The 71,648-nt window shown below is 44.7% G+C and overlaps 1 protein-coding gene and 1 long non-coding RNA gene across 7 annotated transcripts; both read right to left on the bottom strand.

The window, feature by feature from the left end:
• Window positions 1-12,570: 12,570 nt before the first annotated feature.
• Window positions 12,571-24,392, bottom strand: LOC130610192 (uncharacterized). Its single transcript, XR_008974988.1, has 3 exons — window positions 24,201-24,392; window positions 16,165-16,350; window positions 12,571-13,006 (listed from the first exon to the last, which is right to left on the bottom strand). It is a non-coding gene; the product is annotated as an uncharacterized LOC130610192 (long non-coding RNA).
• A 15,070-nt stretch (window positions 24,393-39,462) lies between these two features.
• On the bottom strand, window positions 39,463-69,250 carry USO1 (USO1 vesicle transport factor). 6 transcript variants are annotated; one of them, XM_057429875.1, is made up of 26 exons: window positions 69,167-69,250; window positions 68,836-68,922; window positions 68,652-68,716; window positions 63,124-63,203; window positions 62,236-62,247; window positions 59,669-59,766; window positions 58,909-59,011; window positions 58,751-58,806; window positions 58,083-58,203; window positions 56,414-56,592; window positions 55,521-55,661; window positions 53,400-53,488; window positions 52,532-52,686; window positions 51,771-51,982; window positions 50,848-50,868; window positions 48,384-48,494; window positions 47,807-47,925; window positions 47,253-47,434; window positions 46,237-46,358; window positions 45,100-45,238; window positions 44,134-44,297; window positions 43,474-43,563; window positions 42,650-42,736; window positions 41,018-41,116; window positions 40,338-40,553; window positions 39,463-39,909 (listed from the first exon to the last, which is right to left on the bottom strand). In XM_057429875.1, exons 1-26 carry the CDS (start codon window positions 69,230-69,232, stop codon window positions 39,832-39,834), a joined length of 2,892 nt encoding a protein of 963 aa, XP_057285858.1. In that variant the 5' UTR covers window positions 69,233-69,250; the 3' UTR covers window positions 39,463-39,831. The 6 variants fall into 6 exon arrangements, with proteins under 6 accessions (XP_057285858.1, XP_057285863.1, XP_057285860.1 ...); XM_057429880.1 differs by lacking the exon at window positions 42,650-42,736 and having other exon boundaries at window positions 69,167-69,247; XM_057429877.1 differs by lacking the exon at window positions 50,848-50,868 and having other exon boundaries at window positions 69,167-69,247.
• Window positions 69,251-71,648: the final 2,398 nt, after the last annotated feature.

Below are 71,648 nucleotides of genomic sequence, written 5' to 3'. Positions count from 1 at the left end.
TGCAATGTCATTCCAGAAATTCTGACTGGCTTGGGCGTGTGCTCCTCACAGGAATTACTTCTGGGAATCGCTCTAGAGGGCCAAACAATATGGTTTCCAAAAATGATGTTACTGTACAGCATGCACTGAAATGAATCGCATGATGTAGCCAAACACAGTCGCTCTCTTGTAGAGACTCTTCTGCCTGCTCTTTCAGTAGGTGATCTAGCTCCTAGGAGCTCCGTGCTATTTGCATGGTTATCATGTTATAATGTGCATATGTGCCATCAGGGAATTAGGGTTTATTTAATATCTTTTGTTCAGAATTGTGGTGGCACTCTTCATCCTCCCACAGCCCCATGACTTCAGCCCTATCATTCATTTCACTCAGCTACAAGCAGGACACATTCCCAAATGGAAGTGACACTGCAGTAGGCACAGATGCTAGGAGGGAGCAACCTTCAACATGGTTAAACTCTCCTTTCTGTGGTTCTGAGCTGCTGGCTGGGCACTGATCTCCCTGAGTACACATGTGAGGTGGTTCTCAGGCAGAGACAAGAGGGCTTTGCCTCCACCACATCAGTGAGTATCTCACTCATCATCTGTACTGTTTACAAGCTGGCTGCACTTTGGCCTTCACCTGAAGCAAATCAGCTCACTCTCCAGGTACAAAAACTCACTCCCCAGAGTGAGAGCTGGTCACATAAAAGCTCAACCCTCGCTTGCAGTGTGGCCGTCCTCGGCTGTGGGAAGCAGTGAAGCTCAGAGTGAGAGCAGCTCCCGGAAAGTGCATGAGAGTAGCTCAGAAAAACATAAGGAAGAATTCTGCCCTTTTTCTTCCCTTTTTAAGCATTTTTTAGCTCATACTTTAGGGGAAGCCTGGAGATCTGGCAAAGCAGCCAAGATAAGAGCAAAGCTCAGAACTCTTTGGGTGCCTGTCATCAAAGTACAAATGAGCACTGGCAGTTCAGGGGTCAGGGCACAGATAAGTGTCTCCTGAGGGAAGTGCCCTGCACACTTCTGCTGGCAAGGATCAGGCAGCCAAGGGCTGTTTGTTGTTCATCACAACATAGAAACTAAGGGCTCAGTCTAGCTTGTACATTCAGAGCTCCATCAGAATGTTATCTGATGGCCCTAGGATACAGCTGGCCTTATATTTTAAATATGGTCCACAGCTTGTTTATCTAAGGACAATCAAGAACATTTAAATGAGGCTAAGACAAAAGACAAGAAGAGAAAACAAGGAAAAAAAGGAGAAACAGGGCCTTGAAGAGGGCATAGTTCATGTTCCCTTAGCAAGCCAACAGGATGAGGTGGCTGCTCTGCCTCAGAACTGACCAAATCTGCAGGATGTGAAAGAAATCTATTCTGCACTTGTGTGCAACACACCAGGCTTTAGCAATTCTTGTAAAGGTGGAGATTTCCATTTTGCTGTCATGGCTCTGCTTACACTCGCTGTGATGAGTGACTGTGCTGCTGCCTCACCTCAATGGCTGCCTCACTGCTTGTGTGGCTTCCAGTTTTCCTTGGAAAGGAAAAGCTATTCACATCTTTGGACCTGCCTTCACTGTCTCACGCTTTAAATATGGGTGCTCAGGGCTCTCTGAGGGTTCAAAGACAATACGTCATCTCTGATGCTTTGAGCTACCCGTCAGACACAATGAGTGACCAAGGCCTTCCTGGAGGTCTCCTGAACTTTTGCACAGGAAAAGCATTGCTAAGGTGAGCTTACACCTCTTCAAGACTGCAGCCAAGCATGCAGCATTTAAGCAAAGGACTGTGCTACAGTTAGTGGCATGACTGTGACACCTTGAACTGTGGACCCTTTCAGACCATTTATAATCCAAGCTAAATTCAGCTGTAATGGTAAGGGAAGGTACTGAATTAAAAACGTTGACTGGCAGTCATATGTCATGTAGCCGGTGTATGTTCTTAGCTTACTGTACAACCACATTTCAACTGTGTATTATGCAACTGCTATTAGCATTAATGACTTACAAGGCTAATACACTGATACTGTTCCTAGAAACAGCCTGCCCAGAATGCCCTCTTTTGGACCAGAGAGGAGAGTTAGATGGAGCAGAGGGGACCTGTGAAATATCATGCTTTATGAGATACCTGTGTCCAAACCCAGATGTGGGTATGGTCTGCAGTTGTGAATTTCCAAGGAAATAAATTTAAAAAAAAAAAAAAAAAAAAAAAAAAGCTGCTTCTGTCCAGGGTCAAATTTGGGTTCTGGTCAGGAATATTGTCTCCCAAATGCTGATGAGTTTGATATCCAGCCTGGTATGGAGGATCTAGTGGTCAAATTTCAAAGCATCTATTTAAAACCTACTGACTAAAGAGCTAAATAAAATTCAACCCCAGACCATGAAGATAACTTGCTGTGGAAATCTCATCTAATTCTTAGTTTGAGTGAGATGAAAATCACTGGTAAATGGTAACATTTCTAGTACTGGTGTACACAGATTCCTCTTAGAAAAAGCCTCTTGACCTAAAAGAAGATCTGCAGGGGCCGTGAGTGTAGCTTCATCCACCTCTAATAGATCACCGATGTCAAGAAGTCACCACTGGTTTCTAGTGACTGAACTTCTTACTTGGTTTTGGACTAGCAAAGTAAGGCCCAGCTTTCTGGGGCTGGCAGACATGAAACTGAGGTGTCAGATTTGTATTGTCTCTGTAAAGGCTGCACTTGCTCTCACCAAGGACTATTTGCATGTCCAGACTAGGCAATGGTGCAGCCATGTACTTAGCTGCACAAACCGGTACTGATTTTGCTTGTGCAAAATGCAAACACCCTCAATTACCTGTGGAAAATCCTTGCCAAGGCTTGAGACGTCTGATCTGCTTGGATGTGGCACTTCCTATGTGGTAGCTGTGCAGGTCTTCACTTGGAGCCCAGAGGGAGACAAGGGAGAAGATGGTAATTGTAGTTGAAAGGCAAATGGATCAAAGGCAGGTGATTAGCTTCAGAGCCTCTCATCAGGACAGGGTGTCTGAGTGCAGCATTGCACCAAGAGACAGGTCACTCCTTTGTTTGCATGAAAGCCTCTCAGGTGCAGAGCAGCCTGTGCATGGATCACACATCAAACAAGCACAGGCAGGAGCCCAGACCAACCACGTGACTGGGACCAGCAAGATGCAACTGGAGATTCCCAGGACGCTCTCAGCCAAACACAAGACCTGAAAGACTGGTGGGAGGCAGGCAGGTAACTGGAGAATAAAAGTTGGGGTTCTGGAGCACATAAACAATAGAAGCCACAGAACAGCCACACTTGCTCTGGAAAACAGCACTGTGCTTGTGGAACCAAACAGCTGGCCAGATGTTCAGGCTTAAAAGGCAATGACTCAAAGCCAGCACCAGCCTCCAATGTGCTGCCTCGTGCCTGAAAGCCACGACATCCTCAGAGCTGATTGGAGTGGTGTCGAGGAGAAACTTACCCTGTTGTATCTCTGTTGTCTGCTTTCATGTTGATGATACTGCATGACAGGCTCCCATGCTGAATGTAATGCTGATTTAGGGATATAGATCAGGATGACCTTGGGGAAAGTAAACAATTATTCCAGAGTAAACTGGGAACAAGGAAGAAGTCTGCAGACTTCAGTCACACTTTCTCACGCTGTTTTGCACGCCTGAGCAATCCTGTTTTCTGGTAGCCAGACTGCAGAAGCACTTTTAACTGTCTGCACCTAACTTGGTCTGCAGTGCCCATGTCCCATCTGCTACTTCAGGGTGTTTATAGGGATTTCAGGGCTAAGGGAAAGCATCAGAGCATGTTAGGCACTCCAGGCTTGCTTAGTGAAGGGTTGTCTTCCACATTGGTGCTGTAGTAGGTGGTGCTTAGAGGAGACACCCCCTCCCTGCCCCGAGTATATCCACTGTTTCTAGCCTCTTGCCTTTGGGTTAGGGGAAATATTTTCAAAAAGCCATGCCTGAAACACATCACCCCAGGTCTGCCTTTCTCTAATTACCTTCTTTAGGCCCCACAGGGTTTATAACCTTCTTCAGGTAGATATCTAGCTGTGCATTAATGCGGTCCCCATAGCTTTATAGTGCACACTTGGTACCCTAGCAATAGTCATCAGAAGAGGGGACATGGGTCTTCGCTGGTTGTCTGCTGTTGGTGGAAAGGTGGTTGGTTCACCAGAAGGCAGTTCATTGCCCTGTGTCAGATATAGCTCCTAGAGGATGAATCTCCCCAAACTAGAGATTGCTGTGCTCCCAGAGGAGGCTGTGGACTTCCCACAGGTACTGTTTTCCTGAAATATGCAGCACACATGGTCCTCATTGCTCTCAAGCATTTATAGTTTGGAAATACTCTTGTACTTGAATATTGTAGGGGGAAAAAATGAGAAAAAAAAAGACAGTAAAAATGGGGGAAAGTCTTCTGTAGGGCTGGGCATGTACCTTCAGATCCCATTTGGAATATCTGCAGCCCTCCATTCTGGGTATGGCTGTGGGAAATATTCCCAGATCTGTGTACTTGTGCACAGTCAGCATATACAGAATGACACGCAGATGCCCAGCTCCCATTGTCAGCAAAAAGAACATATGCTGAGTGTTGTCTTGGATTAGACGTGCTCTGAGGCACATGTCTTTGGTCTGAAGTAAGCTACCTTTCCACAAAACCAAGGGTTTGACCTGTAGGTCCCACAAAAAAACCTCCACGTTCAGATGATTTCATGCACCCTTATAGCTACTGTTCAAAGGACTGAGAAAATACGCTGTTTCCTTTTCTAACTTTGGGAGAACATGATCTATTAATTGTGGAAGTACTAGTAAATAATGGCTTATTGGTGGCAACTTCCAAACTTCTTAAAGTTGCGCAGCTCATAATTGCAGGGCTGTGAACAAATGACATTCTAGAAGATGCTACCTCACATGGTTTTCACCAGCCACCAGGTCTCTTCTCGTGTAGTGCAGGCACGCAGTATGGTGTTTCCCAATCCAAGCAAAAGCAGATAAATCCATTACAGTGGTGTGTGTTGTATGTGCAGAGAAATGAAGGAAGCACTGAGAGCAGAATGGGGGGGATGGCCCTCCTGAGGTCCAGATGTTTGATGTTAACATGCTTGCTTCATGCCCAATTAGAGCTTGATGCTATGTATTCTTTTCTATGCTAATTTTACAGTCTTGGATGCAACCTAAAAATAACTTGGGAAGGAATTATTCATTTTTCTTTCTCAGAGGCACAGATGAAGCTTAAAACTGACTGACTGCCCAAACAAAACCACCCCCAAACTTGGAGGGTGTCGTGGTTTAAGCCCAGAGGAGACGGCTTTAGCAGAAAACTTCTCTTGGGTTCTGCAGATCTCTGGTGATAAGCCACTGGCTTACTTTTCTCTTGTTCCTTCTGTAGTTTGACTCTTGCTGCTCTGCTCTCTGATGCGGCCCACTCCAACTCCGTGGCGGAGGCGAGAGCCTGCATATGCAAAAGGTGCACACAAAAAATGTGTGTCTGCTGTGCTGCCGTGTTCCAGTCCAGAAGACGTTTGCCTGCACGCCTCTGTCTTCTTGTGGAGCTTGTGGGATATAAAAGCAACTCCCTCCGCCAAGTAAGATGCTGCAAATGAAACATGATTACCTGCAGGAGCTGGTTACAGGAAAAATCAGCTTACAGGTCTGAGGGAGTCAGAGAAGTGGCCAGGCTACACTGGCTTATGATTCCTCTGCTCTGCTATGCTGTCCCTGCACTGGTGACAGGCAGGGGCCTTTTCTCAGACACAGTTTCTCCAAATACTTACATTTCTTGACCTCAGCACACCAAACAAGCTTCTTTGGTGCCTTGACCAGTATGGGGTATGACCTGCATTTGTAGAATTGTCAGTATCGATAACAACTCCTGCTATGCCTGCACAAGAAGGGTGTAAAGCTACATTCTTTTACTCTAGAAGGCCATGCACAAGCTTTAAATCCAGCAGCAGCTTGGCCATCCGAGAGCCCTGTTTGCATTCCGTATGAAATCCTTGCACAGCTCCAGACACCAACAGCCAATCTGAATGTGGCTGAACCAAGACAAACACATTGGGGCTGGAAGGTTTCCTCAGGTAGTGGGTGATCAAGGAATATCTGGATTGTGAGAAAGTGTGCAGGAGCAGGACTGTGGGTTCTGCAGAACCAGTACTCACTGAAGAAAGAAACAAGGTACAGGGATTAGCTGTGATGTTTGCATTTAAACTGTTACCTGCTCCTCCCAAACAGATAGAGATGAAGACAATGTTGTGAATGGAGCAGGCCATGGAAGACAAAAGATGGCAGTGAAGGCAAGTCCCCACTTTTATCATAGCTCCCCTAGTAATTCTCACACCACAGCTGACTCCCTTTGGAATAACTGCACTAGCAAGACCCTCCCTCTTCAGATGGGAGAATGGTGGCGGGACTGGGAGCATCCCACACCCAGGGGTTGTCATCTTGAAGCAGGCTATCTGTGTGGTTGTTTCAAACGGGAGTCTGATACTGAAGGAGGAGGAGACTGCCAGAAAGTGCAAGGGCCAGCAGGTAAAGCTGGCAGGAGCTGATTGAGAAAGCTTGGGAACTGTTATATCTGACATCACCCCTTTAACTGGGTAGGCCATTTGACCGCTCTGCAGACAAAGTGGGTAGAGTAAAAGTCTCAACTTCTGGTCTTTTCTGGGCAGTGCTTTCGTCGTGACGGTCAATGGACTGCTTACAAAGCATTTAGTGAACTCCATTCCTAGCACTCACCCTGCAGAGTCTCTTTGCAGCTGCAACTTTGAATTTTGCAATCTGTGGTGGCAATAAGGTGGCCCCGGGAAAGTCCTGCCAACCCCCTTACTTCAGACAGCTTTTTACCCAAGCATTATCCATGCCTCAATTTATAGTCAAGCAGTGTCACCATGTTGGGGGCTTCACGAAAGCCCTTGCATAAACAGCAAATCCCCTGTAACTAAGCAGTCAGCAGTAGTTCTAAAGTGAAGGTGTTTGAAAGATTAGGACATGTTTGACTATGCAGAACAAAGTCCATGAGTCTCCTCACTCATGGGCTTAGTAGCATTTATCTGCATGCAGCAAATTCTTCTGCTTTGTGTCTCTTGTTTTCTCTTTCATCGTAATAGCTGGGCATGAGTTTGTGGGTATCCTTGTTTGTTTTTGAAGGCAGTGGATGGAGATGGAAAAGGTTTTCTGTGCAGGAGGTGTGAGCCTATTGGTTTAGCTCTGAATAAGGGGATTACAGAGTCAAACATGGGGAAACCCTGTTCTGGTAGGTCCTGCACACGTCCCTTCAAACTCTGTTGGCGTCTCTCCAAAAAACAATGGTGAATTGTGTAAGGTATTTTGAGAGAATGACATGAGCATGAGTATAAATCTGCCTCTCAGTAGGAGGAGAAAATATGCTTGCTATTTGGTTTAAGCTTGCTCAGGGGTAGAGAAAAAGGTAGGCAGGCATAGCACTGAGTAGCAAGGCAGGCATTGCCAGTCTCCACTGAGGAAACCACGATGGTTTCTCATGTTAGTAATGGTTTCTCCTCTCATTTGCAGGTGAACAGTTCAAAGATGCCCATCTTGGCAGTGCCTGAAATTTTAAGAGCTTTGGGAAAGGGGTCCAATATCACAGCTCAAATCAAAACTGTAATTCTTAGGAACACCTCGGCTTTGAAAGGAACTGGATGGTTTTTGTGATGAAAGCATTCCCTTCTTCATGAGCATGTGAGTTACATCCCATATAAACCTTTGCTAGGTTCTGTTTGCTCCCCAAACTGTCCCTCTCCCAAAACATGGCTCTCACAGTCTCAATTTTCACCCCTGCAGCAAATTTTCCCTCAAAAAAAAAAAAACTAGGAAGAACTATACTGCTCCCTATTCCTGCTTACCATACAAAGGAGCAGTGATTCTGTTGATCCAAACCTCTTCCAAAGTGCCAAACTCAGTTTGTCTTTTCAATTGCATGGGCTCTGCGTAAAGATCTTTTGGAGTGTACTGGAGCCAGAGATGCTAGCAGTACCTCCTGGCACCAAAAGAAAGTCCACTTGTTGTCCAGGAGGTCAGTTCTTCCAGCACATTGTCATGGGTCTCTTCACACCTGAAGTAAAGTCTGACAGCTAGCAACGTCCAGACTCTGCACGCTGTGCCAGGAGAGGGGTGCCTTCCTCTTCAGCCATCCCCTCACCTTCTTCAAGGTGACAACTCTTTGCAAAGTCCAGGTGAAGGCTGCCACCTGCTGAGTCACCAGAGCTGCGTCTATGGACACCCACCCCATCATGCCTCTGAGGTTCCTAAGCAGGCAAGCAGGCAGCACAGTGCTCCAGGGGAAAATTCCAGTCAGTGCAGGATTCTGCAGGACACCTGGACTGGACTTTTTCACAAGCAGCATCCGTCTCTTGCACTGTGTTTATATTTGGACACATTTCATTTGGATGGAAGGACTTTGGCATGAGTTTGCTTGATGCAGTCTTGCCTCTTATCATGGTTCAAACCAAGCTGCGTTCTTCAGAAGGAGGAATCATCTTGAGAACCACCCCAAGGATGTTACTGTGTAGTACCTGTTCATAACACAGGGCTCCCACTGCTGCTGAGAGTTACGCCCCAGATGAAACAATGAGGAAGCCAACTGCAGAGTAGGGCGGGTGAACACTCCTGAGCCTCAAATGCTGATGATCTGGCTAAAGCGTTGCTTGACAATTTGAAAGGATCAGAAAAGAGGAGGATTTTTTCCCCCCTCTCAATTGAGATAAAAACATTTGGTCCCCGGGAACTCTCATTGATCCCTATCAGTACAGACAGAGACACAGAATAATTCCTGTGTCTCCAGCTCTTCCAAATGAGTTTCTAACTCTGAGGAATTCATTCTGCTTGGAAGTGCCTTCTCAGAGCTGTGTGCTGCCTGATGTGGTCATGCAGATCATTAAGTGCTGAAATGTGCAGATTTCCCTTTCTGTCCCACATATACACCACTTTATACCAGTCAGGCAGATGGTACTTATCTCCCCACTTGGAGGCTCTTTCCCCACTATTAGGATGAGGCATTAGTCCCCTCACACTTCTCACATCAAATGTTACCCTGAAGCAGCCTTCTGGTTATTATCATGCTCAAGTTTCTATGATTCTGTGCACATAAGGTGGGCTTTATTGTAGTCAAGTTAAGCATCTCATGCCTATCCTTTCTTTTAGCCAGCAGGAGCATCTTCAGTTGGTGATTCATCTGGATTATTTTTGTTACCTCATTTCAAATTAATTTCCCTGTAGAAATGCCTTCTCTTTCACTATCTCAAACAGCTAACTGAAGTTCGATGTCTGTCCACTCAGTGGGTAAATACAGGGTGGGTGAACACAGTGTTAGTTCTACAGAGGATTCAATACCTTAAAGCCCATTGAAGTAAAAAACCCCACAAGGGCTAGTCTGACTGTGTATAGCAGTGGAGACTTAGCAAGTGAAGTCTTTAACGTGAGTGGTACTAGAGGCCAGATTTACTAGAATCATATTCTTACAGCAATTAAGATCTGATTGTATAATGAATGAATTGGAGACACCACAAAGCTATGAGTTTCCCACCCTTGTTTCAAGTTGCAAAGACCTGGGATCATCTCATTTAAGCATCATCTGTTGCAAGTACAATTTATTGTGCTGTTGCTGGGAGGATGTTGATAAGGGAACAAAGCTGCAGAGTTAATTAATTAATGGAAGGCAGCAGTGGGTGGGGAGCACTGCAAGGCTACAGGGTGCTCTGTGCCTTTCGCAGGCCTCTCAGGAGACTCCAGGTTAGCCTGGAATGTGCTCATGGTTGCTGCCGTGAGGTATGATCGGCTTTGATCTGCAGACAGTCACAGGCCTGCTCACAGCCATTGGGTGTGTTAGCACTCTTCTGTCAGGCTTGATGGAAGGCGCAATTAAACCCCATTTATGTAGGAGATAGCCTCGAAACAAGAGAAGGCAACACCCTTAAAATCACATGGTGTGGTCTGTGCAAAGCCTGGCTGGAAGGGTCTTGCTCCTCAGCTGACATTCACCAGAGGAAAACCCACTGTTGCTGTCTGTATTAAGCGAACTTGTTTGTGAAAAGACCATTTTCCTTGTTTTTTTCCGGTCTGTGTTTTTAATCAATAATCGACTAAGGTGAGACTGGTTTTGGGTTTAGTTGAGTGGGACCCTACTCTGATACCTGCTGACAGAGTCAAGGCTGGGGAGCCCTGAGTGACAGCATTGAGAAGGGGCTGATAGACTTCAAACAGATCACTTTATCAAAGCGTGATTCAAGACATCACTCAGCAAGTTCCTACAGACAGAAGTTATCATCTGAATACCAAGCACATTCCAATAACTGCCTCTGAAATGAGGAGAGTATATTCTTTAATATTGGTCAATATTTTTGAACAGCTGTGAGAAGAGCTTGTTTTCTTAGCAGAGATGATAGGCTTGGGATCATCTGCAAGTTCTGGGAACTAGCAAAAGCTTCGAGCCTGAAAAGCTCAACATATAAAAATGTGCCTAGTTAGAATCATAAAACAGAATCACAGAACAGGTTGGAAAGGACCTTAAGATCATCTAGTTCTAACCCGCTGCCATGGGCAGGGACACCTTCCGCTAGACCAGGCTGTTCAAAGACCTGTCTAGCCTGGCCTTGAACACTGCCAGGGATGGAATAGAACTATACAATGGTTAGGGTTGGAAAGGACCTTAAGGCCATATAGTTATTTAGAAAAATAAACAAAGAATATTTGCAAAAACTATGGCAGTCCAGTGAAAAGTCTGGACTTGGGGAGGTAGAGAGGAGCCATGAGGATGTGATCATGAAGACCACCCTTCCACGTCTCCCTCCCCTGTTTGGAGAGGAAACTGCCTAAAGTTGGTGTGCCCAGGTGCTTTGTGGTACAGAAACCTGTTGTTGCTCAGGGAAGCCGCAGGCCTGCCAGCATGCTGCAGCACCGTGCAGTGCCTTTAGCTTATTTTTCTGAGGAAATGAGTCCTAGCTACTGTGCAGCACGTCTCTCTTAGTCCACCTCTAACAACATGTCAAATTCAAGAACACATCAGGGAGCTGAAGTATATGATGTTTGTGTACAGCTCCGCTAAAAAAATGGCAGTGCAAGTGCTCCTCAAAAGAGCATGCAGGGTCCAGACTCCAGTCTGGAAGAAGTCTGCGATCATCACTCCTTGAGGAGCAAGTCTTTCAAACAGCAGCACAAGGACAGACAGAAGAGTTGCAATAAGAAAACTATATGAAAAATCCTTTCTAAAGCTCTAGCTCATCCTTCTTTCATTATGGCTCTGATCAGGAGGTTTCAGCCTAAGGAGCTGAACTGGTTGTCTCTTCACTTACGCAGTTGTCAGCTCACTGGCTAAGGGCACCCACTGGTCCAGCAGGATGAAAGGTTACTGTAGAACTATGGTCTGGTTTAGCACTCCTGACCTGTGTCAGCAACACAAACCAGAGAGAAAGTCAGACAAACTTTTCTCATCACCTTTCTTTCGGACATCAAGACGCTGTTTTATTTGTAAGGCTCAGGCAGATCACCTCAGCAGCAAAGCACAGCTGAAAGTGGTCAGAAGAGTGTTCAAATACAGCCATACTTTATAGAGCACATCAAGCATGTAAAAAATAAATGACTGGGCCTCATAACCTTGGTACTGCAGAGAAAATGTGTTACTCTCACAAAAATATGTATTACAGACACTTTCTTATTTGCCCACTGATTCCTCTGCTTGTTGGATGCACCGAAGTTGTGTTTTCAGTTTTTTTGTCCACAGCCCTGAGGGAATAAAACCTGTTTGAAGGAAAAAGAGACTTATGCCTCATTCAGAAATCCCCATATTCTGGGGTCTTAGGGAATAGTCAAATTACTGCCGAATTAGAAAGAAATGGCAATTCTAAGTCTGCTGTGTCAGAGAAGCTTGCATGGATTGTGCGTATATATAGCTAGCTTTTCATCTCCTGGCCTGCTTGAAATTCACTGATGCCTGGAACCGAGTTGTCCAGTCAACTTGGAGAAGCAGCCTTACTTATCTCACCAGCAGTTTCCTCTCTCCTCCAGCCAGGGTCCACTTGCCTTTAAACAACAGAAGAATATGTGTAGGAAAAGCATACCCCTGCTTTCACTAAATGTGCTGAATGGGACTCTGTGGAGATCCACAAAGCTCATCAAAGCACACACAGATCAAACTGTGTGTCCTTTGAAGAGCTTCTCTAGAGAAGATAAATTTTCTGGTACAAGGCTCTGCTCTACTTCTCCTAGTTTATGAATAGCAGAAATAAGCAGCATCCTAGCTATGTGTTTGGTGGGTGTAAAAGAATGACTCATTAGCTTAATAGAGAGTTATCTGGGTAATAAATGCATGAATAACTGAACTGAGTCACCATTTGATTGTATGCCTGGGTGGAACGGATGCAGGTACCATTTTGCTAGGGATTGGTGTAGGGCAGAGTTCAAGATGGGTTCAGGGAAGGTAGGATGCTTTTTTATAGCTTAACTGAGGACCTTTAGCTGTAAGATACAGTTGCCAGACTTCCCTGAATTCACTCCTCTAGCAGCATCACCCAGCTAGATAGACTCTTGCTGGATGGAAAGCTCTTGGAGCTGCTTACCCAGGTTTCCTCTGCAGGAACTCTCTGCAGGGTCTCACAAAGAAAGCCCAGTCTTGTTCAAAGCATGTCCGAAACAGGAGCCAGCTCTATTAGCTACTTCGGAGCAAGCTGTGCAGAAGTACTGAACTGCCAAACAGTCCTGCACAAGCCCTCCAGGTTACTGTGCTCAGATCACCTTGGGCTGAGCAGCAAACCCCTATGTGCGGCTGCTACAGCTGAGGCTGGAGATGCAGCCCCCTGTGTACCACTCCGCAAGGTGGGGAGGAGATTCTTGAGACCCCACACTATGGCAGACTCTCCAGTTTGCTCATGTCCCCTATTGCACTTGCACAACTGGTTGCCAGCTGGCAAACGTGCTGTGGAAGGAGCTTTTGTGACTCACCTTGGGCAAGTGTTGGCTCCACATCACAGCCTAGGGCTTCTGGAATGACCCACAGTTCTGGTGGCTGTTATGAGGAGGAGGTTTGGGGAGGCGCATCAAGCATGCCTGCCAAGATACCTCAATCTTAAATGTCCAGCAGTCATGAGATCCTAAATCACTGGCTGCTTTTTAAAGCTCTGGCCTGGAATTTCTGATGAATGGTAGATGCCAGAAAGTGAAATTAACTGTTGCGATCAAGTGAATCCTCCCAGTACGTGAGCAAGTTACCAAACTTCACTGGCACCATTACACAACAATTGGAGCTAGTCTGAGGAGAGCAGTCTCCACCCTGAAGTGTGATCTCTACCACTGTTCCACTCACATTTTTCCAGGGACTGAACTGGATTTTCAGGTGCTGGTGAAGTTGCTTTATGTGAGGCTGTGCAGTAGGCAGGGGCTGCAAACTGACCTGGTTAAGACTGTAGGTCTGATAACCATGAAAAGAGGGCAGCCAGACCTGGTGGCGCAAATGTGAATGTAGAACTTCACTTCTATATGGTTACATGAGTGTTTCTAGCCTCAGACTTAAAGCTGATTTCTACAAATTCATGTGTGGCCAGTACCAGTGGGGCTGTGGTGTCCTCTACACTGGTGGTGTCAGTCCAAAATCACTATGCTCTCCACGTTAACCCCATATGGTTTATGGAGAACCTTCCCATTGTTAGTCAGTGCAGCAACATCTTCTTAGGGGATCATCTTCCACCAGTGAGCTGAGTCCCAGCAGGGAGTAAACAGGCAGCACAATCCCCATGGCACTTGGAGTGCCGGTATTTGATGTGGCTCACGGCACTCAAGGTAACAGGACAAACAAGCAGGACCCACATGGCAGTGCTGCCAGGAGGCTTGACACCAAGGAGCTGGGGGAATCCACAGTGGAATAACAGAGACAGCACCTATGGAAAAAATACTTTCCCCCTCTGTCTAACAACTCTGCAAAAGCCAACAAACAGTGCAAAGGGACACACTTGGTAATTGAATGGAATCATATGGCCTTGTGATGACAGGGCATAGAAGTCTATAGGGCAAATTGCTCAACCCTCACAGCCTCTTTCTCTGTCTAAGGTGGCTCTTCTTCTAGGGGAGACCTGCCAAGGGTCTCTAGCAAGGAAATGACAAATCGATATGGGTTGTTGAAGCAAATACCTTCAATCAAACCTCAACATTTAGGTCAACATTTACATCCATCAGTGCTGTGTGTGTAAATTGTGGTGTTAGTGTAAATATCTAATGAATAAACTTGAAATATACACAGAATGACCTTTCCTCCCTCTGTGCCACATCTGTGCAACATCCAGTGAGGTCAGGGAGCACTTTTATTTAGATTTACCTTTATTTAGACTTAATATGTATTTTAGGCTTTGGGTAGGAATACAGGAATGGAAAGTAATTCCTAATGCAACAAGACACAGCTTTTCATTGTTCCCTGGAGTTGTATGCCTCAAAGCTCAGTAAGTGTGATGCTGCCTTAGAAATTAATGTGCAAGTTAATGATTCTTTTTTAATAGTGCACTTCTCCTCTCTAGGCTTGGTTTTTAGCTATTTTATGTCTGTCTTCCATGCTGGACCCTAGTACCTTTTTTTTGGCAGGTCATGAGCAAATTGTCTGTAAGGTGCTTGGTCCATGAAAAACAAAAAGGATGTGAAATGCACATATATATATATATATATATATATATATATTTGGGAAGGTTTCATTTTTACTTATCTTTTCTTTATGTACCACAACAAATGTTGTGGTTTGTCATTGTAGGATCTTGCTCTTTCTAACTGCTCAAAGAAACAATGATAACATCAGTAGACTGCTGAGGAACAACATCATTTGATGTCTGCCACTGGGCTGGTTTGTGTGGAAGGGTACAGTCTAGCTCTCCTAGTACAGCAACTCCTACTCATCTCCATGAGGATCAGACCATGTTGCTAAATACAGTTTTCTGTGGGTTTTTAAAAAGCCCTGGACCCAGGAGCATTTAATGTGAAGCACAGTCAGTGCATGGACAAGTCATTTGTTTGTGCTCATAGCTGCAAATCAGACATGTGACGGCTGTGGTAATTATGGACTCAAATCCAGTTGCTATTAAAGTGGGCATTTTCCACTCAGCATAAAGTTTTCCGTGTGATCCAATGTGAGTCTAGCAGACAGAGTCCCATCCACAAGTCCATTTCATTCACCTCACTGCCTTTCCTCCTGTGCCACTGAGAAGCCAAGAGTAAACTACTGGGGATGAGGAGAGGCAGAGGGAAAGGGAGAGGGAGAGGGAAAGAAAGAGGAAGAGGGAAAGGGAGAATGAGAAGGAGAGGAAGAAGAGTAGCAGACATAAATAAAAGTCAGGGCCCAAGCGCTTTACAAAGAAAGGCTCAGGACCCTTTCCAGAGATTAAAAAAAAAAATAAGCTCCTCTCCCAGTGCTACACTCTTCCTTTCCAACCTCTCTCCTAAAAAATCCAGGTTACCCAATTTCAGCATGATTTAGCTCTCAGCTGCCACTATGAAATGCTTTCCTCCTGTCACCCTTGTCTGCCCTTCGCTATTTCTTAACCACTGTCACATGCTTTACATTGCATGACTTAATCGCTTGAGACTTTGACTCCATTTACATATATAAACACATAAAAAGATACACACCTGCAGTTGCTTTGGCCACCTGGCAACTGCCTGAGCAGTAGCTGCATTCCTGGATCATGACATCTAGCAGGGCAGTAGATGTGACTTACACAAAGTCATTCATAGCCATTGGCAGCAATTGGCGCCTTTGATCCCCTTGGTCCTTCTCCCAGGAAGATGAGGTACAGCAAGGAAGGCCCAGAGCACCAAATCCAGGCATGTCTGCTCCTTTTCGTGCAAGCACCTGCACCAGCTCCAGCATGCATTCCGGAAAATTTGACCAGTACTGCAAGAGTGGTGGGAGTCTCCATGCAGGAACTGAGATTCAGCTGCATCCTGTTTGTATGCACAGGTAGCAAAGACAGGGCATGGTCCTGAAACCTCACAGCTTGCACTAGGAAAGGAGAATTGGAAGAGTAGCATAAGAGAACAGACCCATAATGTCAAACCCCAGTTTCCTCCAAATGATTAGCAAACCTCCCTTTGCCTTCTGTGTATGGGCAAAAGACTCAGCTATGTGGTCTCTATAATTTGAGCCGGGAAGTTGTGTCCCTACCACATAAACTGTTGGAGCATTTTATTTCAACTATAAGCTTATATACAGATCAACAAAAGTGTCTTACCACCAAGGGCCACCATGAAAGCATCCTGATAATTAAGTTCAGTCTGCAAATGTCAAAGCTTGGCTCCTGTCTTCACATTTTTAGCAAAAATGGTTCCAGATATTACAGCCCCCAACTGAATGTGGCTCAGAGGCAAACAAAAATCTATGGATTGCTGTTGCACTGACAAAATCCAGACATTTCTTCCTTAAAGAGTTAAGGAAAAGAAAGATGTAGCTAACACCCTACTTAGTTTCAGGGCTGCATCAAGTGCTGAGCACTTTCTGATGAGTGATTTTGAGTAGGACATAACTGAGGTTAATAAATAATCAAACATGCTTTTAACAAGTCGTATTTATTGGCATTGTGTGAAAAGCATTGGTAGCTCCTGTGGCAGGAATGAGAGTGCCCACATATTTTAAGTCAAGCATCTGTTTGAACACTTGAGTCAATGAAAACTCTGAGACAGTGCAGGTTTCATTAATAATAATCCAGTGTTTTATCACAGGATACTCTAATTGTTTCTCATGAGGAAGATGTGATCCCAGGGACAGAAAGATTAAGCTTTTAAGAAGCTCAGATTATAACATTCAAAGCACTACCCTATATCATAATGAATTGCCTGCTCATCTTGTAGACTTTGATGATAGCGACCAAAACACATGCATGTTGGGCAGCTGGTTTTGGGGGCAGACTTCCCCTGGATTGCAGCAAATGGGCAGATAACAGCCTATCCCAGTTTAAGGAGTCCCAGTACGTCATCATACTTGGCTCTTACAGTTCAATTTCCATAAGACCCTTGGGAGCTTTGCAACCCAATAATTAAACCTCTCCACTCTATTGAGAAATAAGCATGTAGGAGCAACACAGCATCTCAGCGTAAGCAATGAAAACTCTAGATGATGGATGTGATTTAGGAAATCCTGTGCATAGATGGTATCAGTCCCTGGACCCAGGTGACAGCTCTCAACTTTACCCAATGTGGTCATCTTTGCCACATGGTAACTGCAGAAGGCACTGAGTGCTTTTGGAAACATCAAATGAAAGCAACAGAGATTCTCAAGGAAGATCAAGACTGTCTCAGGGACATCTGGGAAAGGCTTTCTAGGACAAGATTCATTCTCTTCGCCTAACCCCTAGCCACCCCGGCCTTCCCTCTGTACTCTGCTGCTTGTGCCTCAAACAGCTTTAGCGAGGAACTGTGCAGGAAATCTGCCTGGAGCCAGCATGCAACCACACGAGAGACCAATATGTGGAATAACTTCTCTCTCTTTGTTTCTCACATTTAGAAAACCTCTCCCTGCCTCATTTCCTCTAACCTCTGTTGGAGAACCAACCATCCCCTACATGCTGCAGTATGAGGTGAGGTGGGAGAATACCCATGACACAAGTGACAAAGCAGATCAAGCCACTTATCAGCACAATCCTTTCTCACCGTGGCCCCAGAAGGCATTTACTCCTCTTCCCTGCAGGTGACATTTAAGAGCAAGTTCCTGGTGGTTGGCTTCTGAGGCAAGGACAGTTGATGTTCTTGTTAGCACTCTCACCCAACAAGCTACTCCTCTGGCAGTATTGTGTTCTAAGATAACACCAAGAATTCTCCTGCTCTTCACATGCAGAGGGTTCTAGCAAAAGCCATGTTACAAAGACAAAGAAGTAAAAAAGAAGTATTTGATTGCAATAGTGCAAATAAAAGGGAACTCAGCAAGCTTGTGAAAGTGCTGCGAGCTAGACTGAGGAAGAGGAGAGTTGCAGTGATTCAGGAGCTTGGAAGGAGCTCCCCAGACATGTGTGGTGCTGTCCAGAGTATGCTCTGCAGAAAGGAGATATCCCAAAGGAGTGCTTACAAATTGATCGCATAAGGAGATCACCTGGTGTAGGTAACAGCTGAAGCTTAGCATCATGGGTAAGGTAATTAACTAATTAGAAAACACAGGATAAACACATGATAGAAACTGATAGGAGGATACGTGACAGCAAGAAGATGAAACAGATTCAGCCTCAGTGAAGGGCGTTCATGGGATTTATTCAAAGGGCTGGGCCAATGGTACGCTCTCCACGTGCTGTCACCTGTGTCACCCTGAAGCAAGGGGCCTTCCTGTCAAACACTCTTTGGAGTCTAGCCTGATGGCTAGGAGAAGTTGGATCAGAAAACATCTCTGGAGCACTTGGGCAGGAGCATCTGCCGGCTGGGTGCTGACCATGGGAGCAGCAGACCCTGGAAGTACCAACTACCAGCAGCACCGTGGCATGTCAGCATGTCAGCGTGGGCACCTGGCTGTGTTGGCTCACAGTGACAGTAAATGTGCCCTTCTGCATTGGGAAGATCTCCAGGGATCAGGCCCCACAGATGAGTGGCTGCTGTCCCCCTGGAGCCATGCTGTGCACAGGGTGAGGAGGGGAGCAAAGGGAAGCCAGGCAGCAATCAGGGTCTGTCCAGACCAGCACCACAGCACTGGGAGCTGAGATGTTTTCCCAGGGCAGGTTAAAGCCGGACAGAAGTCAGCATTAAAGACAGATCCAGAGATAAAAAAGCTCAGATTTACATAGATTGACTTCACCACATCATTCACAAACACACTTTGATCTTGAGTCATCTGTTGCTATAATTACTGAAAGATGGTTGATGCAAACACACTTCCCACTGGAGCTGGGTCACTGGAGTGGGGACTTGCTCGCTGTAGCACTGACCCAAGCCTGTGTTCCCATTCCTTCTTCTGTTCAAAGGGCTTCATGCTAGGGTTATCTAACAAGTAACTATTCTTTAGATACCAAGCCTTCTTCTCTGGCTAGTCAAGAAGTCAGTTAGCCCTTCACCACATGCATTAAGGAATTGCCATGGAAGGAGGCTCCAGTATAAGGGAGAGCTGTAGAGAGCTCATCACAGGGAGACAAACTATTCAGCTGTGCCTGGGGGTGGCTCAGGATCAGACAGTTGGGGTGTTTATCTGTGGGTGATCACTGCACCTTTTGATGTTCCTCTGCTGCTGTTTGGACAAGCCCATCCAGGAGCTGTTCCAGAGAAGCTGCTCCACTTTACGGTTTTAGCAGAGTAAGGCAGGATCTGATCCTCCATGCAAACACACCTCCAATAAAACAGGTGCATTTTAGCTTCTGCAGCTCCCTAAATCACAGCCTGACAGGTCAGTGCCCTGTGCCTCCCGTGCTCCCTCTGCCTGCCATGGCATTCCTATAGGACAGGCCACAGCTTGCTGCTTTCTTTGCTAAAACTTGCTGTTTCCTTTGATGCTGCCTGCAGGCTGCAGAGGATATGCCAATGCAGGAAAGAAATGGCTGCTTCATGGAAAAGGGAGAAGGGAAATCACTGGGTGTAAGGATTACAACAGAAGTCTCTAACCTCTGGGGTACAAGAGAAGAAGGAGGTACTTTAGAAGTTCTGTCTCCCTTGAACTGGCATGCAGTCATCAGGGACTCTTCATCAGGGACTGTAGTGATAGGGCAAGGGGTGATGGGTTCAAACTTAAATAGGGGAAGTTCAGGTTAGATCTAAGGAAGAAGTTCTTTATCACGAGGGTGGTGAGGCACTGGCACAGGTTGCCTAAAGAAGTGGTGAATGCCCCATCCCTGGCAGTGTTCAAGGCCAGGTTGGACAGAGCCTTGGGCGACATGGTCTACTGTGAGGTGTCCCTATTCATGGCAGGGAGATTGGAACTGGTCTGTGATTCTGTGACTCTGCGAACCATTACTCCAGGGGCTGAGTTTAGTCTTAAATAAAAGCAGTTGCAGACTCAAAGCACCCTGATAGAGGAACCAGCATTGTCAGTTTTTTGTCTTGAGGTATGCCTGGTGTAGAATAGGCACCAACACAGCCCTGGAAAACAGCCAGCAGTAGGAGAAACCATCTACACAAGCACGGTGGCATGGACTGCTGAGGGGCAAGTTGTATCTGTGGAGAGTCTGAGGCACAGCCACATGTGTCCCTAAAGGCCACCTGAAATAAACATAACATCACTCATTCTGGACACAGGACAGAATAAGATGCAAACATCTCTGCATTCAGCAGGGAAGAGACAACACACACTCACACATGGAGCCTTCCTCTAGTAACCACCTCAGTGCTAAAATACTTTCAACAAAATATTCTTCTCTGTCTCAGGCTGTCTAAATACAAAGGTCTTCCACCATCTCCTAAGCATGATGAAGCCCTGCAGAGAGACTTGTACCCGGGGTGGGAAAGAGGATTTGTTCCCAGTTGTTTTCTGAGGAGGAGTTTTAATGAGGAGGTGGTCAGGGAGACAGGACCCTGCTGCCTTCGTAGAGTTTGTTGTGTGACAGCCCACCCATTTTGAGTTAGAAATTGCCTCTGCACTCACTTCTTTTTCCTTCTTGCTGTGCCAGCAGCAGAGGTGACACCAGGGGCACTGAGTCATGAGCAAATGTGACTCTACCACATTAGCCCAAATGCTGTGCCCTCTGGTGTTTTAAAACCTTCCTAAAGCAGGTTTCTGCCACCCACAGTGAAGGCCAGTTTGCCAGTGTAATGCATCGCCAGTCAGGAAAGGAGAGGATTTTGACTGGATTTATCAGTTTGCACTTTGCCAGATCAGTGGTTTCCCTTCTCGCCCATGCAGGCTCACTGGCTCCTATGGCAGTCACAGTCAGATTATGTGCGTTAGCAGTTGCCACACAGGGATCTCACTGGAACAAAAAATGTAGCAAGTATCACACAGGAAAGTGAGAGGAGAAAATATTGATGGAAGTACAATACTGGAGAAGCAGGCCACTTAGGGAAGTTTGTTTCAGGTGTTTTGTTTGGAGGTGCTTTTGCTTATATGTTACCTGATTTCTGAGGCAGGAGAAGGGGGGAAATTTCGCTGTTGAATAAACTGTATGTTTTTAATAATAAAACTAGAGAAGAGGCTCAAATGGAAATACAGGCTTTAAAAGACCAGAAATCCTATAATCTCTAAAAAGAGGAGCCTTTTCGAAGTTTGTTTTGCCTCAGCTCAAAATCTGAGTAGCTCTTTCCAGTAAGTCATGGTCCAGAAAACCTCAATACATCCTTGATGTCCTGGGCAATGAAATGTGGCAATGAAGCCAGGTCAATCTGTGATCTCGAGCTGGATGGGAGTTCCTCCACTTCCACCCATGGCTTGAGGGTAGAGGTTCCCTCAATTGTTCTGCTGTTGCAGTCCATCCACCCCAGTGAGGACACCAGGGGAACTAAGTTAGCTGTCAGCAGTCACAAGCCAATCTGCAGGTATATCAACTGAGCAATGCCATTCACTGTTCCAGCTGCTTGAAATCCAAGTCCCACTTTGCTCCCACATCACCTAAGGCAGCTCTGCCCACTAGAAATCAAAACTATTCCTGTAGAAAATCTCAGGAGTGAGGTCCTGAGGGAAGGCCTCAGCGTAGCACTGGCCTTTCACTGCTTCCTGCTCCTCTCCCAATTCCTTCTGTAGATCTGCACCTTTTTTAGGGCATCCTCAGTCCCCTCTGTCTGTTTTCCTCTTCCCACTGTAACAAGACAAGAAGGATCCTGCCTGCTCTCTCCAGAGACAGCCCTTCCAGCAGAGCAGTTCTCCATTTGCACCACTCCCTTATCTCTCCCCAGATCTGTTGCCACACACAGGAGTCAAGCCATTGCTCCTGGTACACCAGCTCTAGCTTGCCTTCTGGATAGAAAAGGCAAAAAAAAAAGACATTTTCTGCTCCAGTCTTTACCCCTTGAGATGCATAAACACTTCCTAAAGGCAAAATGCTTTCCTGGGGCAGGAAGTTGGGACATATGCTGGGCTGGGGACTTGTTCCAGGAGTGTTTCATGTCATGGAGTGTGTGTGCCCCTGTGATGACCAAGACTGGTCATCTGCACATCAGCCAGCCTCTTGGTTTCCCCATCATTCTCTGGTGCGGGGTATTCTTCCTCCTCTTCAGGTTTCCTGTTCATGGGCACTGTTCCCCTTCCCTCATTCTACCTCCAAAGACTGTCGTTTCCATGAATTTCTTTGTGTTACATACAGTTTGCTTTTCAGTTATGTTTAATACTGTCTCAGATCTTAAATGCAGTGTATCATTGCTACCATTTGACAGACAAATATTTTCACCACTGTCAAAATGAAACACACTGTTATGACAACAAAGCAATTGCATTGCCAAAACAGAAAGTTTATGTTCTTTAGGATTCCCTTTCTGTGGGAAATTGACAGCTCTGGAGTTTTGCTCCTATCTGACCGTGGGAAATGTTTGAAAGTCACTGCTGAATGAAAAGAGGCTCCACAGGCTTTAACTTCCATGTTTTCCAGACATCTCCAGTGACTATTAACACAAATTATTGAATCTAGGTCCATTCCAATTCACCTGCGGGTGCTTTCTGGAAGGAAGGAACATCTGAGAACTCTTGTTACCTGAAAATAACACACTATGCATTAACATCACCAAACCACTGAGGTATTCCAAGCCAAATCTGACCTCTGGCTCTGCAAGGATAGGCTAACCAAAGTTCAAACAGGTCATAACAGCCTGGTTACCTATTCCCTGGTAGGAAAGCAAGTGGAAAAGTACTGCCAAGGCAGCCTTCCCTCATCCCCTCATCAAGGGCTGATGACACAACCCAGCATGCCTGGTATCCTCCATTTCTCAAGCATCCCCTGCACTAGGGAGGGACCTCTTTAAAGTCTGCAATAGATGGATCTGATAAAGTGTGCCCACAGCAACTACAAGGAGTTGGTAGGTCACATGAGGCATAGCTAAAGGTGGCAGCATCAAGAGTTAGGTCACATTTGGTTGATCCATGTAGCACTGCCTTCACTGCAGAAAGGATCAAAGTGTCTATAACTAAAGTAACCTGTACCCTTGTGAAGGGCTGTAAGGAATACTGGGGTGTAGGTCACAAAACAAGCAATCATATGCCAAGAGGGAAGTGCTCAAATATTTGCAATGCCTAGTTGCTTTTCTTAATTTCACCTTCATGGTGTGTCAGTTACAAAGGGCCAATTATGTTTCCAAGAGAGACATGTTTCTGTAATTGTGCTGGGGCTCCAGTTAAACTAAGATGTGCCCAGCACCCTGACACTTGACAATAGGAAATACTGTGGGAATGGGTTAGGTAGGCCATGGGATAACTCATGGGCATCCTCATGTACTGAGTGTCTTGCATTCCATCTGGTGGCTGCTCTGCCTTGAGAAGCCCCACAGCTTGCTCAGGCTATGAGAGAGCTTCTGCTCCGTGCCTGGATCATTTCCCAAAGGCCTCTCATCTTCTAGAGTCCTTTCCCACTTGCTTCTGCTCAGACTATGTAGCACATATCCAGCCAGATGTGCTCCTGAGGTGCTGGCCTCATCAGATATGAGTAGTCCTGCTTCTGAAAGGAGTCTTGCTAACTGAGAGAGAGGTAATAAACAGCAACCCACTCTGTGAAACCCTGTTTACTCATAGCACTGCTCTTGTGGGTTGGGTAACTCTTCAGGCTCTGCTTTGAGACCTGCTGCTCCAGCCTCTTTTGTCAGGATTTGGTTTTTTTTCTGTAGCTTTTGTGTGATTTCTGAGAATGTTCTGCTGGGAAGCAAAGACAGGAGAAGCCCCCCTACCCCCTCCTCCACCACGGGGAGAGCCCTGATAGCAGGAAGGAAAGGATTAGCAGGTGGCATTCAGAGCTCCCACTTGCAGCCAGCCCTTCCCTACCAACAAGAAGTCCTCCTGCTTTGGAGTTTATTTGGAAAGCTTTAAACATACTTACTAATTGCCTTACATAGACCCATTGATATACAAGGAACACTTTACAGTGTAAATATGCTTCCTTGGGTACACTAACGATTAGATAACAAGACCAAGATCATACCTCTTGTAGGAAGATAGCTCCTCACCACTGCAGCCTTTGTCTCCAGAGGCCTTGAATTATTCTTTTGCCTTAATTCATAGAGAGTGGCTTCTGTGCTGAAAAAATGACATGTGAAATGTGTATACTTGGTGCCTCTCTGATCAGTTTTCTGACCCATCTGTAGCACCAGCCAGAGGACTCTGAGGTTCACCCATCCCAGTCCATCTTTGACAGCAGACAGTTAAAATTAGTTCCCACTTCCAACAAAAGCATACCTGGAGAGTGAAAGGAGTAACTGGCCATTGTAGTTACACAGTTCTTCCCTTTCTGTTGCAGTGCCTACCTCATGGGTGTTAGTGCTGATGCAGGAGCTGGGAGCTGTAGTAGAGTCTCTACATCATGGTCATCATGGAACACAACAAACTGTAATGGAGCCAGGTGTCGGATGGGAGAACATCCATAAAACAGAAGACGTAAGTGATCGATTGCTCATGCAAGATAAATATACACAGAGCTACCTGAGACCAGTCGGAACTCACAAGGGCATGCTGGGTCAGGGGAGGTGTGTGAGTAAGGAAGTGAAAAACTGTCACTTGATTGTATTTTAGAGATGTGTTACTCCAGCAAAGATTCAGGTGAAATGGGATGCCAGGGAGAAAAGTATAGGACTGTGTCCCAGCCAGCTTCCTCCTTGTGGCTATGTTTACAGCTGTAAAGTATGCACCTCTCTCTGTTGCCCTATAATCTTTGTCAGCTTTTGGGTCTCTGTGAAGGAATAGTAAAGATGGGAACAAAGACATTTTACTTCCTTGCCACTCATGGACATAATTACCTTTCGTTATCCTTCGGCCAGCCCTGACTGTGACCCAGCTTCACAGGGAGATACTGGCTGCCAGAATTGCTTCTTTGACACCCACATCATGATTCAAAGAGATCAGGATCAGGTCTTCAGAGAGGAGAGAACCTACCAGTTAGAGGAAGCTGGTCAGAGGAGATAGCAAGGGCCGATGTTTTACTCATTTGATAGCATTACTGCAAAGCTCAGGAAACTAACGTCACTCGCATCCAGTCATTTGCAAATAATCAACCTAAAGTAAACCATTCCCTGTTACTTCTCCTTCAGGTGCAGACAACTTCCAGGTCCTGGCTGGGTGGGGGATTTCCTGTCTGCGTTTAGTTTGTACCTCTTCCAAGGCTTGCGGTTTGCCAGGTGGTTTGTGCCTTCCATCAACACCTGCGGGAGGTAGTAACTCAGGTTTAATTTTACCACTGGGGAGGTGAGTCCTGACTTCTGCAACTGGCAGAATTCATCCTGGCAGGCTCTATGAGGCTGCCTTTTGTCAGCTCTGAGCCAGAGGGTTTGCTCCATTTTGTTGCACTCAAAATTACCTTGATAGTAAAGAAAGGGAAACCAAATAGGAAGGGAGCAATGCAGATGCATAGCTTCCAAGTTAGCTTTGTTCTTTTGCCAGCAGGCTATGCAAAGCCTGGCATTCTTTCTGCAGGTTCTAAAAAGCACTCTTCACCCTCCCAGACAGAAAGTAAAACTCAGGAAATCTTTCCAGGCTATACATGAAGCTGGTACATGAAGCTGGATCAGTGGTGCACTGTTTCCTGAGCCCAATGAAGGAACCAAAATCTTCCATTTTTGCTAACCCCAGGGAGCTGCCAGTAGTTAGTATACAAAGACAGGGTGTATTCTGCATTAATAGGGAGCCAGTTTAACACTCTTTTTACCCAGCTCCAAATCACACAAGATCAACAAGACCAGCTACAGTAGCCTTTTCTCTGAAGCAAGCAGGCCACAGAAGCTTGCTGGCTCTTAAGATGCAGCTGACTGCTTCACCAAGCAGAACTAGCCCTACATCTCAGTCCACTTTCAGCTGAGCAGAATAGATATATTTAGAAGATAAATTTCAAAAGCTAGGTTGAGAGGGGCACTTTTCTTAGGAAGAACAAAAATAAACCCAAAGAAAATACTGTCTTGTGCATCAACAGGGTGAAAGGAAGACTCATAAAGACTTTGGTGTTGAAACAAAACATTTCCTTTTTCAGCATCTAATCCTAGCTATTTTCACCACAACCACATTCAAAAAGGAAAAAAATCCAAAGTCTTTCTTTAAAAAGAAATCAAATTATATAAAAACAAAAATGAAACAAAAATAAAAAAACGTCAGCCCGTCCTAGGACTTGACTCAGCCAAATGTATTTACTAAATCCAAGTTACAATCTATGTTTCCTGAAAGTGTATTTTTTGAGTGTATAAAACAATTCACCAGATTAAAATAATATCAGTGCATCCAGCAGTAGTATTTGAATATACTCAACACAGTTTCTTTTCAAGTTTCACACCACAGTGAAGGTCTTGATGGTTTCAACAAATATGAAGCCATAGGCTTCTCAGTATGGTGGGAAGTGTGCATCACATGTGGATTTTGCTGGGAATGTCCTGGGTATCTCTCTTTCCAGTTAGACACTGAAGAGCAGCCCCCCCCTCAGTACAGAGTTTATGACATAACAGGGAGGGAGTCCCTGTTCTGTTGATGCCAGCTAAGGTCTTGGCTTGGAAGACTCTTTGAGCACTTGGAGGTGTTTAATTTGACCTGCAGCCATTGCAATAAATTTTAATTACAGTCCCAGTGCCATGGCTTAAACCATGACACCCAGGCAGTTTAAGGGTACAGTCATGGATGTATGTGTGTCTCTGTAGTCATGCAAACTCCATCTCTGAGGGGCAGCATTTCCATCACATGGCATAAATCCGTCTTCAGGAAACATGGCAGGAATTCAAACAAGGTGCTTTTTAAGCACCACCTTTTCTTGAGCCCCATTCAAAGCTTCCTGTCGGAATAAGGATAACAAAATGCTTCTGTGAGGCCCCTCTTGTAATTAATTTTGTGATAGGGCAGATTGGAACTGGAAAGCATTAGCTGACAGCATCCTCGATATGCAAGTCAAAGCTGCCACGTCTGATTTCCTCTTGCTAAACCCAGAGCAGGCTCACTTTGGTGAACGTGTGGCTTTTCAGCAGGGTAAGCAAGTGTGTGTGTGTGTGTGTGTATGTATATACATATATATAAATACTGTAATATAATATATATGGAATTGTTTTTTGGAAAACTGTGAAATCAGGTTTGGGAAAACATATGTTCACCCAAGTTTCGTCTCTGCTACCAGGCATGACTCCAAAGTTCTGGTGTTTGGGTGTTTGCAGGCCTCCCCACAACAGAGCACAACCCAGACACAATAAAACTACTCAGGATGAAGGCAGAAATCCTACAGGCAAGAAACACACCAGAGCTGCACTTGCCCTATGTGCCCTTGTGGTATTTAGAGCTGCCAAGTCTGCACCTCCAAGGAGTCTGAATGCTTTGAGGAAAACAAAAGCCATGATATAGGAAAGGCAAAACTGCTTATTATACCAGACTCTATACTATTCTATACTATTCTGTCAGGTGTGCAGGATGTTAGCATGGAGCCGTATTACCTGGAAGTCTTTATTCATTGAATAGAATCACAGCCTGGTTTGGACTGTAAAGGACCTAAAGATCATCCAGTTCCAACCCCCTGCCATGGGCAGGGATGCCTCCCACTAGACCATGTCCCCAAGGCTCTGTCCATTCTGGCCCTGAACACTGCCAGGGATGGAGCATTCACCACTTCTTTGGGGAGCCTGTGCCAGTGCCTCACCACCTTCATGATGAAGAACTTTTTCCTTAGATCTAACCTGAACTTCCCTTGTTTCATTTCTGCAGTGTCTGGAAGTTTCTGAAAGAATCCTTCACCCTTTCAGGCTGGGACACAGCTGAGTCAAATCACAGCTCTGCTACTGATGTCTGTGTGGCATGGGGAGAGTGGCCAGGTGACTGGGCATGCTTAGCTCACAGAAGAACAGTGGAAGTGCTGGGATCTATCCAAGCATCCCAGGCTTCCCATCTGCCTTTGTTCATACAAACCAAGCAGCTTCCCCCCACCGATGGCAGCAGGACAAACCCCAGCTCCACACAAAACAAACAGCGGAAGCTGTGATTTGACAGAATACCTCCAGCTGCCAAGATCTCACAGGAGATTGCTCACCGTTTACTCAGTAGATAGAGCTTGTCTTTGCCCACTTGGTCCTGTGCCAGGCACACGCAGGCACTGGCTGCTGCCCATTGCTCCGACGTGCTGATTGCCTTCTGAAGTATTACAAGGATCCAGCTTGCATGGGACCAGCTCCTTCCTCCCTAATGTGCCTTCTGCTTTCATCCAGAACACCCTGAACAGGCAGGACCTCTTCTGTTCAGCTGAGGTTCTGGAGCGGCTGGGCAGCAAGGGGCCATGAACAGGCCACGTGCATGATGTTGTTAGGCCACAACTGCAAGGTGGTCCCCATTTCTCTCCCCATTAGGGTGACTTTTCCCTCGCACCAGAACCCTCTGTCTCTTGAATGCTCTTGTTCTTTGGACAAAGAATGGAAAGACACAGGGTTGAAACTGTTCTGCTCTCCTCTCACCTGTGCCTGAGGGAACTGGCCATAAGGGGCTGCTGTAGAAAGCACGTGTGTGGTACAGGCGTGATTTTAGACCTTTCAAGAGAGAAGCCATCTGAAATAGGGGTTTTCTTTCCCCTGGTTCTTTCCTGAGGAGTCTAAGGCTTAGGTGTTTCTCTGGGGCCTAGACGGATGCAAGACATACACAGACACCTGGAATTCTGCCTGGGAAACCACAGAGAGAGATGCAGGGAGAAACAGAGCACAGGCTTCATGCTGCAAGAGTCCTCTTCCCTCCAAGCTTGCTCCTTCCCTCCAGGCAGCACCACAGCCTCCAGCAGGTATGGGTCACTGGCACCATGTGTGAGCAGACAGTTCAGGCAGTCCCCCAGAGCTTCAGCCAGCTACTGCACGTTGCTGAATTTCGGGTGCAAAAGGCACTTAGAAGCCCATCTTCACCAGCATCCTCCAAGGAAAAGGGTAGTGCTTTCCCCTGTGGCAAAAAGGGCTGGATATAAGGAGTGTCTCTGGGAGAAAGCAGGGATCTTTTTTGCAGTTCCTGGTATCACCTTGACTTACAGCTGCTGTCAGTCCTGTCATCTCTTCACAGATGGAAACATGTACTACATCATCAGTCTCATTGCCCTGACACTTCATTTGAGAGATTCTTCAGCAAAATACAGCAGCATATCTGCAAGTAACAGATATTTTTAGGTAGGTCATTCCTGAAACAGCAGGTACCTGGAAGCAACTGTTTTGACTGATTTCCTATCACATACCATGAAGCAGCAGGGCAGAAAGAATGATAGTCATGTTATCTGATTGATCAGAAGTTGGCACAAACCTCTGATGAGGAGCTGGGAGCATGACCAGGAATATTTGTACAGGAGTTGAAGGCTGAAAACAAAAAATACTGTATAGCCAGCCACAGTGTAAAAGCTGCATTTCAAGGGTAAAAGCAGAAGTGGGGGGGAATTTCTCTTTGTCTTTTTTTCTGCCTGCTGAGGTCAGAGCAGGAGGCTTCCAGAGCAAAGGGCAGACATGACTCAAGTGTATATGAAACTTCACCAGGAAATTGTCTCAAGTCCCACAGGAATCACATCAGAGCACTTCATCCACAGCACTGCGCCGCCCCATTCAGATGCTCGCACGCTGTCTGTGTGCACAGGAGGAGCTCTTGTCTTTAGATAGCCAAGTCAGCAAAAGGTAGGGGTGGTGCACCCAGCCTGAGAGTGCTTATCTAGAGCATAGCTTGGGATAAAGGGCTTGCTCTGCTGTTGCAGTTAAGACAACCTGTGCGTTTGGGCATCACTGCCACAACAGTGATGCCTTACTTTAAAGTCCTTACAAAACAGATACGTATACACACACAGTGGCTGTGGTGGAAACGCCACCAACACAGCACACAGGTGATAAAGGCAAAGCATGATCTGCCAAGAGCTGGAAAGAGAGGCCTGAGGGGCTTCATTTACCCCCATTCCTCTTAGGACACGTGGGAAATAAGCAGCCATATGGGCTGGAGATCCCAGAGAAAAGATGCCTCTACATGTGGTCTTGGATTAGGAATAATTTTGTGAGGGTGATGATGCACTGACACAGGTTGCCCAAAGAAGTGGTAAATGCTCCATCCCTGGCAGTGTTCAGGGCCAGAATGGACAGAGCCTTGGGCAACATGGTCTAGTGTGAGGTGTCCCTGCCCACGGCAGGGTGTTGGAACTGGATGATCTTAAGGTCTTTTCCAACCCAAACCATTCTATGATTCTATGATAATGTGTTGAAATTACTATTACTTGTTATCCTTGTTCAACAGAGCAGAAAGTGGAGGTCAGAAGCAGCAGTTGCTCCTGCTCCATAGCAGTTGCAGATGTGCTTGGGCTGCCTGGAAGGTGGCAAAACTCCCAGGGATCCATCCCCTCAGCTCCTCAATGGTGCTGTGGCCTGCATGTGGTTAGAAATCCTTTGCAAAGCAGGTATGTGGGCCCTGCCAGGAAGAGGCTTGACTCACCCGATACCTGCAGGGAGGTTGCTCAGGGTGGAAGCTGGGTGTCAGTTGCCCAACCGTCCCCTCCAGCCTTCCCACTGAAGTGCATAGCGTGCAAGATAAAATCATCTCCAGACAGCTTATGACAAAAAGTGGAGTATAGGTGTCTGGGAGGTTGGAAAGAAAGAACAGAGAAAGTTTGTTCTTATCGAAGTGGATTTCCTGGAGTGATGAGTGAGTCTGGCATGTTCCTACTCTACATTTGTACATCTGGGTGGGCTGACACCACCTCCATTTTTCTGAGAAGGGAGCAGTTACCTTTCCAAATACTCTATTAGAGCCTACTCTGGCCTGGCCTCTGCTGCATCAGCCCCAGCACCAGCCTTTGTACACCTTCAGGGTGGCTGCGCTGGAGGGAGCATGAGAGAACTGACCTGTACTCACTTGTGGCCGTGGAAGACAGGAGAAGCCCTTTGCTCGTTCACCAGGTGTCCTAACACATGCTGTCTTCTCTAGCCACCCAGGAAAGGGTTTTGTCCACCAACAGGTGTTTAAGAAAACAAAACGAAAAAGAAATGCTCCCAACAAATAAACAGCTTTCTGTATTTAGACCTTTCAGGCAGCCTGTTCTGGTTACTGGTGTTCATGTGAGCATAAACATTGACACATTTTGCACTGAAAAATGTGGAAGCATTAGCAGTGGGGTTATTTCCAGGTTGGTTTGTTTTGATTTTTATTTGTTTTCCATTTTGTGCTTCAAATCAGCTCAGAAACCTTTAACAAGATCTCTCCAGCACTTTCCCTGCCACTCACACCCTGTGTGAGCTCAAGCATGTCAACATTTCTGGTCAGATAAAGCTTTTCATTCAATCTGGGTGATTTTTTACTAACAAGTCCCTGATTTCCTGAGACATAAGTGGACAGCAGCCCTCCAGTGACCTTGCAGTGAACTCAGGAGCAGCAATTTGACACAAAGGAGCCAGTGAGGGGAGGATGAGGCTGGGAAGGCAGCACCAGTATCCAAGCTTGTCCTCGCCCTTGCACTCCAGCTGGGCTGCCTTTTCACCTCCGGTCTGCAGGAGTCCCACAGCCTGAGATGTTGGCTCTATGTACACAGACAGCACAACATGCATCACTGAAGTTTGCAAAAGCCCAAGCAAGAAGGTTGTGTGGAGGTTGAGGCAAATCAAGCCCTTCATCTGCAGGGGTTGCTCAGTGTATCACTAACAAAACAGGCCTTTTAACTTGATCCAGCACTCTGCCTCTTATCCTCTGTTAATTCTCCATTGAAGAGTGGAAGGACAGGCCTTCAGGTTTCCATGTGGGCAGGTCTGAACCCAAGCTGACACAGCCTGACGGCTGGAGCAGAAATAGGTTTCTTCCTGTTCCAACCAAGGATTAGGGACAAGGGGACAGACCACCTCATCAATCCGCACTAAGGAATTCAGCAGAAGAGCCTTGGTTGCTGCTTAACATGTGCACCACAGAAGCCCCAGGATTTGAGTTACTGGGCAGGAGCACACTAACTGGGAACCGCTGTGGGCATACGAAGAGAGTGCCCTGGATGGAGCGCAGAGCCTGTGCTGGCTGTGCCCTCCTGCGTGTGCATCCTAGGAAACGGCACAGCTCTTCCCTCTGTGAGTTATATTATAGCCCTTAGTCCTACAGCTCTGTTTAAAAGCAAAACTAACCGTGTGCTTAGCTTGGAAACCCTAAACCCTTCCAGTCGTGTAACCCCCGTGTTTCCAGTGTGGATCTCAGGGCTGCTCTGGTTCTGTGTAGTGCATGGGAACACCGTGACCTCTGGTGGCCACGCTGGAGCTCGGCGAGCATTAGAACAGCTCTTGCCGTTCCCCGGAATCGCTGTGGTAGGTTCAGATGGCTACAAAGATGTCCCTAAGGATAAAGAAGGTCTAACTAATTGCGTTAAGAGCTTTCTCCCTCCTGAGCCACAGGGAGAAGAATGCAGCCTGCAGCAAACCCACCGTCCCTTGCAACATCGTTTTGGAAGCTGAAGGCATGCAGAGGAGAGTCGGGGATCCGTGACGAGGGGACAGCTTGGGACTCCGTGCTTTCATTTCCCACCGTGTTTGAGTCATGAGGGAGATGACATGAAGACAACATTTGGTTGTACTTTGCTCTCAGTTTAGCCTGAGTTTTGCTGTGGGTGTTCAGCAGCAAGTATTTCAACCAGCTGAGGTGCAGTGTATACTGACTGCTTAAACCAGTGGTTTAACTTAAATAAGTGGGTTAAATTTAATAAGTGGGGAAACTGATCTGAAGATGTCCCTGCTCATTGCAGTGGGGTTAGAACTAGATGACCTTTGAAGGTCCCTTCCAACCCAAGCTGTTCTGTGATTCTATGATTTCTCCTTTGCCTTTGAACTGTATGTGTATCCAGGAGCTGAGCTCTTTACCCAGTGGAAACGTCCAAATTAGTGATGGATGTACTGGTGTGAGTACAAACCCTAGGGGGGAGCCGGTACAGTCAGAGATGTGAGGATGCAGCAGCCTGGTCCTTCCTCCTCTGAGGCAGCAGAGATCCTACCAGTTTGCACCTATTTTTTGTTTTAAGCTGCAAATAGCAGCTCTGCAGCCCCTTCATTCCACTCTGCACTTTAGTCTGACAGAGGAGGTATGGAGAGACAGGACTGGCTAAAACTGGGGGTGAATCAGATATAGGTTGAATAAGAAAGGTCTTTCAGGTAACATTGCTTTACATGTGTTAAGATACAGGCAACAAATCTGTCTACAGGGCCAGGAGCAGGGGATTGGGAGTTCAGGGAGCAAATGTAGCGTCATGCAAGTGCCAGCAAAGCTTCTCCTTAGACTTGTGCACTTCCACAGGTTGGCTCGTGCTCCATCAGAGCTCACTATTTGGAAGTGCGTAAGCACCAGCTCTGCCTTTGGCCCAAATGAAGAGTCAAGAAGCTGAAGAGCAAGCTGGCTTCCTGCTGTGAGTGCAGAACTTGCCTTCCTTGGGCTCACAACACAGCTCCTGGTGTAAGACAGGATGTATAGCAATCTGCCCAGAGCCTTGGCTATACCAAACAACTCAAGAACCATCAGGGAAGCTCTAGGAACCACTCACTGGTAGTGATACTTGGATGAGAGCCTTTTCACTTTCTGGATGTGGGGCACAGTCTTCCTGTGCTGTCTTACATGAGGGCAGAGAATGCAGAGCTGGTCACATATCCATACTACCCAGATGGTTTCCTTGGTGACACGTCCAGGCACAGTGCCAGGGACTTGCATGAAAGTTCTTCCCTTGCCTCAATGGAGGCACAGCAGCAGAAGACTCAGAAATGGTCCATTCCTGTAGTGTGGGACTGATTTTGTGACCTGGGTGCTGGGTACCACCTCTGTGATCTGGGGAGCATTTCTCCCACCCAGTGCGGCATGTAGGCTTGACACCAGGGTCAGTGAGGAGATAATGATCTGGCTGCAATGGCTGGGGAAGACTCCTGTCCTGTGCCTCAGGTCTCACCAGACATCAGGGCTGAACTCGTCTGTCACTCTCTGTCACAGGGCTTTGTCTGAGGCCCCTCTGTAGCACTGACAGGCTTTCTCAGGGATCATCCTGTGTGAAAACCAGTGACCTTAGTTTTCTTCATCAGCCTGAAGAGCAAGGGCTCTTCTTGAATATCTCCCTCCAATCAAGCAGGCTGTCTGTCCTGTGATTTATTATCCTGCTTCTAGTGAAACATGTTCTGCCTGCTGATGGCCACTGGCTGTTCCCACTTTGCCCAGCAGTGAGATTTTCAGCTTCAAGGTGCAACACTGTGCACCAATGGTATTTTCAGCCTTGGCCTTACCTTCACATTACCCTCAGGATCAAAGTCTGTTGCATCAGCTTGCTCCCACTAGGATGTCCTTTTATCAAGAACAGTGTCATAAGGTTATTGGTTTCTTATGTAAGTGGTAGGAAGTGATCACAGGCTTGTCCAGACCCATTTCTTGCTTCTGAAGCATCAAATAAAGGTGACGCTCATGGCAGACAGCAGTTTGTAAATGCCACAACTACCCATCTAGTGACACAGATTCACCACTTACAGAGAGGGCCTGTGGTTTCTCAAAGATCAGTTTAGTGGGATCTGCATGCTAGGTGGGGTGCAGCATCTCATCCTATGGGGACTCGAGCTGTAGGTGGCACTTCCGAACACCCATTTCTTCAAAGGGTCACTGACAAGGCTGTTTCAGATATCACACACACACACACGCACACAGAGCGGTGACGTGCAGGTAGGAGGTGAGATTTAGAAACATGCCAAATGGTGGAACAGATTGAAATCAGAAGTGTGACAGAGTCCCACCTTAAATAGCAAATAGAAAAAGTGTTTCCCTTCTCCTTTCACAGCGGAGCTGTGCTGCAGGAGAAAGCACCCAACTCAGCCAAAGGGACCTGGCTCTGGTTTTATGGCAGTTGTCTTTTTTGCAGCTGCTGTCCTTTTGCTCATGAATGCACAAGGCTGGCATAACCCAGTCAGCTATTTATTTAAAGTGGAGATGCTGTTTGGTGAACACTTGGGCATTCAGGAGGAGCAGGAGAAAAGGTCCTGATTCTCCCCCAGTGTCTCTTGGGGCTGAGGGAGGAACTACACCTTATTCCTGTAGTTTAAAGAGTCATGGAATCACAGAATGGTTTGGATTGGAAAGGACCTTAAGATCATCCAGTTCCAACTCACGGCCATGGGCAGGGACACTTCATGCCGCATCATGTTGCCCAAGGCTCTGTGCTTGAACACTATAAAGAACATTCTTTCTAGTATTTTCAACAAAAGAAAAAAATCTGTTAAGTGCATATGTACTGCTGAACACTTTGTTTGATTTATTTTCTAGGAAAAACTTCACACAAATGAAGAGGGTTTGGCAGTTTTTGAGCTTGCAAAAGACTAGCAGCAGGCAGAGGCTGCGTAACACAGGTAAGGCTGCTTTTGCTTCACTGAAGCCCATACTTTGCGAACAGCTGGTCCAGAAAAAGGTGTAGCAGCTGTATCAAAGAAATTACGAAGACTTTCTGTGTTCAGACCAAGCAAGCCTGGACTTCTCCTGGGAGCCTTTCCCATATGAAGGGACCGACACTGCCTGGTCTGGACATGGACCCTAAGCACCAGCTCTGGACTCCAGGTAGGTAATAATGTTCTACTGTTAAGATACAATAATCAGAACTAGTTCTGATGTTCACTCCTGGTACTTTCTGCAGCTCAGCACCTCTTGGCCTGTTTACCTGTATCAGTTTGTGCAATAGGCAAGGTAGAAATCTACTGATGTATTTACCTCTTCAGTGTCATCAGCTGCTTGCTTTGACAAAGAAGCTATGTGGAAAGGATCCAAACACTGTGCAGAGTGAGGAAAACCACCCTGGATTCATTATGTCCCAGTCATGATGGGACAAGAAAAGATTCCAAAGAATTCAGAATAAATCTAATTTTCATGACACAGCCAAGAATTCAGTCAAGTGAACACCTTCTGGGCAAAAGCCACCCATTTGACAACAGTACAGTTATAATCTAGACACATCTACTACCAGCAGGAAGATATGCCACTAAGATGGTGCAATAAAGTAAGCAACAAAACAGGTTTTCTAATTGGGAAAAGCACTTTGAATAGGCTGCTTTAAAACCTGTTTGTAACCAGTTTGGCTGTCTCCTGAAATTCCTACCCCACCTACTTATCTCTTCGTTCACTTTTTTGCAATTTCTAACATTCTGAAGTTGTATCCAAAAGGAAGAACTTCCCAAGTATAACACTGTAGAGAAGGGCCACAAAAAAATGTTGTAGCATACCATCCTTTGGGAGTGCCACTGACATCCAGGTGAGGTTGGCAGATAAACAGCTCCCAGTCTAGATCACGCCAAGCTAGCAATCACATGCCTTGTGCTTTCACATCCTGAGTCCATGTTTATGTTTGTTTTTCAAGTGATTCTGTCCCATCAGTGTAAGGAAAAGGTTAGTTTCTTTTCCCCATCTTCCTTTCTCTTATTCCACTTCCCTCTGCTCTGGAGAGGCATGCTCGCCTCCCAGGGCCTGATCACATACTGACCAACAACTTCCAGAAATACCTGTTTATTTCTGCCCACAGCATTTTTAGAGACCTCTCAGAAAGGCACCCAGAAGACAATAGAATCAAAACATCTGGGTCAATATAAAAGGTGAGTAGAACAAAGAGCCTGCAAGGTCCCAGCTCACCTAGCGGGACACAGGGAGGGAGGAACAAATCTCCCTGCTCATCCAGTTCTACAGGCCACATCAGCTTGCCAGGCTCTCCATCCATGACAAAGCCACGAGGCTTCCTAACATCACCATTGCCATCTTGGCTCTCTAACTGAAGGAGCCAAAACTTCCAAAGAAAACGCTGCTTCACAGGACAGCTGACAGTGATGCGGAAGAGGTTCAAGCAGATATAAGTAGGTCTGTCCTGTCCAAGTATGGTAGGACAAACTGTCACCAACTCCCTGGGGATGGTAGCTGCAGCAGCAAACAGCAACACCAACGCTCACAGGATACCTGCGTTGAAGCTGTCACCCTCTACTAGCATACATAAAAAAAGGCATTTTTAAAATTGACTTCCCAAGACATGCAGAAAGGAGCTCCCATTTCTTCAGGTGATAACATTGCTGACTGAATCACTCAGTGCACATTTGAACTCCTTAACAAGTGACCATGCCCTTCGCGGTGCTATTCAGACTGGTGTGTGGGTAGAATCACCTGCCTAGCAAGCCCAGCTGTAGCCCTGGTTACATCAAAGCACCTCTCACTGACCTCTAGGAACCCGCAAGTTAGGCTCTGGGTTAGAATAAAACTCTCACTGCAATTCTTATCAACAGCATTTATGTAAAAGACATTGGAATTAGCAAGACAGCTCCAGCCTCAGTCTGATGCTAATTGTGTGCTTCAGTCACACTGGGATAACAATCAGGGAGAACAGATAATAGGTCTTGCATCCACGTGGTAGCAAGTAAATACAGCAGTAAGCAAGAACAGAACTATCTCATGATTAAACACACTGATAGGAGAAACTGAAAGCCACACATGGCTTCCAACACTCAGAAATAATTTAAAGCTTGCAGAAGACATTGTGATTATGAAATTGAATTTAGGCAAGTCTAGCCTAACCCGAGTGTCAGAGGACCTGACAACTAAAATGATCTAGATCATTATATAAAATCCACATCATGAAGTCCAGATTTAAAGTCATTGTTTTGTCATTAACGCCATGCTTAAAGTCTCCCACTGCATTGTTCCTGAAGGAGAACCCTAGTCACAGAATTTTCAAGGGCTAAGAAATACTAGTTTATAACCATATACACAGTGAGAGCTGGGTACTTAAATTCTTCAGCTATTTGTAATAATCCCATCTTGTGACAGTAGTATCTGTGAATGAGGATGACAGCACATCACTGCACCTACTTCATAACTAAGTCCCAGCACAGAATGCTTGGGCATTAAGTTACACTGTGGTTTATTATTATTCCCCCTAACTTCTAAAGCCATGTATCACTCAATTCAGCTTAACACAAGAGCTCCAGAATACTCCTGGCAAAGCAAACACCCTTAACACCTTTGCACTGAAGAAAAAAAACATAAATCAAGTCCTGTTAGCTGTTACACTGTTATTGTACCACCTCCCACTTGAACAGTGGCCACAAGGTATCTTCTTTCTTCTCCTTCATGTCAAGAAGAAAAAACAGTCATGCTAAGAGAGTTTAAGTCGCTAAATTGGGCTGAATTCATGCAGTGCGCTCGCACTGAGAGTTTGCAGGCAACAAAGCTGTCAATTCCTGTAAAACTTGTCCCCATCACTGGACAAGCAGCAAGAGCACTTCAGGCCTTCTGCCCTGGCTTTTCTGCTTAGCTTTTTCTGTGCAGCCCCTGGTATTAAAAACAAAAAAAGGTAAGAAAAATGCAAGAACTGCCTCAGAATCAAGTGTTATCAGTATATCTCTCAGCACAAACAAATGTGGCAAAGGCATCTACAAGGGCTTTCTGGGGCCTCCATGCTTCTGCCCTCATTGAATTTTGCATAGAAAAAAGCAAAGCTTGACAGGCAGTGCCTCCAAGCCGCTTGCTCTGATCATGCAGGTGCGCAGTGTTCAGTAGAACACAAGTCACATTTAAGGAAAGAACCAGGCCCTGTTGGATGGAAGACCCCACAGCCACGTCATGCTTCAGCTCCTGTTCTGTTGCTCCTTCTCATGCTTGCTCTTCTTTCCCCATGCCAAAGAAATCTGCCCAAGGATGGAGCCTATTTAAAACACTCCAAGAATTACACATTAAACACACACCGAGGGCATGAGGTAACTTCATAAGAATCTTTTCTAGTATTCCTGAAGCGATGGTGATTTTCTAGTTTAAAATAGCTCTGAGGAAGTTAAGCAGCTATTGAAGTCTGTACAGCTAAAAATGCAAAAACTGAGCCAGCATCCCTATGCACTGATGTGATGAGAGCCCCAGTACAGGGTACATATTACTACTAGCATCCACCGTCCTAGACTTGTGTTAGACCATTTTACCTGTATAATAAAATATATTTTATTTAAATGGGATAAGTCACTGAATGAGTACTAAGGGGACATACCTATTTTTATTTAAAGAAAAAGAACAATTGATGCATGTACTGTATTCAGTCTTTTAAAATTTTTATTCACTCCTCAAGAGTCAATAAGTTATATAAATCATAGCAGTTTTCATTTCCTTACTGAAGTAGTCAACAAGATCTTTACTTAATTTATGCTGAGTCGGCAGCACATTAGATCTTTAGAAAGAGTGTGTTGGGGTTTGGTTTTCCAGAGGTTCTTCTTAAAAACACTACCTCTCTGCATGAGTTTCCATGAAACCTCTTTTTAATTGCTAGCACAGCACTGCAGTTCCCCAGGAGGTTCCAATACAGCCACTCCAGGTGTCTGTATTGGACCTTGTGCAGGTCCATTCCCACCTGGAGAACCAGCCCCAAGGCCAGCAGAGTGGCGATCACACACCACAGCCACCCAAACCCTTCCACCTTGCCACTGCTCTTGGAAGGAAGTCACAGATTGCACTGGAGCTCCCTGCTGAAGGTAGGGGCAATGATTCCATTTGACAGGTATTAAACCAAATACTTTTGTATTTAATTAACAGTTCCAGAAGGTTAAAACTGTAGATGAACACACAGAACTTCTGTCAATGACAATGAACTGAGGCAGTAACATTGTCATCCCCATGCTTTAAACAGCATCTAAAGCAACTTCTAAGCAAGTATAATTTGGGATACTCTTGTAGAACTTAAGCAGTGATTTCTGTTTGCTTTACCTAGTAGGAAGGGTTTTCAAACACTTTAGTAACTTATAACTAGTCCCACAGTTGTCATTTTCCCATCTGCTGCTCATAAGCAGATGTTCTGCGTTGTATACCAATAATAGATTCCCCCCCCCATTAATAATGCAACCTAGTTTTCATGGTAACACACAAAATCATTCTAGTCTTGTTCCTCTTCCTCCACATCCTCATCTTCATCCCCTTGATCTCCAGACTCAATATCGTCTTCATCTTCAACCTGAAATTAAGGAAGACCTGTTGTGAGCAGGAACATCCCTTGCCCCAAGCACAGCAAATGCTAAGGGAGCAAAAACAAGCTTCAAGCTAATGTAAAGTTCTCATGGAGTATCAATTACTGCTTAATAAAAACAACTGTCATCTTGTCAAATCAACTGCCCATAAGGCTCCCCAAAACTGCCCTGACAGTTCATAGTGCTGCTTAAAAATCAGACTGAAGTTATCTAGTTATCACTTGTATTATCTGTGGAACGCTCCTTAGGATTGTATCACCAGCCATCATCTGCTTTTGAGTTAGCAGACAGGATGAGCTGCAGCAAGGCATCATTCCAGACATACATGTGAAAAGTAGTTTTCCTCACGGGAGTTTGGCAGGTACCTCTCAAGATCCCTAACCTGAGAACCCAGTGGACCTGTTGTTTTGCTTACCGGTACACCAAGATCTTTCAATTTGATCTTCAGTGCAGATAGTTTCTGGTCCTGGTCAGCCAAAAGGACGAGAAGATCATCTTGTTCTTTCTTTGATTCTGCAACTTCTTGCTGCAGTTTAATTTTCTCATCTTGCAAAATAGCAACTGTACTGCTGGATGAATCCAGGTGCTGTTTTAGTGATTCTTTTTCCTCAGAAAGGGCTTTGACTTCACTCTAGAAGAGGAAAAATCCCCCACCAAGTTACACCATAAGCATAGGAACAGCTGAAGCCTTGCTTCCTACAAACATATTCCATATGTTATTTATAACAGCTCCAACTCCAGCAAGTGCCTGTGGCCTTGCTCCCAAACACATCCTTACCCAAACTCCCCTTATTACCAACTAGGAATAAGGGTAGGTGGAAGTCTTAGCAGTGGTCACCTTCCCCCAGCTACACTGGGCTGTCCTTGTCAGAATAAAGCTATCTCCTAGACTGCCACTGCCAGCTCTTTCAAGGCAGACAAAGCCTGCATTTCCCAAGTGAAAAAGAAAGGAGATGCAACCAGCTCCCCATGGCCTGAAACACGTAAGATGTTCACGAAACAAACCCTTCCACTCAAAGACTCTCCTATGATAGAAGTCTTCCAAATGAAGGCTGAGTATCAAATGACTTGGTTTAGTGTTCGCCTGCTACCAACCTTCAATTCTTTGATTTGTTGCTCAAGTTGTCCCTCCAATTCAGAACTCTTTGCTACTATTGCACCACTGTCTCCTAACACAGGGTCTGCAGTTGTGTTCTGTGGACACAAAATTCAACAGAAGAGCACTGAATGCCTCACAGAGAAAGACAGCAAGCCAAGAAGTTACACAGTCAGCTAGAGAATTTACAGGCATATTTTCTTCTTACAGTGTAGCCAAGGTGTGGTAGTTACAAACATCCTGTGCTGCAAGGCATCAGAAAAGAGGTCTGTGCCTCCTGGAGTCCCAGTAAACACATACTCACATGCATACAAAGAAGAAAATAAGGAGCAAGCCTTATTTCATATAAGTTGCTCTCTAAAGAGACAGTTTTTTTTCTGGGCAGACCCTATTTATTACAGGCCTTCACTCAGATGCTTTCTAAGTGCCAAAGATTTTATTAGGCTAAATAGCCACAGCTTTGTATGTGTCTACTAAAAATAGCAATAGTTCAGTCTCAGCCAGCTCTACCCAAATTCCAAAAAGTGGCAGCTGTCTTTGAGCTACAACTACCCTATGGCAGGAATTCCAGACAACTTCTCCAGTGATGCTCTGTTTAAGCCAAAGCTCTAGGCAAGGTCTGTAGGGTGACAGTGAGCTGCTCAGGCAGCAGGGAGCACCCAAGAGGCCCCTGTCTCACAGGCACACATGGCCAACACGTGCATTTTAGATCACAGCTGCTGAGCCTTGTGGCAATGCAGGTTTTAAAAGCCTTCCTCTCAGCTGATCTATTAAATTAAACACTCAATATTTTCCCCACACAAGTGCTCAAATTTCATATTTGGTGCACAGAACAAACCAGCCAGAGTAATAGAATCACAGACTGGTTTGGGTTGGAAAGGACCTTAAGATCATCTAGTTCCAAACCCTTGCCATGGGCAGGGACACCTCACACCAGACCATGACGCCCAAGGCTCTGTACAACCTGGTCTTGAACACCATCAGAGACAGAGAAGCAGCACGAGTTGAAGTGAGTGCATCTTCCACTGAGCAGATACCCTGTTCTCATTACAGCAGAGCTGTCAAGCAGGGCACACCACAGCTACCCTTGTTCTAGATCAGATTATTTGGCTATTCTGTACGGTTTTATGGTCTCATCTTTTCAATGCACAGCTAAAAAAAAGAAAAAAAACAAACTCTTGAGGCATTTGGAGGCTGCACAGATGCACTTACCAATTGCTATTCAACCATACCATCAACTTCAAAATTCGTATCCTCAATTGTTTGCAAGAGTAATGATCCCTCTAACATCCATGGTATCATGCATCTTGAGTTGTGCCTCAAGCAACTATTTCCTTTGATTAGGGTGAGAGCTTAAATAAAGTGCTGAATAGTTGCCATTCCTTTGTTTAAAAAATACCAAGGACCAGTGGCCTCATGGAGCACTAACTGGACTGCAGGTCCCCTCTTCCCTCATGAAGGACCTGTCTAGGGAACATGTTACTTCATTTACAACACTCTGGGAATCACTTGCTGATGTGTATTCTTAAAACAAGGTCGGGTTAGGACAAGGACTACAGACAGCATGCAGGAAAGCAAAGTCTCCAAATTTAGTCCCCAAAAGAGAAAATAAGTAACTTGGTCGCTGGTACCATTAGTTGTAGCTTTTGATTCTCTATCAGAAGCTGAGAGATTTCTGCAGACTGTAGTTGTAGCTGACTCCTGAGCATTTCTAACTCCTTTGGGAAACAAAGACAAAGCCATACTTTTAAGTTAATCCGATAAAACAAGATAATTATTCACAATACATTCTTGTTCAGTTAAATGTTACCAAACTGTTTCACACTGGCATATGCGAGAGAAAAGCTGCAACCATTTCTCTGGAAGACCAAACCAGTCCCACCATTTTCCATCCCACTCTTAGGAACTCTTTTCTATGGCATGCCCAACCAAGGCACCTGTGTGAGCCTCAGTCATGTTTCACACCACTAGCACTCCCATTAACCTCCTCCACTCATTACTGTTCTTCGTGCAGAAACCCATTATGACTGATTAATCCAGTCACATTAACTAGTTCTCTAATCAGAGAAACTCTGCTAGGTATTTATGAGCAACAGCTCCCATAAATTACTCAATGTGCACTTGTACAACACTTACTCCATGTTGTACATTTAATACCTGGAATCTTTCATATTGGTATTCAAAGATACACTTTTGCAATGAATAAACTGATTTTGCAACTCTGAAGCAACAGTTTGTCTTCTGCTGCCTCAAGCTTGCTTAGCAGAAAAAAAGTTTCACTTTAGATACATAATCTTGATGCTCCAAAATGTGTAGCATCATCACATGAAGATACACCATCAAAAACTTCAACACGCTCAGGGATCAGTGCTCTTCCCTGCAGTGTGACAAAGCTCCCTGCCCGTCCCGAGCTGCCACTGCTGACGACAGCTTTGCTGAAATACCCGAACTTCACCTTTTGTAGTTCGTTATTGTGCTCCAAGCCACCAGATCTGCAGTTCTGTGAAGACAGCTCTGTTGTTCCTACTTCCAACTGCGAAGACTTCTGTAATAGCAAAAGGAACATCAGCCATAGAAGTAGACAGCATAAATACAGTCAATTTGCTAGAACCCAGAGCAAATTCTGTGCTTGTATGATCCAAGTTTCCAACATAAAAGGTTAAGAAATGCACAAAGCTCTCTGATTACATAAGAGCAGCTGAGCAGTCCTCTCTAAGGTGGATACAAAATCATCTTTCACCAACCCAAATGCAGAAGACAAGTACAAAATAAAAGCAGCATCCATCATCTGCATTTTGGCAAGCAGGCCACCATAAATACAATTTAGATGCTTAGTGGGGGTAACGCCTAAGAGGCACCTACCATTTTTTCCCCACCCAAAACACCCTAAAACTCCTGATTCTACAGTATAGCAGGTCACCCACACAAATTACTTTTGGAAACAATGGGAAGCAGGAAAGGGTTTGCTCAAGCCATCCCCCATCCCATTTCCTATTATCAGCATGCAATCAGTTATGATACTTTGACTGCCATCATAATGAGGACTTAGCTTAAGGCAGATGACATTTGAAAACATCATTTGGAAGCTGCAGCAAGTTCTGCAGACAGCACTTACCAATTTTTCGATCAGAAAATCCTTTTCCGTTATCTGCCCTTGCAGCAGCTCATGCTTATTTTTCCATTCTTCCAACTCCTCTTTTAGTTTACTCACTTCTTCCATCTGAATGCCATTCATCTGAAATGTATCCCCATGGGAATTGTGATGTTGAGTGTCCTTTCCTGAAAGACAGTATTTATTAAACCAAGGTCACAAACACCAATGCCATTTTGAAGTTAGCTTCAAACACACCAATTCAAGTATTTATTGCCCATCACACAAGGCAACACAAGCGATTCCAACTCAAGAACCAGAGCACAGTACTTAGGAATTCTCTATCAAAAACAAATAAAGAGCTCTAATTTGTCATTCCTTCAAGCATGTATCTGTGGCTGCACCAGCATGCTGCTTCAGTTGTTCAGTTCATCCAAAGTAACATCATAGACAAATCATCCCACAGAGGAAGGATGACTGTGTCCTTATATATTTTTAATAGTAAATAATTGTGAAGGCGGAATTAAGTTTTGGAAATCATCACATCCAGTTTATCAGGCATCTTGACCTTGGAATAACTTGAATATACTGTCCTGATTCAGACACTTGGTTAGCAATCTCTCCAGTGACGGTGATAAGCCTCATCTTGCACATCTACCGTACAGTTCTTCCTCAAGTCATTATTTTCATCCACAGACCTGAGTTCCAAGACTTAAGCACAAAGCAAGAACAAATTTTACCTCATGCACATTTTCAAGCTGTCCTGTCTGATTTCACTGCTTTAATTCTTCTAACTTTAAAGGCACTTAAAGCAAAACCTAGTATTTTTAGATAACAAAGCAAATCTAATACTTCAATAAAATTGCTTGAAATGCCCAACATCAGTCTGAAACCTGTATTTAATCTCTGTGGGAAGTTTTTCATATGCTGCAGAACATACAACAGCATGTCTGAAGTGATAAACGGTATTTTTTATTACTCTGAGCCTACCTAGCTGCACTTTAAGGAGATTATATTGGTCCTTATGCTGTTGGATCTGTGACACTTGCTGGGTAACTGTTGCTTGGAGCTGTTCATTTTGAGACATTAAAGTAGTAATCCGTTGTTTTAGTTCTTCAAGCTCCTGGTCCTGTGAAAGACAAAAAGCAAAGCACTGAAGAACAGTAACACTTCTGAAGACGATACTGTCAGGAAGTCAAGACAGAAAAACCTCAACTACAGCATGACACACTACTGCTAGTGATGCTGTCCATGCTACCTGTATCTGGTGAGCAGGAAAGCCTCATGCAAACCTAGACAGCTATTCCAAGGAAAAAAGCCTGGCAAAGACAGGAGAAGCCAACCACACCAGACCAATGCATTCCAAGTCTTCTGGAGGAAACCTCCAGCAGACCCATACCAGAGACAGCACAAGAATAAGAAAGAAATCTATGAAGTCTGGTGACTGTAGTTGTTCACCACACCAAAGCCTGCATGCATTTGGGGCCTGCAAGAGTCTTCCAGGAAGTTGCGGGAACTGCTGTCACAGCAAGTTCAGGAAAACCTCACCAGCAGTTCAAAAGTGCCCCTTAAATCCACATGTTCCACTGTGCCCTCTGTCCATTCCAGATCCCCGAACTCAACACAACTGCTTCAGTCCCCATTAACTATTACATTAATTAGCTTTGCTCTTTTACTTCTCCCTCTAAGTTGTTGCAACTAAACAAGCAAACTCCCATTGGAAAAAACAATTAGGAGTGCAACCACAGCAGGTATACACAAAACTTCACTAACTCTTATTCTTCATTCAGCCACACTTCATCTGTCCTCTTCTCAAAAGTGAGAGCCCAGAACTAAGAGTTGCATCTCTCTGTGATGGGCTGCAAGTTCTCGAATTACTCATTTGAGAAGACTTAAACACAGGAAAGAGCAGATATATCCCAGGAAAATGCTTTATCTTACCCAGTATTCTAAACATTGGTATTTCATTTGAACCAGAACTTGGTTTAAGCATTTGTAGAAGTGTTTCTGCAGTGCTAGTTTACTGGTTACTTCATTTGGAACAGTGGGTATCAAACTGCACTGGCGCCTCTGAAAGCCAAACCAACCAATCCCTGGAGGGACATGTACAGCATAACTCCCTCTCACCTGCTCTCTGATGACTTTTTTGTATTGAGTCACAATGTTGTCATGCTGTTCCAATGTCTTCTTGACCTCCTCCTCCTTTTTATCTTCTTCACTGGACTTGTAAATAGCTTTACTTATGACACCTGTTAAAAACAATTCACATCTTTTTTGTCCTCACAGTCCAACCCAGTTTAGCTGAGTTCAGGGCGTTAGAAACTAAACCTGCACTTTAAATACAAAGAGGTTTAGGGAAACAGCCATCTTTTATAGCGAGGTTTGCTGGCTCACTGCTTTACAGAGATTCAGAAAAGCAAATGGGTGTTTGGAGTCCTCCTTATCACAAAAGGTGGGGTTTAATTGTTCCGGCTCCACCACAGCTCCTGCCCAAGTGCTTACACAGTTAAGTGAAAAGACCTGGGGCTGCCAGGGCAACATGCAGATGAAATGCAATTGGGCAAAACCATCTTCACTGTTTCTGCTTCTTTTTTTCCTACTGTAGACTGATTTGAGTTGGGCAGTATTAAAAACCAGGACATCAGTTACACTTTAAGAATGATGACAACCAGCCTCTTTAGCGAAGGACAGAAAACACTAAACAAAGTGCTTATCATTTTTGAACAGGCCAGGAAATACAGCATTCATCATTTTTCTTCATGAATCAGATAAGAACAGCCAGTATCTAGATTGCTTACTTCTACAAAAGGAGCACCTATGACCATCACGTGTTCAATGCTTGGTCTCTGTATGAGCACAGGTAAATACATGTCCTGGCCACAGTATGAGAACTCAAAGGATGTAATAATAATCCTTTCACCTAAAAATTAAAACTTAACCAATTTGTACAAGCCCCGATTATGGGCTTGTACCAGGAGTTAATACTTAAACTGTGAAATTACTTACAGCTATTACAGTAACATTTTTTTCAGAATACTCCATTTTAGTATTATCACACTACTTTTAAGACTTACATTCAGCACATTTGGTAGTTCAGGCATCAGCTTGTCACAAAAACAACAGAAGCAAGCACATCATCTCACCTTCCAATTCCTTCACAAGCTTGGTAAATTCATGATCAAACATCATGTGCTCTGGGCTGGAAAAACCAGGCTGGGGTTTCTGAGCAGCTCTGGAATAAAGTTCATGTTTGCTAATGAAGCCAAGCTTCTCAATGAAGTTCTCCCTGCCAATCCTCTTCTCAATCAGTTGCTTCAGCTTCTCTCTGAAAGGAAAAGAGAAATCAATCACAGTGCAACAACTGAAAAGTGAATCCATCCTTCCCTTGGTGGTTTTTACAGTTACAGCTCTTGAGTATCTGTCTCAAGTCTGAGCCACAGCAGATGCTGCATTCATAATGCCATTTTTCAATGACCACTAGCATCTGTTCCCAGAACAGGCACACACAGGTTCAGAGGACCTATACAAAACAGCTACCTGCTTTGCTTAGCTAGAGGTGGGTCAGTTGTTGTGCTTCCCATAAGGAACATACACAGAAAACATGCAATCAAATCTACGCTGCACCGCTCAGTTAATCCACCACCTGCCATTCACTGAATCTTTCCCTACAGTCCTCTTCTCTTTACAGCATACTTACTTCCTATAATTTTCAAGGGAATTGTCATTGTAGTAGATGGAAATGCCAAGCAAAAGTGCACAAAGGCCTTGGACGAGTTGCTCCTCTTCTCCCAGGTTTTCAGCTATCTGCCCTGTGAGCTGGACTCTTGTTAAGGATATTGGAGATACTTCATAAGCACCATACATGTAACTTAATATTCTGTGTATAGATTCCCAGTTAAAATTCTTTCCAGAGATAAACCCAAGCTTGATTAGGAAGCAGGCAAAAAAGCTGAAGAAAGCCTTGCAAAGCTAGCTCCTGTCATGGAGGACTTGGGCAGTCAGTGGTTTTCCTGACATTTCTTCTCTAACTGTCTGCTCAAAGAGATCAAGTTGTTCCAAAACAGGCTTGCTGTTTAGATAAGGTGACAACTTCAGCCTGATGTACTTTAGCCAGATTTCTTCCTGAAAAGCAAGCAGAGAAATACGCTTCACCAGAAATAGGAAGCATTCTTCCTACCTCCTGGCTTAAGTCACCCTGAAAATAGCAGTGGGCTTGTTGCAATCTAAAAGCTACATTTGCCTGGCAAAACACAAAGCAAGCAGGTCAAGGATACAAAAGGTATATTGGCTGGATTGTGAAGGAAGTGGGTGACAGCAATGGAGCAGTTGCTGAGCCAAGTGCAAAGTAACATCAGAAGTCCAACCCTGGTCTGGACTTTGCTGCCCTGAAAGAATAAACCCCCCCCCATCATTAACTTTCCACAGTGGAGGATTGAAATACCAAAAAAAGCCTGTACTGCTTCAGAACTCACCCATTCACCATTGTAAAAACCATGTCCTTCAAAATACCCATTTGTTAGTTATACTGAACACAGCTTTAGTGCTTTGGTGAAACAAATATTAAACCATTTGTATCTGTTTTCAGAGCAAATCAGCAAGCAACACAGATGTGAAATATGGCTCAGTGCAAATCAGCACCAGTATAAAAGTCATGACAAATTAGTTCTGCATTTATAATCCACACCAAGGTAACATGGAGAAATACAGAGACACCACCCTGTAAAGGAGCAAGGTGTAAATTAAGTCAGGTAAGGATTCCCGATAAGAAGGCATGCATCACTAAGACTTCCCCTGCTGACTACAAATTGCTACATGTTCCTAATGTTATTTTGTAAGTCAAGAAAGATACTGCTGTAGTGGCTTTTGGTCCAGACAGTATGCACATTAAGCCAGCAAGAGGAATGCTAACTGTACTATTTGGCTTTTTTAGTTTTCATCTGCCAATTCCCTGTTTTCTCGCTTTTGTCCCCCTTGTCTTTGCTGCAGGTACTGTGGACATAGCAGCGTTGAGGCAGACATACCTCTCTTCCAACAGTCAGCATTCAGAAGGCAACCAAGAAACATGTTCCCTGCATGGAAAATAGAACTTCACACACACACCTAATAAATTGGGCAAAGTAACTAGAAGCTGAAGTCAAGGCTCAAAGGGACGATGATTCACACAGCTGTGGGATGGCTTCAGTGGGGGCAAGTAGAGCAGGCACAGGGATCAAGGAAAAGAGATGGCCATCAAAAACAAAGAGCCTGTGCTTGAAACACTGAATTTCCATCCTTGCCTCTGATATACTCTATGCTTTAGGGCTGAAGGCAGTGTTGGTTTTAACTTCAGCTAAGCATTTAAAACAAAATAAAAGCCCCCAAGGTCTTTGGGCCAGTCAATGGGCCAGTCTGCCCATTGAAACAGCTGGTAAGCAGCAGTCTGGCAAGAAGCTCTTCTGCAGCTCCCAGCTGCTGACTGCAAGACAGACTGGAATTGAATCCAGCAGCTCTGACAGAAGATACCAAGCTACAGAGCTCTGAAGAGACTGCCTTCAAGGACTTCCTTCTGAGGTACTGTGATTTGGTGTAGTACATCTCCATCATTAAGATGAAATGATCTCCTGAAAGGAGGAGAACGGATATTACAGATACCAAGACTGTGGCAGTCACCCCTAATGCTGCACGCATAGGAAAGTCAGCATCTGGTCATTTTTCATGATTATCACCATCATTACTTCCTGAGACCCAAGTGAACAACATCAGAGCAGTAGAGATCACAGCCATCACCACCAACTGCACAGCACCTGACTGTTGTGTTTCATGGTGAGTACTTCATGCCCTACCAGCAATTCTTGTTTAGTTTTTGTTACAGGTTTGTCTGCAGCTTTGCTGTGACCCTGTCATGCTGTTGTATTAACACAGAGATTATCTTGTTGCTGCTGCCCCTCTACCTGAAGGTCATGACTGGTTTCCACTGATCTAGACCTCACTGTGAGCTGTGTAGTCCCCACCAAACTATATGCTCCTCTGGCCCTCTCCTTTCCTCTGGAAAACACCACTACACAGTGGTATATTATGATATACTATGATAGCACCTACTGTGACAGATTACAGCTCTCCATGGCTGTTGTTCTGCAGTTCAGGGCTGGTAATGATATAACCCCACCCTGCAGGACAACTGATAACCAACTCAGCAGTGAGTTAAGTAACACAGCCTGAAAGTCAAACAACTCATGTCAGGCATCATTTGCTAGTAATGAGATCCTTGCTATTCACAACTAATAGCTCAAAGGTTATAATATCTGCTGGCAAGTACAACCTACAAAATGCCCAGGAGGCAGGTTAAATGTGGTTTTTCTTTTAGCAGTCAGGAAATCAGCAGCACATTACTGCTGCAGGTTGTACCAGCTGTTAGCTACAGGCCAGTCTAAAAAAAACACCATTTCTAACAGTTTTACTTTTCCTTGCAAGAAAGCTCATCTGTTAGGTGATGAGATAGTGAATGAGTCTGCCCCACTGGAAAGAAAGCACCAGTGCTACCCCAGATCCTTATCCCATAGTTTTGTGAAGAGAATTCCCTGGAGACACAGAAAGAGTCTGTTACGCTAGGGAAAAACCCAAACCCAACTGCAACACAAAGCTGTAAGTGGAAACACATCAAAAAGCAGTTAAAGAAAACCTCCCCAGCAAAACCAAAGGCAAGAGAAAAAGGCCTGCTTTTGGCAAGAAAATGCCTAAGCTGGGCCAAAATATACATACCCGTCTGTCGATCTTATCACCCTGCAAGTTACACACACATTACTTGAGAAGCTTCAAGTACAATACAGTTCAGAAACATCCTCCCCCCAAAGTTTCAGTCCCTTCCATCATGTAAGGCTAAAGAGCCACAGGCAGTTTTGCTGACTCAAATTTACCTCACACAAAAAAAGCCAGGAACAGTATAAAAAGGAGCACTGTCAGTTTTCAGGTCAAGCAGATGAAAAAGTCACACAAACAAATTCAGAATTCCAGCATTGTGCTGGAATTATCAATTGCAGGGAAGTCTAATAGCTGCCAGAGTTATCCAGCTCCTCATTACTGCAATCATTCAGAGGAAAGTATCCAGAATAGAAGCAGATGCCCCAGGGAAGCATGGGCTCACAGGTGAGCTTCACTTGTTCAACACTGGCAAAGCTAACAAAAAAGCTTTCACGTTTTTAACAGCAAAACCAACCCCAACCAACATGTGAGAGCCTGGTATTTTCAAGACATTCCCAGTTAACAGTTACAGGTTAAATACTAAGCAGGAACCCTTTCAGCAACACAATGCCACTGGGGATCCTGCCAGTTTGCCTCTTCTTTTAAACCAAGTTTAACACTAAATACTTCAGAACCCTCTACTTAAGAGTAAGCAACACCAAGGATCGATCGCTGATGAAAAAGCAAGATGTGCTTCTTTTCTCTTCCCCCTAGAGCACAGGGGTGTTTAAGCAAAGCTTAAAATGATCTGGAAAAGACAGAGAACCCTCCTTCTCCTTAAGCTAGATGACTAGAAGGCTGTCTAGGTGACTAGTCTAAGACTAGGTGACCTTTGAAAGTCCCTTCCAACCCATACTCTTCTATGATTCTATGCCTTCCTGTGATGCTCCTGCACAAGTGCAGCATTCTTCCTGGATACCTGGAGCCTTAACCCGGTGCTGTACCTGTGAGAGGATGTTGGTGCATTGCTGCAGCAGCGACACAGGTGGATTGCCGATGCTGGTGGCAAGCTGAACCCTAAGGAGCTGTTCTTTCAGAGTGGCATTCTCCTGCAACGCATGGGCCAAGGCCACAGCAGCACACCAGTTAGAGAGGGAGTCCGTGGAAAAGAGGCCCCCACAAAGCAGCTGACCAGCTGAGACTGAGTTACCTGTAGCTACCAGAATGATCAAGAAGTACAAGTGAGATTAAAACAAGCCACAAAAATAGGCAAAATATTTAAGACATCAGCATACAGTTAAAATGCAGAAAAAATTGAACTAGTCAAGTTTGAGAGAAAACATAAGCCAAGAATGAATGCCAAAGATGGACTCTTCATCAGGGACTGAAGCAACAGGACAAGGAGTAAAGGATTTAAACTTGAACAGGGGAAGTTCAGATTAGATCTAAGGAAGAAGTTCTTCACTGTGAGGGCTGTGAGGCACTGGAACAGGATGCCCAGAGAAGTGATAAATGCTCCATCCCTGGCAGTGTTCAAGGCCAGGTTGGACAGAGCCTTGGGTGACATCACCTAGTGTAAGGCATCCCTGGCCAAGGCAAGGAGTTGGAACTGGATCATCTTAAGGTCCTTTCCAACCCAAACCATTCTGTGATCTTGCCCAGATCAGACACTCGATGGCAAGTAAATTATTTTGCACAAGACATCAGCTGATGCATTAAACATTGGTGGCAGTTAACTTGTTGCAGAGATGCTAACTCTGCATACCATCAATAGTAGATGGCAGAAGTGTTGACACGATTTCTCCTTGGCCTTTTTGGTTTTTGTAGAGAAAGCACTGGAAACAATAGAGAACAGCACAACGTAGCACAAAAGGCTGACGTTCATTCACCATGGACATCAGAAGTACTACAATCGCGGGCCTGTTGGGAAAGATAAAAAACATTAGGGTACAGCTGCAAATGGAGAAAACCACAGGCAGACAATCTGTAGTGTATTCTACAGGTAAGGAAAGAGACTTTTGCCCATTTCATATATTACAACTGGAGTAAACCCCTTGATTTTAATACCCAGGTTTTTCAGGTCATTAAAACACACAACAGTATTCTTTACACATGACTGCCAAGAGCTATCATTCCTCCACAGTGTCTCCATTGCCCATCAAGTCCCCTGCTGCTCCCTGCAAGCTTCAATAATAACACAGAAGATGCCTCATGAGGCCACTAGCAGCTTGTAATACAGAATGCTGCCCCTCTACCTTCACCCTCCTATTCAGTGTTGAGATTAAGATCTCCTTAAGCTAACATTTGCTGTTCCCCAGTCTGAGTAAATAGCAATTACCTCCCTGTTTTCCTGGCCTCTAACTCCTTTTGTAGGCTGTCCTCTGACCAACAGTTCATTCCTATCTAGGAATTTTCTCAGCTACTGCTCACTCATTTTTCAGGTGTCACATAACAAAATCAGTTCTAGGTCTTATCTCTGTAAAACACACCTGACACCTTCATGCTCTAACACATCAACATGAACTCAATTCTACTGCTCTGTATCACAACTTAAACAGTCCTTCAGATCAGGCTGCCATGGCCCATACCAACACAGCATTACCTAACACAGTTAAACACTTTCCTTCCTCTACCTTGGTGGATTAGAAGGTGCATTTACAGAGGCAAAGTAGTCTTGATTCATCTGGCATCCTCGAATGACCTCTGATACAGTGTTTATGGTCTACAGAAAGGGCAGAGAAAAAAATAAGACAGTTAAATGTGAGCCATAATCTACTACCTAGGTCACTCACTCAAAATTATTCAAGGTTACCCTGACAGCTCAGTATCACAGTACACATATTCAGCATATTCACTGAAACCATTTCAAATCAAATCCAAACAACTAACAGCTGTGAAGCATGCTGAGGGAAAGATCAAGGGACAGAAAGCTCTGACAGATCTGTCACACCCAGTTACCTCCAACTTTATTTGCTACCTCAGACCAGGTTTGCTATGACAGCCAGTTAAAGTAGACATTTTAAAGAAGTTGAAAGATGAAACCTTCTAAAAGGTGAAAAGAACTGGAATGGAGGCCACACCAAAGGAATCAGTCTACCCTCAATCATGGAATGGCTAAGGTCGGAAAGAACCTTAAGATCATCTAGTTCAAACTCCCTGCCTTGGCCAGGGATGCCTCACCCTAGACCATGTCACCCAAGGCTCTGTCCAACCTGGCCTTGAACACTGCCAAGGGATGGAGCATTCACCACTTATTTGGACAACCTGTGCCAGTGCCTCAACACCCTCACAATAAAGAACTTCTCCTTATATCTCACCTGAACTTCCCCTGTTTCAGTTTAAACCCATCACTTGTCCTGTCACTACAGTCCCTGATGAAGAGTCCCTCTCCAGCATCCTTGTAGGCCCCCTTCAGATACTGGAAGGCTGCTATGAGGTCTCCACGCAGGTTCTCTTCTCCAGCCTAAACAGCCCCAATTTTCTCAGTCTGTCTTTGTATGGGAGATGCTCTAAGCATGTCGTTTTATCAAGGGAAAAAGCACCTCATTCTACTGCAGGGAGGGCTTCCTAGAAGCTAGAAATACCTCATCACTGGGAATGTGCCAAGTCAGAATACTTCTAGACTCTCTCAAGAGAGAAAAACAAAAACCCCACCACCAGAACAGGGCAAAACACGAATCAATACAGCCACTCTGAGATATGCTGAAATCTAACAGAGAAAATTAGCAAATAGCAGTAACTTCTGGTTACAGAATATAATCTAAAAGATTATTTTACATTGATGCTGCCCCCTGTGAGAGACTGAACTGAAATCAGACTCCACTGTCCATTGTCTCAAAGGTTGATATGTATGAGAAGCTGAGATGGGATTCCACCTTCCACTGTCTCAGAGATGGGTGGGAGAAGTTGAGATTAAGACTCCAACATCCATTGCCTGAGAGAAGGCTGTGAGGAATTGAAATGGGACTCCATGGTCCATTGCCTGAGAGATGGGTGGGAGGAGCTGAGATAAGACTCTTCCACCCATTACCTCCAGGACTAGTGTGAGGAATTGCTGCCCATTATCCCAAGAATCGCTACAGACATGCAGTTTGCTGCAAGACCAACTGGTCTACCAGGAATGTGTAATATTTGACATGAACAGAGGTACTCCGCCCAACTCATAATAAAAGGGGGAAAAGATAATCACCAGGTAGGACACCTCTGTGAGAGCACCCTCCATGAGGACAACTCCAAGGACACCTCCACGAGGACACCCACATCTGACTACTACTACAGACTCTTGGGGACACTGCTCTGATACCAACTACGAACCCTGAAGGACTCCCACCACTGACAATGACAACTAAAGACCCTGGGACACCGCTGGATCCATGGTGGTAACTATATCTCTGCACCCTGAATTCTTGCTTCATTTCTATCTTTTTTCCAATCTGTCCTACTGCTACCCCCTTTTTAATAATTTCCTTTTTTATAACTGTCTTTCTGTAATAAACCAACTGATAGATTATGGTACTTGAACTCATTTTTGTCTTAATTTCACTCTTGGAATCACAAACAAAACAGGTCTGATGCTCGCGTTTTCTCCAGTCGGACCCTGACACCCACACAAGAAACTGACATCTGTGGCATCTGAAACTCTTAGCAAATAGCCTAATTCCAGTTTGTCTCTGCAGCAATCCATTATCCCTGTAGACGACTGCTTTCACCCATTTAGTTGCCCCCCGTCATCACATCAATCTGTTCCCTCTTACTTCTGTCAGGATATCAGCAGGAACTCCTGTTGCCATCAGGATTGTACAGAGCTGCTGTAAGAGCCCACAGTGAAACATTGCTTTCTGACAGCTGCTGGTAGCACCAGGAGGATTTGTGGGAGACACAAGCACCCGCACAAGCTAGAAAAAACGAAGAACATCTTTATGTGAAGAGAGCGTGAGACCACCTGGAACACCAAACAAAACCAATTTACCCATTTTAAGTTTGGCCACGAAACAGAATTGCTCCTCAAAATGGAGATAAGAAATAACAACTAAACACCATGTTCATCTCATTGCTACGCTGGGCCATTTGATTTTGAGTTCAGTTGAACCGTCTAAAACCTTCAAATTTCTGACTCCGCTGCAAACCTTGCAACTATGTGATGAGAATTCAAGCTCTAACTGTCCTCCTACTTGGCTCACTATTTGTCAGAACTACTTTTCAGAAGCTGACAAACTACCTTCATCATTAACATTCAGCTTCCGCATGAAGTGCCACAGAACAGGAAAACCTTATTTCCGTTTTTGAAGGAGTAAGCAGAAGGAAATATGCCCCAAAATCAGTAATTATGAATCCACAGTGAAGGCAGCTGCTAGAACCAGGTTAATGTATTGCAACCATACATGAACTCATGCATGGGGACTCCTCATATAGAACATCCCCAGTGATCTACTGAAATCACTGTTAAATCTTCAGTTCCCCAATATGCCAGCCACTCCAAATCCACAACTTGGCACTAGTGTTTGTGCTGAAGGCACATCTCATGAATGTTGGTATCTTATTCTATCTACAAACACATGGAACTAATAGTTGACTATTACGTTATACTTACTCTTCACTGCAGAGCTGAAAGTGCTGAAAACAGTACTTAGAAGATGAAGTGTTTTACCTGCAGCATTAGGTGGAGATTAGTTACTTTCTGTGCAGACCACCCACAGTTGTCATCTCCAACCTCAAACCAAGGCTTCATACGCTGAATGTATGAACCTTCCTTGAAAAAATTCTGATTGGAATTATTATTCTTCAACAAGTTTTGCAATAGGAGGAGACAGTCTTCCACTACTATTCCTGAAGAGACAGAAAACGCAAAGAAATAATTGGAATATTACACACAGAAAACTAACTGGCTTCCAAAGAATACATAATTTGTATGAGTTCATTGGGTAGGGATGGGGAGAACTTCAAAGAAAGCCTCACAACCACTTCCTGTCTCAAAGTATACCTACTTCAGAGTAAGGCTACACAACTCTCTCTATTGTAAGCACTAAACTTAAGTTCCTCTGGAACTACGTCATGATTCAAATGCAGCAATTCTTTGTGAATTAGACATTCATTCTCTTCAATCACTGGCTACATCTTCAACTCATTTCAAAGCTGCTTTCTCAGTTCTTTAGGTAGAGAAGCAATTCTTAGAAATAGCCCTTACAATGAGCCAGTTAAAACTCAACTCCTTGGAGTTCCAACAGTTTTTTTACTCTCGGGTTTTAATCTGTGCTGAAAAAGCACTATAGGTGCTTATCAAGTATGTGCTCTGTGAAAGGAAATCCTCAGACAATTTCGTCCATAAAACAACACTAGTAAAGGCACTGGTACTGCTGGGATGCCTCCAAATCTTACTCAGTGTGAAGCATAAGGACTTACTCCTTGCACTCCTGAACACACACAAGCAGTTCTGGACTTGGGAGTGGGAGAAAAAAGCAAGACCAGTTTAGTTCTCCCACTAGGTAGAGCTGCAGATGGGAGAAACAGACACGTGGGGGGGGGGGCAGGGCAGGGGAGAGAGCAGAGAATTCTGAGCATTTAAGACTTCACATACCAACTCACCTAAAATTATTAACTACCTCAAAATAGCAGCTCTGAATCAGAGGCTTGCTTAATTCTTCCATGCCAACACACCTGGCATAATTCATCTGGGAGAGAAGCATTAACTGCTCCTGCATCCCACAGAAAAGTCATGGAACAGCAAAATGCCTTGTTACTAACATAGATCCTGTAGCAAACTACAACTGGTGGTAAACTTGTGTTGCTACTAAAAAAATACCTAAATGCTGCATCATTTTTGTTCAGTCTTTTTAATACCCTTTCCCCCCCAGCTGGTAAATGATTTGGCAAGGAAATTTGATCAGGAAACTGAAGTTATTAGTGAGGCTGAAGAAACTCACCAAGCTGTTATTTCCAGCCACTCCAAGCATCCAAGGATCTCACAAGAGGAATGCAGATGCTTAACTCAGTAAGTGACAAATGCAGCACACATGTATCTGACACTGCCATTCCAAGTGTACACATTCACAGACATCAGCCAAACAAGACCACACAAACTCATGCACAAGTGCTCAGAGACATTAGCTGATGTCTTAACTACGTATCTCAAGACTAGGTTTCAAAAGATGCTCAAACCCTGCCTACTTGTTCAGTCCAGTTTTGGTACTACCAGGCTGTATGTTTTGATCCTTCTAGCCACTGACATAGCTACAACCACATACTAACATCAGCCTGTAAACATCATCACCCAATGGTTTGTGCAGAAGCACATAACTAAGTCTTGGATTTTTCTGTACCTCCATCACTGTTTCCTTCTTCTGTTATGATATCCAGAAGTCTCTCAAAGGCATTCTCGAAGGCAACAATCTTCTGTATGGCTGCATTACTTTTTGTTAACTGCTGTAACAACAGGACTCCCTTGACAGGTAGGGCAAAGAATAAATTAAACTTAATTTCACTAGAACTATATTGCTTTTCACAAGTCACAGCTCTTAGAAGGAAACTAAATCAGCAACATAATCCTGTCCAGAATCTCTGTACTTCAAAACAGAAGTGCAGTCCTGTTAAAGACACTAAGCAGCTATAAAGAAGAAAGAAGGAATTTGTAAGGCACCCATCTCTTCTGTAATAATCTGAGCGTTTTGACAGCTAATCAGGAAAGAGGAAGGACTGCAATTAACCTGACAGAAGGTGAAGAGAAATATTAGCTAACATACTACGAAAACCCTGCACAAGGGTCAGCGTTTGCATTAAATATCCAGTAATGGTTTGCCATTGTTATGAGGATGGTAGCCTGACATCCAAAGGCCACACAGCTCAGCTGTGGAGTGAAATATTCCCAATTAGCGACCACAATCATTTCTTCACACGTATTTAACTGAATTCAAATTCTGCACAAGTATATGCAATTCAGGTAACAGTTACTTTTTATGAAGAGAATAAACCACCTTTGTTCTGTACTTACATCATTTCGTATAACCTCCCTAGAGTCTGCTAGTAAATCCATGAGTCTGGAAACACCTGTAAGAAACACATACAGAGCAAGCATAAAGAGGTGCAGCCCCTCTAGCCCTTTGCAGGGCTAGAGCTTCAAGTTTATCAGCAAGAAACTCAACCACTCACCCATAGGGCTGACAAGAATTATCTGCTGCACTTGAGGTCCTTGCTGCTTTAAAAGAGATGTAAGGAGTTTCACTCCAGGCCAGCGAACATGGAAATCAAATTCCTGCAAAGATGGAGAAGAGGACATCAAGTAGTAAACTCCTCAGTATTCATCTTCCTCTTCTAGATCCCAGTTATGAACACACACCAAACAGATAAGAAATTTCACCTGCTGTCTACTTTCTTTTCCATCCATCCTATCTCAGCACTCAGCCAGCAAGTCAAAACACTATCCTGTTCTTTGTATTTTATCGTCAGCAACTTGAACACCCAGCAGCTTCCCTTCCTCCCTCTCCTCCAGGGTAGCTTTCCAAGCTGTATCTTCTTTCTAAAAACCAGCCAGTCTGATCCTGCAGGGATCAGCCTGTATTAACCAGAAATCCAAGAGAGATAGAATAGCAAACTCTTCTGCATCTTCTTCCTATTACCAAAAAGTAGTAGCAGCTTCTCTTAAAACTGGGTCTTGTCAGTTCTTGAGCATTCTCTTGCTGACAAATCATGAACAGACTTGACCAACCACAACAAACCTCTGGGTTCCCAGGTCATCTCAAACTCATTCAACTGACCTGTTCATCTAGGTCATCTCCAACCCCAAATTCACCATGTCACATTTGACATAGGCTCCACTAGAAAGCCAAGAGAAAAGCTATATCCATTATGGTCATCTCCTGATACAGCATGATATGCCTCTCAGTATTCCAAGTATGATATTACTACTCACCTCCACCAGAGTCAGCAAGAGTGTGACATTTTCGTGCTGTTTAATGAATATCTCTGTGAACTGACTCCCCAAATCATCAACTTTTGTTAAGTTTTCTTCTATAATAGTAAAAACAATGTATTACAACACATGATTGGAAGAACTTCAGGTCATTGTAACTTTTATTCTTAAAGTAGGGCCACCAGAGACAGAAACGTCTAGAGTCACTGCTATAATGTTCATTACTCTCAAAACAAACACTGACACAAGCTTTACACAAAAGAGAAAAAAAAACACATTACTCTAAACATGACTTTCATTGAAAGGTATTTTGTTTTAAAAACAGGAGGGAACCAAAAATCTACTAAACAAACTCCTTTCAGTGTCAAAAGGAAAAAAGGTTCTTCCCATTGATCACACTTCACTGCAGAGCCATAGCAAAGGCACTGCTGCTCATTTTTTACATCCGGTTGCCCTACAGACCATGCACATGTACATTCATCCCATGCTAGCTAATGGCTAGCAGGCTCAAGAACAGCCTGAAGAATACATCACAGAAAATATATGGTAAAGCCTCTAAATTTCTGACCAAATCTGAAGGTCTGGATTACTGAAGTGAAGGCAAAACAAGGCTTCTCCTCCTGATTAAACTGCAGGATTTACAGCCTTACCAAGCAGACCCTAACAAACCATTAATAACTGAGCAGACATAGAAAGTGTCAAAGACCACACATAATCTTCCAAGTGTACCTTGTTAAGGGCATGGCAAAACAGAGAAATCAAAGGACTCTGCTATAAAAATTTGGTGCTAAGAAAACAATTTTAATTCAAACAACCCAATTCAGACTGTTGTCAATGGTGTTTTGCTGCAAGGTATCACTTTATAGTATCTCATGTTTTAAGTATTTCCAGCACAGGAAAGAGATATTTGTTTGGCCTTTCAGACATCATAGAATGGTTTGTCAGAGAGTAAATGATCATTGCTCTAACACAATGTGTGTGTGTATATATATGTATACATACATATTTGTATGGTGTCCCTGCCTATGGCAGAGGGGTTGGAACTAGATGATCTTACAGTCCTTTCCAACCCTAACTATTCTATGATTCTATATTTTGTTCTTGAAACAGGCTTATCAGTAGGTAGCTTACAAGAGGGAGACAGAAGCAGCACCTACCTGCTGCCTTTTTTTTTTAGCTGCAGAAACTAGGAAATACTATTAAAAGATGACAAAAGGGAGGACAGGCTGTGTGCAAAACTAGCTCTGGCACAAATCATCTAGAAGCACGAGTCCCACAGTGAGCAATCTGAGGCTGAGGAGCTCATTGAGTCTGGCTCACTCCTGGTTTACAGGAGTAAATTAAAACCTCAGGTAAGCCACTGCCACAGAAATTTGGCTGCTGCACTTGCTACTACAGACTAAGGGGAAACTCAGCTGAGAATCATACCCAGACTACAGGCACTGAAGCTTGCTGCAAACCAAGGAAAGCCCATAGACCTGCACTTTTTTTCTTTTAAATAGATGCTCAAGTCAAAACATTTCACTCTGAATTTCCCTGTGAGCTGTAACTAAATATCTTGTCCTTTACCCAGGATCTTACCCAAGTCCTTTAACTCAGCTACAAACTGCAAGTGTTTGAATTATGGATTCCACCTAATCCCAACTCTTGTCCTTGCCCAAGTTTCAGATGCTAAGGCAAAGCCTGAGCAGTACCCACAACTCAGCCTCTTGCTAGTTTGCTGTAGTTTTTATTTATGCCAAAAGCTCGACTCTACGTCACAATAATTAGGATTAACCTAGAAAAGAACCAAATTAAAGTTATCTTTTTACTTTCCTCTCAATTCTAGCTTTATTTTAATCAGTATTTCTTGTACTGATTTTTTCATTTAAAAAAAGAGACGAGCCACGCAGAAAGAAACTGGCAAACTGCATCTTCTATTTACGTGGATACACCACAGATCTTGCAACCAGATTTTTCCCCATAATTACTCTTTTCATCTACACATTGACAGGGCTTAAATAAAGAGAACAACTTCTATCTACTAAGATTAGCTCTGAATGATTCACTAAGAAGCAGCACTGCAAACTGGAATTTAATCTTAAAATTAACAGATTACATGCTTTGTGATAAAACCAGTTTACAAAAGGAGAACATACACAGTGTTAGTGGGAACTTATGGTAGAAGGGAACACTGTATTTTAACATGCACTGCTTAAAAGAGACACTGTGAAGGATGTGATATGCAGTTCATGCCTATGTGTCCAACTTCAGGGCTTCTTGAAAACAGAAGCTCTAGTCACAAAACTTTTGCCCATTAAAATCTTACCAGTTGTGAGGCTGCATGCTTTCATGACATCCTAAACAGGAATTTATCAGTATCACAATCTCTGGAGATCAGATGGCATTCCAACATTCCCAAATCACCCAAGAAATAAAACTGGGTAGACACTTCAGCTCTAAAGGACATGCAGAAGTTTTCACCAAGCTCTAACACAAGTCCTTACAGTGTCCTTTTTAAACAACAGTGTTACACGTGTGAGCAGCAACCGTGTCTAAAAGTGCCATACTTATAAAGGTGTTTTTACCTTCAGAATCATCTTTCATTGCAGATAAAAGAAAAAGAAACAAGAGAAAGGTTTACAAGTTGAATAGCTTTCCAAACACAACAACCAATAGCAGCATAAGCTCAGATTTTCAAAGTGGCCACCCTAGCTTTGTACACCAGCAATTACTCCTTCTGGTAGTTCTTATGAAGGTAGCCAAACTAAACCACCCCATAACTCTTTCAACACTGGCAATCTCACATACATAACTCAAGTTTGTCAATTCTTTGCTCATTCTAAGAGACTGCTAATAATGTGGATTTTCATGTTCATCTACCCAAAAGCATAATGGAACAAGCCTTTTTATTTGTTGTTGATGTTTTACTCTTAAAAACTTGGAAAGCAGGTCTACAGCCATTTGGTTTAGAAACAGTTTCCCAGGCTACCTGTATAGTGTCTACTTCTACATCTAACTGTCTTGGGAAGGACAGGCATAGTCTCTTTCTACAATGCCACAGTGGGGCTAGAAAAGAAGGTTTTCACCCTTATACATAGCCACCTTTCATAGGCTCCTGAGATCTCTCTCAGTATCACATAGTAGTGTCCCATCTGACAGTAAGTCAGAATTGCCCTTTCCCTATACAAAGAATTGCTTTATTCTTTATTTACAAACTAGAAAAAAAACAATTCATTATTCTATTCCAACCTAGCTGCTCTTCATAGAACATAGTTTTTTATATTAATAAGCAAGAGATCAAATACTACTTTAAAGCAAGCTGTGTACAACATGATTTTTAGCACTGTCTTAACAGCTACATAATAACAAAGCAAGTCTCAGTAAATCACAGGGCATTACAATTTATGATTTGAACAAAACCACCAAGGGAAGCACCTCCACAGTTAATACAGCTATTGCTACCAAGCACTTACCTTGCTCCTCCTCTTCTAGGTCATTCGATATTACATTGTAGAGAGTATCCAAGGCATAGCCAATTATTTCAGAATCTGAACTGCAAATAAAAGAACCACTTTTCTTTAATGACTTATTTCCAACCACTCTTACAACACAGGTAGTTCCCTTGGCAGCATGAGATCAAGTGAAAAGGACTGATGTTGACAGACATTTCATAATACCATGTAGCCATAAGCTGTCTGGTCCCTGAATAGAGTCAAACTCCCTTTCCCAGTTCCATTCCCTCAGGTGGCCACATCCAGAAAGTCTGGTGACTTAACATGACTGCAGAAAGCTTCACTGTCAGCATTTCTCCCACTTTGAGTCATTCCTTCCAACCTGCTCCTCAAGTATACCAGGAGAAATGTCTGGGAGGGATTCGGACCACATCACAGAAAGCCACCCAAGGGAGCAGCAGATGAGCTTCAGCACCAACCCAGGAAGGACCCTCCCTGCCACTCCATCAGTGGGAACCAGGGGCTGAAAGCTTGTGCTCCACGTGACTGCAGTAAGTTTGGGATTCTCCCAAACAGGCTGGCCTCTGTGACACCAACTTGGACTATATCCAGTTATTAAGGGGTTTTGAACTTCAGGCAGCCCCAGGAAGCTGCTGTGCAGCCAGTCTAAGCATTATTAGTATACCTGCTTACACCAAGACTTTTCTCTTAATAAGCCCTGTTTTAAGACAGACCCGTTTCTTCTGCACTATGAAGACCAAGCAATCTGTAAACCCTATGTTACAACACAGTTCAAGAGTTGAACGGGGATGTAACTGGTTTTGTTCCTTGCTTTATTGCTCATCAACCAAGAAAGTGTGAAAGCACAGCTGGCCAAAAAACGAAAGGAGAATAAAACCTAACATCACAAAGGAAGGCATCTCAGAGTGCAGAAGAACTCTCCTCACAGCTCTTTACATGTCTTGCCCAAGCACCAGAATAGCACACTGTCAGAACAAGACCTCTCAGTCAAACTTCTAAGTGTTAACTTTCACTGAGCAATAAGGCACTCAAAGCAAGGGCCAAAGATCAGCTTGCATGGCAAGAAGCTCCTAGGCAGGTTTGGAGTAGAGGCCTACAAACCAACCTAACCAGCAATCTTAAAAAACAAGCCTTAATTGAGGCCAGGTATCTCTGCTAGATCACTAAAGATGACAGACCTAGAGTAGTTGTTACCAAGAAAACTGGAGATGCCTCAAGGTGATCCACCAGCTGTGAGAAGACATGGTGGAGCAACTGATACCTGCACTTCTGCCACTAAAGGAAGGGTTTTAGCAAGCTGTCAAAGTGACATCTAACCTCCCTTTCTATGAGTGACACTAAATCAAAAGCTAGAAATCAGGCATCAGTGTAGTCTGTTCTTTGACCTTGGGTTTTGAATTGAATCCTTGTCCTGCTGATGTCCTCCCAGGACACTGGCATTTTTCCTCAATGTGTCACTCAACTCATACCACCTGCTTTTAAGATGGGCTTTAATGGAAACAAAAGGGGGGAAAATTATCTCCTCTGCCAAACTGTTAGCCAAAGCAGGTAAAGCAAGCTTTTACTCCATGAACACCAGAAGGTATGCTTGGACTTCCAGCCTGCTTATGTTTTCCCTTTATTGACATTTTAGTTCTTCAACACAATAACACAAGGCCTGTGATTTCTTTTTCATGTCAGTGAAAGAATTTCACATCTGTAAAACACATAGAAATTATTTCCTGGAGACTTAAAATGCAAGCTTCAGCCTTGCTTTCTTTTGCCCTTTTTAGGGACATCACAGCAGCTACAAAAGGATAAGCAAATTTTACACACACATGATAAAAGCAGGCCTTGTTTCTCTTGTTACAAAAGGAGCACATCAGAGGAGGACAGCAGCATCTTTGCTCTTCACTGCCTTGCTACCATCTGCTGTTCACCACATACAACATTTTTAGTGAATATTCTGTTCAGACTGAAGCTGTGCAGCTTTGGCTCTGTAGTGAAAAGCAGTCAAGGAATACACTACCAGCCTCTCACACATCCATAAATGATAAAGCCTTTATCCAACACAACAATCCAGCAGAAACCACTTCAGATATCTTGCATCCTGGTGCTTTCCTGTGGCGCTTGGCCAAAGTATCAGTGCCACACTCCCTGAGCTCACACACAATAGAAGAGACCTAGGGAAGCAAAGGCACCATGTATTGTCTTGCCCAGGTAGGATGCGTCCAAGATGCTTTTACCTATTCTCCTAACACTACAGCATTTCACTGTCCCAGTAGAAAGAAGCATCATCTATACTGGAAAGACACACATAGAACAGCAGAGTGTTTCTATCATGGCATGCCTAGAGAGGAGGGCATTTTATTCACTCTAAAAACTCAAGTCATGCTACAGCTATGAAAGGGGTAGTGACATCTGTATTACCTCTTACACAAGTTGTAATGAGAAGCATATTACAATACAAAAATTTGGAACTAATAGCACAAAAATAAATGAGGTTTGTGCCTTATGAAAATAATTCTTTCTCCCAGGCTCACGTTAGGTTTCAAACTATTAGAACCGCTATAGTGAAATGCAAAAACCTTGCTCCATCAGTAAAAACAAAGCAGTTAAAGATCCAGCAGGCTTCCTACTCTGGTACCTCTCTCACACCAACAGTTAATCGGTACTGGCCTCTTCTGAAGCTAGTGCCCAAATAATCCCTGGTGGGATGTGGCAACATCTAGGCAGCAAGTCAGGAAAAGTCCTCCGGCAGATCACAGTTCATATTACAAAATAAACATATAGCCTATGAACACTGGTGTGTATAAGAGTCTGGAGCATTTAAAGGCTGACTTAGGAGCTTCGTCTGGCTCCAGGATAGTTGATGCTCATAGCTGAGAAACTAGTGCAAGAAGTCCGCCTCCTACATACAGAACAAGTTCTAAGCATTCAGGCAGGAAAGGGAGCTTAAGACAATGTACAAGTAAACTGCGTGTAAACAAGTGGAATGACATGTTAATTTAGAAGTGCTGTATTTCTGTTCCAGGATAAATAATTCAAAGCAACAGTCTAAAATCTGAGACAGAAATAAGACAGGCTACAAGCGGTGCTCACCATTTCAGCACAGCCAGGCCTTCTCAGACAGCTTTTTCACTCAAGGACTATGTAAAAAAAGTTGACATAATTCTCAGAAAAGAGCTGTGCTATCCTACTTGACTCAGAAGGTCTTAAAACCAAATGGCTTTTTGATTAGGTATTGATTTCACAATGAGCTGCTTTACATTAGGTAATAATCAATTCTTACCAGCAAAGTTGCTTTTATTTTGCATATTATTAACACATATTCCAGCAAGACAAATGCTGCTGAAGATCAGGCAGTTGTACATCTTGAACTATTCCATTAATCTGGGGTAACTACATAATAGGAAAGCACTTGTTCTAGTCTCATGTTACAGTACTTTGTACACCAGCTCTCCTTTCCACACACGCGCTCAGAACCAAGGAATTCAGAGACCCATGCCTGCTTCTGGCTCCTCCCCATAATTCTTTCCAACCAAATGCCTGCAAATAAGGCTGGAGACCAGATAAAGGCTCCCCTGGTATAGCCCAACCAAGCCTTGCTTCTACTCAACCAGGAACTAAGAAAGGAATCCCAGTGGATGAGGTTCACATTCTGGTTGCACACAAGACACAGCAACTACAGGCATGCATCCCAAACAACAGGCAGACAGGTGTGTAACATCTCAACCACCATAAGATAACAACCATCAGAAGCCTCATGGCCAGAGTCGCCTCAGGTGCTCAGTCACCCCTCTTCAGGCCAACCTAACATCACTGAAAATACACACTTCCCACCTCCCTAAAGCAAAGCTGCACAGGAAAACAGGAGTCACTATCTGGACTTCAGCTTTCCATTTTCCTGGTCCCCTCACATGTATAATCAAATTAAACCTTCTCTAATCTTAAAACAGCAACAATCAGTGTAGAGAACTAGCACACGAGTCACTCACATGAATACAGTGACATGTGAGAAGACAACTTGAGTCTGTGATTGAATTCTGTTTTCTCTGGTTGCATTGCTGCTTCTTAGACATAATCTTACGCAGCTGCAATGCAAAAAGAAAAAAGAGGAGGACAGGAGGAGGAAATGAGCATTTGCCACTTCTACAGAAAGCTTCAGGGCACCCCAGGTGGACACTGAAAGGTGCAAAGATCACACCTGTGGGCACACATGGAAGAGCAGGGATGGCACAGCAGCACTCTCCTCTGTCAGACCTCCGTCCTCACAGTTCTGCAAGCCCTACAGCTGAGCCTGCCACTCATTTACCAACCACTTATTCTGATGAGCTGGCTGTGGTTTGTATTACTGAAACTAAAAGTCTCCAAAGCCTTACCTCTACAACCAGTGACACCACACAGTGCACTCACACCACCTGTAACACATAGCTGAACTGATCAGACATGTAACCTTCCCTTTCATCACCCACATCCTACAAACCAGACATTCATTTTTAACTGCCCAACCAATGGAAAGGAAGTGACAGAACTCACCTAGACACCAGCCCTACACTTCTTCACATCTGGCATAACTGGACAGGCAAGGAAGGCCATCACCAGCAGCCTTTGGCTGAGCACAGCAGAACTTACATAAGAAAAACCAAGATGCCTCCTTCCAGATAGTAAACTGCTGCTTTCCCAGTTCTCCTTTGTCTCAGCACTAGGAGACACCCTCCTACTTTCCATGTGCACACATGTAACTATGCCGCACATGCCCTTATGACTGGCCTTCTATGTACCTATTTACCACCTTCATGCTCAAATGCAGGCTAAAAGACCTTCACACAACACTCACCTACCAAAACACCAGGAACATGCACTATTTGAACCTTCCATCACCACAAACAAGTTCCAAATTACAACATGGGGTTACCAACAAGTACACCAATGCAGTCAATTGCAGGAAAAGCTAGATAGCAAAGTTGGGTTTTTTTCAGACACTGGATTGCATAAAACTACACTGTGGTCCACATGAAGGATTTAAACTAGTGTCATCTGGCTTACCAGTAACTAGCTTTTGTATTTACTTGAGTACTTCAAATTGAATGCCTGCATTACTTCCTATGACAGGACTATTCTACCAGTTCACTAGATGACACACGTTAGAGAAAACACACATTTGCTGCCTTCACTCTTCTGCTCTTAATCCTGGCTAGTTCACCTTGTGCCCAGCAGCAGGCTGATTCATGTTATGTCAAATCCTGTGTTTAATGAACATTGTCATTTTGAGTTTCCTTTTTCACAACAGTGGAAAAAGAACTAAGGAATAGTGAGATACGCTAAAGGTATTACCTTTACTCTGGAACTGGTCTTTCAGTCCCTCATTTGAGTTCCTGGAATTCAGTTCTTTTCACCTCGAAACAGGCTCTAATTACCATCATAAAAGAAGCCTCCCTGATGGATGAGTTGTTGGAACCCCAGCTTCATTAGTACAGCCAAGAAAAGCAGTATTTGTGGGTTATGGGCTGGGGAGGGGCTGCCGGCAAACGCAGTGACATGCTTACCGGTCTGTCTGGAGAACGTGGATGAGATGTTCCATCGCCTGCGTGCCCACCTCCAACCGGTACTTCTGTTTGGAAAAAAACTGAGTAGTTAGTGGTCTAGTCTAAAGCCCAAACGTGGCTTTGAAAAAACTCATCACAACATTACTACAAACCCCCTTGGCTCTTCAGGACCCTGGGAGCTTACCTTGGATAAAGATTTAAGAGCACGGACGGCATCCCTTCGGTCATCCAGTAACGTGGAAGAAGCTACACGGTCACACAGCTTCTGGATCTGGAAACGCACCGGGCGCAGGTGAACACAGACAAGGTCCCACTACCACAGCCCGGCTTGTCACCGCCCGGGAGAGCTGCCGAACTCCACACGGATCCACGAGTCCCGCTCCCCGCGTAGACAGGTGTCACGGCCCGACCCGGCCCCGTCCCAAACCGTCGCCACAAGCAGCCGGGAGGCTCCCTGCGCGACCCCGATCCTCCCTCCCGGCCAGGCCCCGTCGGGCCGCGCGCGCCCCGCTCACCGTCTCGGCACCGGAGGGCTGTGGCCCAGCGCTAGGGCCGCCCATGACGCCCCACAAGAAGCTCATGGCGGCGCGGCGCGGCTCGGCTGGGCCCGCGGAGCCCGGCCCGCTCCCCTCCTGCCCCAGGCCCACCGCTCCTGCACAACCCGCCGCCGCTGCCCCCGCGGCGGAAGCAGCCACCGCGCCTGCGTCGAGACGTGGCGGCGACGTGGCCGGCGGGCCGCTGCCACTAGGCACCGCCCGGGCCCACCCCCGCGCGTGTCGGTACGGTCCCGGGAGTTCGCCCTGCCAGCCGCCGCGGACCAAGCCCGTCCCCCCGTAATTACTAGCTTTATTAGGCCTTTGAAGTAGAAGAGGAGGAAGCTCAGCCTTCACTCCCCGAGTCACCCCAGCTGACAGCGCGCTCTGCCGTCACTGCTTGCTTTCTCAGTAGAGGGTAAACTAAGCAATAGTGTGACGACCAGGGCACCTCGCACAGAGTTCTGTATTTCTTTCAGACCAAGCAACAGATCCGCAGGGGCCAGAGGCAGGAATCTGCCTCAAAACTACCCCTGTAACCCATTACCCACGGCATCTTGGGGTCTGTCTGTCCAGAACAACCCCAAGACAAACCCTAAGGCTTGGAAATCAGAAACAGTCCTAGAGCAGAGGACTAAGCAGGTATGGTTTTTTTTCAGAGGCTGAACTGCTGCAGCACTCACTCTCCCTGCTCAAGAACTACAGCCACGAATCAGCACTCCCAGCACTCCTAGCTGGCCCAGCCCTCCTCACGGAGACCCACAGGATTTTCAGTTTGGTACAGTTTTCCTTTCTTACGTTCCTTCCCCCCCCCCCGTACATATCAAATTAGAGCCATTTTTATAGCAACAGTAGCAAAATAAGCCAGAAATTGTGACACAAAGTCACTCACCTGACTCAGGACTAAAACCAGTTTGTTCCATTCCAGGTAGAAAACCCTTCTCGCACTGTGATTTAAACTAGGAGCTTTGGGAATTTTATTTTCCCTAGTAACTAAACAATGAAATCAATATTTTAAATTAAAATACATAATTGAAAAGTAATAATTTTCTCTTTCCATGTTCAAAAACTATTCCTCTCCCATATAACAACAGACATCAAAAAAATAAAAAAAAAAATCTCTAAAAAGATGGGCAATCACAGCAGTCATTGCAGAACAGGCTTTTGTCAGACCATTGTTCATTTCTAACTACTTGTCACATCAACAACACAGCCCTGAGCACTTCATCCTTCAGCAGCTGCAGCAAACCCTTCAACCTAATTACATGAAGATGCAGAGCTACAACATCTCCTCTCTGCAATACCTCAACCCCTGCAAACTCAGCTCTCTGCTGCCTTGCTTTCCCCCTTTGAGGAAAGCATCTTTGCTAGGCAGCTGCCTTCTCCCATAACAGGCCAGAAGACCCAGAGTTTGAACCCCCATCTGCAAAGCACAGAGTGCCACCAGGAGCCTGCTGGGATTCTCCCTCTCCCCTGACCCTGGTTTTCCCCACAGACACCACCTACCAAACAGCCTAGAAGGGTTCCTACCTCACTGCACAGCCTTCATTGAGGTTTACTGGCCAAATAACTGGATGCAATCACAGCCAAGTCCCGCTTGGTGAGCACCAGCAGGGGCAAGCCAGCCTCAGTTGCAGTACACACACCTAATGCTGACTGTGCCAGCTACCCCACAGCACAGAACCTGGACTGGCCCAGTAAAAGAGACACGGGTTTTTCATTGACGAAAAGATCTCCTCCTAATCCAACAAGCCTTGGACACCATAAGGGTTAAGGAAGGCTTCCGCTTCCCAGCAGGGAGCACTGGGCAAGTACAGGCACATAGCAGAACTCATCGGCAATGCTCAAGTGAGGCATGAGGAGGAAAACCAGGTTCTTTTCCACAGAGTTCTTTACTCCAAAGTACTTTGTATATCCATCCTGACCTGTACAGCCTCAGGGACAGAAAGTGATTTGCTTCTGAGAAAGACATTTGAGGCACAACTGCTAAAGACATCTGAGGTGGGGATGCCAGCGTCTGCTCAAACATGGAGTTTGGAAACATGATACACTCCAAAGTCCAGCTCCTGCCACTATGCAGAGGGATTGTTTGATTTTTGACCAACAACTATTGATTACTTCAGGTCTCAGCGTAACTCCAAAGACCGCTCTGGTTCAGTGAGCTCTGAAGCTCCTAGTTACACGTGCGGGAAACTCCGCACTATGACACCTGCATTACACCAACACTGACCATCCTTGCTTTTTAGGTTGCTGGAGAACACTCCGAAGCAAGACACCATCCCGGGTGAGCAGAAGCCGCGCTGCAGCAGCGGAAGGAGCCAGAACCCCTGTAACATCCATCCCCCCACCCCCGCCCCCCCCCAGCTCGCTGACATCCCTCCTCATCAAAGGACCCCAGCGCCCTGCCCCACTCTTGTCCGAGGACAGCCGTCCACACAACAGCTCTTCCCACAGCAGGAGGGGG

The sequence above is a fragment of the Pezoporus wallicus genome, unplaced genomic scaffold (genome assembly GCF_028554395.1).
Source record: "Pezoporus wallicus isolate ANWC-B61680 ecotype Strahan unplaced genomic scaffold, APGP_CSIRO_Pwel_v1 contig_5696, whole genome shotgun sequence".
Classification (NCBI taxonomy): Eukaryota; Metazoa; Chordata; class Aves; order Psittaciformes; family Psittacidae; genus Pezoporus; species Pezoporus wallicus.
Note: the sequence above shows the minus strand (reverse complement) of the source record. Positions and strands in the feature narration are given on the sequence as shown.

Excerpts from the sequence above, each read along its gene's own strand:
- USO1 (XM_057429875.1), bottom strand. The coding sequence starts at position 69,232 with ATGAGCTTCTTGTGGGGCGTCATGGGCGGCCCTAGCGCTGGGCCACAG. Across the intron at positions 63,204-68,651 it reads CACGTTCTCCAGACAGACCG|TTCAGATTCTGAAATAATTG; the intron begins GTAAGCATGTCA and ends TTTTATTTGCAG. Across the intron at positions 56,593-58,082 it reads AGAAGGAAACAGTGATGGAG|GAATAGTAGTGGAAGACTGT; the intron begins GTACAGAAAAAT and ends CTGTCTCTTCAG.